Genomic DNA, 63,866 nt, shown 5'->3' with positions numbered 1-63,866 from the left:
GGGTTCTTTTCCTTTCTTTCACCAGCACATGCCAAATGTGGTTAGATTGCCTGAAATCATCTTCCCTGCTTTGGTTTTTCCCTTCTACTGGAAGCATATATGCCCATGGCAATTCATGATGAGGTTTTGTCTTGCGGTAATCCTGAGATCTCAAGCTAGCCACCAGACCATCCCCAAGCTTCACCTGGAGGCTGGTCTGTGAAGCAGCTGGCCTGTTTTTGGCATTAGGACCAGGGCTCCAGCCACCCTGGGTGCACGGCAGGATCCTTGCCTCCACGCCCCACACATTGTTCTTTTTGGGCATCTGCAGCAAAGTTTCCCTGTCATTCTGCGACAGCATACCTGAAAGAGGCTGAAAATCTCTCATGTATTGTGAGTAACCTGGGAAGAACTCTTGCAGGGAGAGACTGGACGTTTCAAACCAGAGGCAGCAGTTCTAGGAGCTGATCACAGACTTCTCTAGTCCCAGGTTACCACAGACCTCCTCGCAGTTCTGTCCACAGTATCCAGCCCTTATCACAGAATGGTTTGGTTGAAAGAGACCTTAAAGGTCATCTCGTTCCAACTCCCTGCCATGGGCAGGAACACCTCCCACTAGACCAGGTTGCTCAGACCCCTATCCAGCCTGACCTGACACCTCACCTTTCCTCTGCTGAGCTCAAAAGTCCTCCCTAACAGGATCAGCTTTTCTTACGTTGGCTCTCTGTATCTGGTCCTCAGAAAACCAATACGTCGGCGGGCAGACAGACCAACAACCCACAGCCCTCAGGTAAAGCTGCAGACAGAGACAGACACGTAGCTGAAGTTCAGCACCTCTAGAAATTAATTTTCGGGGAACAAGTGCCCGGCCGCGCCGCTCTGCTGGCCGCAGCGGATCCGTTCCTCCAGCAGGGGGAACTTCCCCCCCGCGCTGGGACCGGCACCGCGCCGTCCCCTCCGCACCGCCGCTGCGCTACGGCATCCCGGACTGCGCACGGGCTGCGAACCGCAGCTGCGGCTATGGGGCCACACACCCCTTCCTCAGCGACTCTAAGGGTTGACAGTAGCGGCATCGCTCCAGCCAGCATTTTGGCTGCTGTACAGGCACCACAAAGGCGGGGCTGGGTGGTGTGCTGCAGTTAGCAAGCGTAAATCAGCCGTCTTCCCCAGGCACGCTTGCTCTAAGCAAGAACTGCCTTCTCTCCAAAAGAAGCCATTAGATCATCCAGCCCAAATTCTTGAAGCAGTGAATCATCCTGTGGTTGTCTTGCTTGTATATCGTAGCCAAATAAGTACTTGGAAATCTGTTATCCAAGATTTTTCCTGTGTCAGGATTATTTAGTGTGAGCTTTTAGACTGCATGTTGGCAGACAATCGACAACATTGTTACAGTTAATGATGGGATATTATCAAGTACAAGGCACAGATCTCTCTGCAAGAATATTTGTGTAATCACCACAGTACACAGAACTTGCCACTTAGTACTTGCTGCATATTTCAAGCACAGTACTTGCTGCATATTTCCTGGACCAACAAGAGAAGATATTGGATCACAAAGACAGCTAATACAGAGGACAACACCCAAAGCTGCAGCAAAACGTTTTAGTGCTCAAATCATAACTCAGCCTCATGTCCTCTTGGCTCCTTCCAGCCTCTTCCAGCTCACCATGTCCACTGCAACTCCTGCCAATTGCCATCGCTGCTGACCTCACTGCTCTTTTCTGGGCAGCAAACCTCCGAAAAGTTTGAGGATTTTTTTTTCTGGCTGGCAGCAATCTCTGACAGGGGCAAGCAGGACATGGACCCCTCTTGTGCTGCTTTGTACACAACTGGCACAATCGCCACCTGATGACTGTTGACTGATCTTAAGCCTCAAATGTACACAGATAATTAACAAGGTAGTCTGGTGATGGCAAACCTAAGGAGCCTGACTATGAATGCAGGGAGCTTTACTGAAACGGCTGTTTGGTAAACACAAGGTGAAGGAGATAATTCAGCTCCACTGAGTCACCAGTGGAAGGGTGACAATGCCCCCTACCTACTCCTCATGGGCTGTGTCCTAGGACAAGTCACACAGTTCTGTGTCTACGAGCTGTGCATGTGACATCCCAAGCATCCTGGAAAGAGGCTTTGCTTGAAGAAAGCCTTCCCGTTGCTGTTAAACCACCTCATCCAGTCTATAAAAAACCAAATCAAACAAACAAAAAGACCACCAAAAAATGGAGAGACAAAAGAAGAGTTAAAGTGTAGGAACATATATGAATTAATTTACATAGCCAGCTCAGCAGAAATGCCATCCAGTGCTAGTGGAATATTTTGGAACTGCTTTAGCAGTGGAAGGTTTGGCAGTGAAAAATCCTACACAGATTGCACCATTAGATGGTTTGACTTCTGTTCCCCAAATTATAAAACATATCAGCTCTGTTAATGAAGGCAGAACCACCACCCTTGCCCTAAATACTATGCAGTCTTCTCCTAGCAACTACTTTTCCTGAGAAGTTCACAGCCATGGAAAAGTCAGACCCCCCCAACAGCTCTACTATAATCAGACTCATTCCTCTCTGCACCAGGGAAAGGGGAACTGTGCCTCACAGCTGAACAACAACTGCCAAGCCAGGGCTTCTTAGAACAAAAGCGTCACTGACATACATGCACAGGGCACTCTGTCACCAAATCTAGAAAAGGTCAGGAAGTAGCAAGTGCAGACAACTCTTACATCCTCCAATGGATCAAACCTACACCAGAGGCATTTAAGAACAGCTGAAGTGCAGACAACCCAGCCAAGAAATGTACCCAGGAATAGAGAAAAATATCAGACAGAAAACCTGCGATAGTTGGGTGCTGAAGTTCATTTGGCAAAACCAAAAATAAATATAAAAATAAATAAAATACACATAACCATAGTGCACACATATATCATGCAGTATTGTTACAGCACCTAAAAAGTATCAGGAGAAGACAGATAGTTTGATCAGGAATAAATATTCTGCATCCCATCAAGGAATGCACATGCACACATACATATAGACAAATATACTCAGCCTCTTGAAAGAGAAATGTTCGGTGTTCCACCCACTGGAATAGAATGGGTGACTCCTTGCATTTATCTCCTGACTTCTACTTAGGAAGCACAACAAAAGAAACAAATAAACGAAAACCTAACAGGGTAACATGGACAAATAGAGCAAAAATCCAAGAAGAATGCAGCTCCTGAACAAAGTAATGAAAAATGCCCATTTCTGAAATGACAGCTTTACTAACAAATATGGAGCAGACAGGAGAAGGTTAATCCTACTCATGGGGAGTATTGTAAAAGCATGGGGAAACATTCAGTATTTCCTGGCTGCTATTTCCATCTTTATTATTGAATTAATTGTTTCAGAGCTATGGCCATTAGCAATGAGAGATTAAGAAATGCCTATTTTGTCTCAAAAGTGGTGTGTTCTGGCATTTGCACCGGGAATTGTGATTCCTGAGAAACACTCCTCATTTCAGTGACTCACTACAAGAACTTGGGGAAAACATGGAGACCAGCATGTCTGAATGTATCATTCGGCTTTAGGTAACCAAAATGGGAGAGTTTAGCCCCAATTATCCAAATACAAAACTCTGCAGCACAGAGTTCAGCCACCAATACTCAATATCTCAAATAGTAAGCTCTGAATACCTCAGATTGTGCATCAAAAGTGTCTGCTGAGAAGTCTGTTCTTTGCTTTCCATATCCGCTTCTGTAACTTACATGATACAAGAGGCCTCTGCCTTGGAATAAATACATGTGGTTTAGAATAATCCATTAGTGGATCTGAGGTCTCTGCAGACCCTCCAGCTCCATGAGAAATTATCCTAGTCCAGCATGTTTTCCACCCTACTATTTCAGAACCCTAGAATGATAGAATATCCTGAGATGGAAGGGACACATAAGGAACAAAGAAAATGCTTGATTTGCAGCATTTTATAAATTGATGAAAAAAAGGACTGTATTTTAAACTGGGAATTAATTTTTCAGCATTAAAAGTCAATAAAGACATTAATAAATTGCCACTGTTATTACAGTACTTCTGACACTCAAGTTAGATCCCTTGTTCCTTGTTAGCTGCTACCATCTTTCCACTGGCTTATCACTGCTTACATCCTAAACACCCTGCTATGGACAGCATACAACTAAAATGTAAAAAGAAAGGAAACAGTTCAATAATAAACCCTATGTATAATCAAAAAAACCCACTCCTAACAGCAACAACAATAACAATAAAAAAAAAGTGACTAAAAAGTGACTTTACGTAATAAGGCATACTGTCAAAACTTGAAACCAGGAGAAAGACCAAGCCTATATTAGCTTTAAAACAGGACATTTAATAGCCATGGCAACCTTCTGTGGATGATGCACACTGAGTCAAGACTAGGGGATGGTTATGCTTTAAATTTGCTCGTGTGTGTCCCTCTGGGCCCTTATTATCAACTGCCTCCAGGGAGGAGATACTGAGATGTACAGAGCTCTGGTTTGATCCAGTGGGTCACTCCTTACATTCTTGCTCTGGAAGGATGGATTGTTCTGAATTTTATTACTGTGTAGTGGTTAATGATGACAACAATAGTGAATGTACTGAAGGATAACTCGACCATGTTCTTGACCTTAAAGCAGACACAGAGAGAAAGGAGGCAGGCAATTAAGCACCAGTGTGAACATGACATTTGCTCAAGAGAGATACTGAGAGAAATATGGTCAGTGCATGGCCTTGAGGTTTCACTGAGGCGCCATGCCATGCAAACAGGAATGCAAACGATAACAAGAAGCTGTAAATAATGAAAGGGGCCCCTCTGATGAGCAGAAGAGAGGTTTCCTTCAAGGAAACAGAGAAGGAATGTGCAGGAGGCTATCCATAGCCCTAATTATGTCAGGAGAAAGCCGCAGACTGGTCTTAGCAGTTTCCAGATACTGTCTTCACAGACTGATGTAATAAAAGAATTGAAGGAAATAAGAGAGGAAAGCAAAGTGAGCTTGTTCACCATCCCTTACTGAAATACCTTTAACCAACTAATTTGGTATCGGGGCACTGCTCTGTTTAGCAATATCCTGCACATAGATGAAACCACCCAAGCAATTACTAGGTTAACATGGCAGTGTAAAAACATGTTTTAATAACTGTATAAATACTACTTGGTGGTAAGTTTTAATAAAAGGCTGCTATTGACCTTCCGGATCAATTTAAATCCCAGCACAAACCAGGATGTGGTTTCAATTCCACGCAGAGCCCCGAGGGAGGCAGATGGAAATGAGCTGCCCTGGCACAGCTGGCAAAGATGCCTTCCCATAGGAGCTGCTCAGAGGTACTTGCAGGTGAGCAGCAACCTCGCTGTGAGTGCACTCATTTCTCCAGGGGTTTTCTCAGACTTCTGCCAGGATTTTCCTCTTCCTCCCATACACAAGAATGTACCTGCCTCTCCCACGTGTGTCCTGTTCTGTTCCTCTCAAGGTGTGTAAACCACCCATTGCCTTACAGCTGCTTTGTCCTCAGTTACAAACGCAAAGAGAAATGCTGAGTGTCAAAGCATGGAGCATATTAAAGACACCAACTCTCATACTATGTATACTCATGAACATGAAATTCCACCACACTAAGCTACTTCCAGTTTTATTTCATTCTGGGAAAAATAAAAAGGATGTCAGGGAAAGGATTCCTTTTTTTATGGACAAGTTATATAACTAAATTTTTTCTCTGCAGTCAGGATATATGAAAAACTTGCAGCATCATCCTGCTTCTCTCCCTCTCATGTGGCAGTAGGAACAAGAATTAATTGTTTTGCCAGGGACAAAAAAGGCTACGTTCCAAAACTGAAACAGAAAAAAAAAAAAACTGGATCCAAACCAAACAACTTAGAGGCTTCAGAAAAAAAAAAAAAGACAAAGAAAAAATTCATCCATTGTGATAAGAGTTTTCAAATTACCTTCTACAGGCTATTTATAGAGACCTCCCCCCCGCCCATTCCCATACACTTTACTCCCTTCTAAAGCCTTACAATATCTCACTTTAATGCCACTGTTAATGAGAGCAGATAATGGTTCCTTGGCTTGGTACCTGCTTACAGCTCACAAAGGTCAAAGTGCGTGCTGCGGGTATCGCATATAGAGAGCTCCCAACACTCGATAGGGGCAGTGAAAGTATCCTAACACGTTCTGAACCATCCATGCCTGACTGAGGAAAGCAGTAGTAGTTTCTCCCCACAAATAGTGATCAACTACATCTGCTTAGCATAAGATTTGAAAAGGCTACAGCTGAAAATGAAAATTTGGACTCCTAGCAGTCTATATACTTCAATACCACAATGTACTCTAATGAACAGAAAAAAAGAAAACTGCTTAAAAAAAATCATCTTCTTCATCATCATTTTCAAATAGCGTTTGTGCTCAACTCCCATTTTCCATATCAGTCTCCAGCCAGAAAACTGCAAGTTCCAACCTCTCAAACTGCTGAACAAAGCACATGTCCTCCCTCCATACTCCAGTAAGAGACTCATAATTGCAATGCATGCAGGTGATGCAGTGTTTTCTGTGCTCTCTTCTCCCTCAGACACCTGCCCAGACATCCTCTGTTGAAAATACCTCCCACATCTGTAAGAGCCCAGAGATTCTCCAAGTACCACTGAAATGAAATGGACAAAATAGAGCCAGTGAATAGCACTGCCAACAGCAGTGCTGTGAAGGTGTATCTCTAGCCCATGGAAAGTGTGCCAGCATATCATATGGTCTTCCCAGAACTACCCTGACACCAGTAAGGGTGCTGCTGATAAACGTGTTGCTGTAGCAACACAGAGCTTACTCTGAGGAAGCTACACAGGAATGTCCTCAGGAGCCCTGCGGATGATTTTCAACTCATGCCAAGCTCTATGCGCTGAGGCTACACCTGACTTTGTACAACAGCTGAGTTATAAGTAGCCCATGGATGTCTTTGTGTCCAACTTGAAGCTCAAGGCAGGGCCAACTTTGAGCCTGCATTACACTGGGGAGGGCCTCATCTCCAGATAATATTTTATAAAATAGTCTAGACATGAATTTGTGACCTGTAGCAGTCACAGTGCAGTGAGAAATGAGACAGTTTTAACCTTACAACAACTCCGTAAAACTGGTGTGGTGGGCAGAGATCTGAAGCTGCCTTAGCACTGAAGCTGTCTCCCCTGGTGCCAGCAGCACAGCAGCTATCAGAGCACTGTGCAACAGGTTGTGTTACAACCTCTTAGGTCAAGATGTTGCTCTTTGAGGTGGAAAATTAGTTCTGCAAAAGTCAAGTGCATTCCTTCTATTCGCTATAGGCAAGAGGATTTAAAACCTTGGCTTTGAGTAAACACACATGGTGGGCAGCTGCAGCCACTGCTTAAGAGTTAATCCCTGTAATATCCTTCATTAATCTAACTACAATGATCAAGTAGCATGGAACATATTCAACATGGACAGAGAGTGCATGCTAGATTAACAGGATTACCTGCTGATGAGGGTAATACTATGCTGTATTTATTCAGCACTTCTCTGAAGAACAGAAGGTACCTTTCAAAGGTGGGTAAATATTTGTTAATCCCGAAGGTGAAAATATAAGTGCAAAGAGGTGAAGTAATAACACCAGTTCCACACAGTGAACCAGAAGCACTATTTCCAGACATGCTTTAACAGCATTTCTTGAGCCATAGGTTGGTATAACCTGCTCATAAAGTCCTAACAATCACAGCACATCCTGTTCTCTCATGCTAACAGGCTGCCTATAAAGCAACATTTCTATTGCCAGTTAAAGCTCCATTTTCACTACTCATGTTTTGCTGACTTTGAAAGAGTCTACGCAAATACATCTGGGGAGCAAACATACAGCTTACAGTACTTTCCTTTGCACTGTAGCGTGTCTAACACACTGCTATGGAATAGTCAAATGTAAACATTCTGAACCATCCATAACTTTTATATGTATCTTTTATAGCTTGTGGTCATAAGTGATTATTTTGCATTCTTTGTGTATAAACAATAGATATGTTTTAAAGAGTCTGATAAAATAATGAACTTGAAGAACAAAGCTTTCATTTCTCTCCCTCTTTAAAAGATCCTTTACCATCCACAACCAATTCCTGTGATTCCTGTCTATAGACATTATTCTTCTAATGATCATAAGGTCACTTGTACCACAGGAAACCTCTGAGAGCTGAGCATACACTGTACTCATTAGCCCATCAGTGCCTCATACCAGCATTCATTGCAGTAGCTACTGACAAAGGAAAAAAACCCCAGAACTTCAATGCTTGTGTAATTTGGGCAACAATGTGTAAACCAGAGTAGCATAGACACCATGCCACTTTATGTTTGTATCTAGTTCAGCATTTACTCCAGCAGAAAGGGTGGAACATAAGTCAATAATTAGGGATCTCTACAGCAAATGAGAAAGATCAGACATCTCTGAGGGATAATTTGTCCCACTTATTCTAGACATCTATTTTAGTATGAATCTCCTTCTGGAGATGCTTCTCTTTGCTCCCTGCAGAGTAGGCTTAGACAATGAGATGCCTTCTGGTGGAAGAAGTTCATTAAATGCATATTTTCTGTGCTGGCAATTTGTGACCTACATGTTACACAAAGTGAGATACATCCAACCTCTGCTGCAACCAGAGGCACAATGCTAATCATCTCATGGAGTGAGTCAAGGAACCCAACACCTGACATAAACCCATGCCTGCTGAAACTCAAAGTCCTCCAATGATCTGCTAAATTTTTTCCCAATACTGCATTTATAAAATCATTTTCAGCCTTGCCAATTATTTCAATCACATAGAATATTTCCTTACTTGCTTTTGAAACAAATCCATCTCCAGTTACCCCAACCTGTAGACATACAGGTTTTAAGCTACTCCTCATTGTTTATGTGTCCAAGTTTGTTGGACAACAGAGACAGCCTGGAGTAACTTGGCTGTGTTTCTTATATTCCCATTAGAAAACTGCAGCCGTAAATTTTATTACGTAATAAACTGTGCATAGGAAATAACAGTAAAAAGCAGCATTAGAAACTACGCTGCAGCAGAAGTTCCTCTGCACAGGAAACTGGAAAATGTCATTTCCATTTTTGAGAAAACTGTAATTATGCTATTTAGGGCAGTAGATATTGGGAGGCAGGAAAAGTTCAAATGTACCTTCTTATGCTTTTCAGAAGAGAGGAGAGACAGGACAGATTGCAATCTTCCTCTTACAAGAAGACAAGGCTGACTTATCATCTCTTAAATCAGTGGATGAAATTCCTAGTTTCACTGGAGTCAGGAATCTGCTTTAGAACCACTGTTTTAATTTTAGGCACAAAACTCTACCATCAAAGCCTAGGGTTTGGAGAGCAGCCATTAATCTCTGACAGCTGTGAAGAGAGACTAGGGAAGACACTCTGAAGTTTCACTGACATGTGGTTGACTCGGAGAACTTTACAGAGACGAGTAGAAAATCACTACGTGGTTTACAATGACAAACAGTTGAGTGCTGTAATTACCAGTGCCAGTACCAATGCCCAGCTGCACTGCAGGCTTCAGCCTGGAGTCCACTGCAGCACCAGTGGCCTCAGAACTGCCCAGTGCTCCCTTCTCCCAGGCTGGAGATGCAGAGACCTCTGCACATGGCAGGAGAGCCAACACTGAGAGAACAACAGGAACAATCTGTAACCTACAGCTATAACTATTTTTAAGCAATACTGTTACATTTGCTCTAAGCTAAAGAGAAATTACAATCCCCATTTCCAATTTCTGGACAGAGGGTACTGGGGGGGGTGGGAGCCAGTTTCATGGAACAGGGGTGTCAGCTGCTCTGATTCTGCTTTGAATGTATTTTACTCAAAGTTTCAACTCTCACATATTACTTCTTGCATTGCCCCTTTATCTGAAACAGATGACTCAATCCCAATTTAACATTAAATATCTTCTGGGAAAAATTCTTAGCAGCTGCTTCACAATCATGCTTTTTTTCCTCTCTGGCATTAAGAGAGCATAAACACTTATTAAAGTTTAACAGGGAAAGTAAATTTGAAGATTAAAATGATGTTTAATTAGTAGCTATAATACTCATCATCTTTCAGGTGCACAACACAAAGCAATTCATAAGAATGATTACTGTTATCCCCAACTTACAGAGAAATGAGGTGAATTAAATGATCTGCCTTATGACACACTTAGTGTTGGATTCCAGATCTGGCTCCCAGTTCTGTGCTGTACCAACTAGGTCACATTTAGCAACATGCAACTTTTAAATATTCCCAGTTCTATATTCACCAGTATCTGGGATCTTAATATTTCTTAATATTTAAATTTTTCTATATTTTTTAGCTTCAGCGATACATTATTTTAGCTTTGTTAACAGGATATCAGCACAATGTACAGAATTTAAAAAAAAGGGAATTATTTCTCAGTTGACCCTTGACATGAAAAGTTACTGCAGTAGCAGGTAAACCACACAATATATCCATTGCTCCAGTTCAAGGACGAGTTGGTAAGTGACAGGATAGAAGAATTAGAGCAAGAGAGCTGGTGTCCTCTGTGGGGGGTGGAAGGATTTGCAGTCCATCAATAAGATTCATGCACTGAGATCACTCTCCAGTGTGTCCTTCCTCCAGCTAAGAGGCTGAGCCTCTTTTTAAGTGAATACACATTCAAGAACAGTCTAAGTTCTTGTCCAAACTGCACATACTTTTAACTCAACGATCACTACTTCTCACATGTTCACTACTTTGTTAAAAACTGCATTAAATTACAGGCGCTGAAAGAGAACTTTCAAGATGTGGGTTTGAATAATCAAAAGCAGCACTGCAAATTCAGTCCAAATGATCTTAGAAAAGCATGTAACAGGGTAGTTCAAAATTAGAACAATGTCTATCACTAGTACAGGACTCACTGACCTCACACCCACACGCCCAGGAGCCCAAGCTGCTGAAATCTCTTGTCAGATCCACAAGAGAAAGGTGTACGTTTTCTCCCAAGGGAAGACACTCTATCACAAAACAGATCTATTTAAAAGAAAGAACAGGAGAGACTTGAAATAAGCTGTAAGAACCTCTCTGGCACAGGCAGGGAACGGTGTGAAGTCTAACTTCGCCAAAGCCAGGTTATGTTATTTCAATGATGACAGAGACCGGACATTATTAAGTAGCAAAATGCGAGTAACACGTTCTGTTTTCAGTTTTGTTGTAAGGCTTCTGGAGGTAAAGCTAATTAACAAAGAACTTTCCTCAGATCATTAAACAATGTTGCTTAAAGTTCACTGCATCTCTTTACCCACCTTTCAGTGTCTCCTTTTGTACATGACCAAGACAATCCTGTTGTGGTGCTGGTTTCTAAGACTTGATTCAAGTACATACATCAAGATAATATTGATTTGCATTCTTTTATGAAGAATGATACCTCAAACTCTTTGAATTATTAACTGATAATGTATTAGTACCAGAGGGGAAAGGGCTTTTTTTTTCCACAATAGGCCTTCTTCCTCAAGGAAAAACAAAACCAGCACAGAATTACCCACCATGTTTGAGGTCTAATATTTGTTCATGGTTACTTTGTAAAGGTTATTGCATCACTCTATCTATAAATGCTAATTTAACTTTAGAATTAATCTGCAAAATTTAATATCTAATTCCAATCCCCAGACAATACTTAACACCCAATTAAATAATTAAATGCTAAATTAATAGTCAATTAAAATTTAATAATTGATCCTAATTTATCATCCTAAGAGTTCTCTCACAATTTCCTGTTTCTGCAGTTGGGATAACAAATCAAAGTCCTACTAACTCATTGCTAGCAAAAGACAGTCCCCACTGCAGAATACGTATGGGAATGGAAAACAGTAGGTCAGCATTTCTCATAGAGTTTTCCCTTCAGCAAGTAAATTTAATTACATAAAATCAAAATGTACTTTGTATCAAAATATGTGCTTCCTTCAGCTTCAGACAGTGAGACAATATTAACTAATGTTAGGCATGAATTATTTTATTTTAACTTATGGTAAAGAGATAATCACGGAAAAAAAGACTTGGAACCAGTCTTGCCACTCTTGCAAAGCTGATCCAGGTGAGGTGTGCTGAGGTAATGTGGCTGAACCTGAGCAGAGAGCTCATACAGGCTTTTATCTTTTCCTGCTATAACTAGAGCCAGGTTGGATACGAGTAGTGACTGATCTACATTAGCTACTTAAGGAGTAATTTAACTACATCACTGTGGTGCTAGTGAATAAGAAAGTTTCTGGCAGTCTGTTTTTACTCATTCTTTAGCACCACATCTCAGGACATACTGGAGAAATGAGTTATTGGTTTATCTCCCAAAGCCCCATTACCAGTTTACAGAATATTCTGGGTTGGAAGGGACCCACAAAGATCACCACGTGCAGCTCTGAAGTGAATGTCCCTATAGGGATTGAACCCACAACCTTGGTGCTATTGGCACCATGCTGTCAGCACAGCTGGTGGTTTCATAGCCTGGCCATAAGCACTTCCAGCCTTAATTACATGTCCTTACACCTCCATCATTAATTACTAGAACATAAAGGATTCCATATTCCTCTTCTGTGCTTGTACAGCTCCCTATTCAGAGGTCCTCTGATTGAGAATGGAGACCCTTAAATGTTGCTACAGTAGAGATTTTAAAACCCGGCGTCCATAACATCTTGCACTGATCATTGCTTGCTGTAGCTGCACACACACTTGCAGTGATGCCTTTTCCTGGTCTTAAAATCAAGAACCAAACACGGTTAGAAGGGAAGAAGGGGTTTTACCTCAGTATTTATTTTAAGGATACTTAGGTGCACGATGTCCAGGTAGAATGCGCTGAAATGCACCCTGCAACGCACACCCATGATAGATCAGGTATAACATTACAGGCCTTACCAATTAGCATATCTATCAAAGATTCCCCAACGAGAGGCTTGAGTGAGCCCCCCTCCCCGAGGAAGCTTTCCCCTGGATGGTCCTATCTTAGTTTACAAAATGTGTTCTGGAGGGGACCTTGGTGTTTGGGGCTTCTAAGATGTTTAGTCTCCTATCTTAACAAAGTAAGTCCAAGAATGCAGGCTAAAAACCAGTAAGAATACAAAAAGCTATGAAAAGGTATATAAAACATGTACAAAAGAAAAGACAAAAAATCATCATGGCATCAGTAGGTTTAGCCCGGAAATGAAGGAGAGCCCTGAAAAACAATCTGCTCCCCCATAAAGAAAACACCTTTGGAGATGACACGTGCCGTGACAGTTAACGTTACCTACAGCCCCTTGTCTGATTGAAACGTCCCTTTCTTGCAGTGCCTGTGACATCAAATACTTCTAGGTAGTGGGAGGCCAATTTTCAAGCACAAATATTTGAATAGCACATCCAGATTTTATATGCAGAGAGGTAGGCGTAAATGCCTGAATGTGCAATTGTTTAGGCATAAAATTGGCTATTGAGTTTTATTGCTGAATTCCAATTTAAACTGAACTGTTAAATTCAAATAATTAAATTCAAACCTCAAAGCCTCTTCTGCTTTTTTTCTTAGTGGTACCTTGCACAACAGAAATTTTCTGTTACTTAATGGTGGCTGAAAGGAAGAATTTATTCAAGTGTGTTCTGAAGTTACTGTTTAAAGAGCTCCTGTTTGCAGAGATTATTCCTTTCTCATGTAGGAGATAAAGGCTTACCTATTACCAGTTCAACACAGTAGGTAAGGCCAGCTGGAAAACATTATGCTCAAGACTTCTTGCAGGCAGAAGAACAGGCTGAAACCTGCTGTTTTGAGGTTTAATCACTTCTGCTTATTTACCACACTGCTTTGTTTTGCAGGTACTTCAACAGACGTTGTGTTTTCCAGAGGTAAGTAATGCAGAGTGAGACAGCTGCACCTGTGCCAATATCATAGGGTTAGTCTGAAACTTATTTATGAACATTTTGATGTTTATCTTGATGGACTGAAGGTGGGCATATACAAGCAAAATATTTCTAGTAGACATTCGTTTTTGTGGAAACTATTGCGGGTGGTGATAAAATAATCAGTTAAGAAAAACAACAGTAGTTTTGTCCCGTATTGCATGGTTATAATACTGGGAAACATGTTCTTAAACGATGCAGAAAATTCAGAGATGTTCAAAGTCATAATTTGAAATTTTATGTATTTCACTTTTTGACCCAGGACTTTACTGGTTACCTTTAATTTATAACTTTTGAAGAAGCTAGATAATTTAATAAAGATATTTGGTCCTGATTTAACTTCACAAAATTTAGAATCCTAAGGAAGGGAAGCAAGCAGCTGATTACCTTCTCTGTTTCAAAAGAAAAATATCTTCAGTTATGTGGCTTCTACTTAGCCCCCTAGGTTCTGAATACCTCTACTCTTTCAGGACTTTGAAAGCTTGTTTGTACCCTGGATGATTGAGTTTTGTCCAGGCTTCTGTTAACTTGTGCTCTGTCTGCTTCCCCATCTCTTCTGGTCTCTGCCAATTCATTTTATTTTATATACTTTTAGAATCTTGTATTTTCATCAGAGGATCTTTTAACATCCTTTCCTATATAAGTTCATTTTTGAGGGCATTGATGTACTATGTCACCACGTCCTCTTGGCCTTCAAGAGCCAGGACCTATCCAAAACATTAAAACACCTTTGACCAACCTCCCTGCCACTCTTTGCATGTGGGAGCTGCTCATTCACAAAACTCATGTTGTTGTCGTTCAAATTTCTCCTTAAAGCTTTCCCTTATTCTGATGCTAATGGGAAAAAAATTACTATTAAGCAACCAGAGTGCTACCAACAGCTTGATCTATTGCATTGACTAATATTGCTTCATTATAGCCTGACATCCCTCTTCCTGCATGTATTAATCATCTACTCTTTGAGGCAAAGTGTTCTCTCTGCAGAAAAACTAAGGGCTTTAAATAAGGAGGTTATGCAACACCTACATGGTGTGATGTGTCAATTGTACTGTCGCTGCTATACGAGCCTAAAGCTTACGATGAAACAAGTAATTTGGTACTTTCACATCTAGCTTGCTTTATACACTATCTTATCACAAATTCCACTTTGCAGGTCTGGTCTATATAGTAAATATTTACATCTGAGAAGCAAACATAGCTGTTTTTCTTTCAGTGCCAGCTAATGAGTGGTTCTTCAGACTGCACACAGTTGCTGATCCATCAATTTTTTATTATTCACTTTTGTTTCTTTGTTTGTCCCTGCTGAAAATTGTACCGATTACTAGGTTCACCTCATTGATAGAAATCATTGGAGATTCCCTAAAGTCATCATGGAAATTGGACTGTCTGATTTCCATGGAGTGGAGGACAGCAATTTCCTCATCATGGCAGGTGAGGAATTTTTTGTGCCTTTTGATTTCATACATGAGTGTGTTTGTTTTAATGTAGTAGGCAAGTGATCAGGTGAAGCAAATTGGTGGGAAAGGCTTTAAAAATACATTTAACCTAAGTGTGGAAATATATTCTTGGAGAAAATGGAGGATGAGACCAGAACATGGCAGGAATATCCAACTCTGATGGGGGTTTTTGAAGCTCAGACATCTCTGGTGATACAAAGCCCTGGAGATAGCACAAGCTGAGCACTCTTAGTTTTTAGTAAACTGGATGAGTCAACAGCTTCTTTGCTTTGGGTACTTTCTGCACTTTTGGTCTTTTCCTCCCACATGCTCTAGTGGGAAAGTCTTACAGTAGATGAATACGCGTGTCTTTTTGGGTCAGCGCTGAACACCATCACCCAGATCACTGTCATATTCTCTGTTTAACTCCTTCTTTCTCTGTAGCTGGTTATGGGAGTGGCTTTCAGCTGAAAAGCATTGCCTTAAATTAGATATAAGGAAGAAATTCTTCCCTGTGAGGGCAGTGAGGCACTAAATCCCTTCCAAACCAAACCAGTTATGATTCTGTCATCTCGCCTTGTTATTTGTAAGAACACAAGAGGTCTCATGTTAAAAGCTTGAGCTGGTGGAAGCCATTTGCTTTTAGATACAACTCCACAACCTACATCAACCACAACTGGAGCACCTCCACAACCTACGATCCTCCCCAGGAACCTCGGGCACGCAGTTATATTGTGCTGTTTCGCCCCGTGCCCTGTCCCGTGCCCCTCAGGGCCCGCCTGACCCCATCCTCCTTAGCATGCTAAGATGGCGGCCTGCGGGCCTCCCGCAGGTGCTGGCCCCACCCCCGTGCGCATGCGCAGAGACACCCCGCAGGTGCCACCGCCCCCTGTGCTATATCTGAGTACGCCGCGAGCCGCACGTATAAGGGGTCGTATCACACCCTCTGGCCTCGCTTCGGATCCCTCCGCCGCCTCCAAACGCTGTTCCTGTAGCTGGAGGCTCGGCGCTGCCGAGGCGGGAACACGGACCTAGGGAGGCACCGTGGCCCAACGCGTGTCCGTGCCTCCCTTGGGGCCCGGCTGCGAGGGGACTCCTTTCCCCGGCGCTCAAGCGGAAGGATATATCGTTTTTATTTTTTTATCCGCCATCTGCTGAGCAACGGTTTCGGGGGCGTGGCCGGGCGCGCGGGCCCCGCCCCTCCGGGCCAATCGCGGCAGGAGGCTCCCCGCCGGCCCCGCCCTGCATCCGCGGAGTAGCCAATAGGGGCGCGGGACGGGGGCGCGCGCACGGGTGAGGGGGCGTGTGCGCGGCGCGGCGCCGACAGTGTCGCTTGGCCGCGGCGGCGGTCGGGGCGGGGGGGTGGAGGGGAGCGGAGGGGAGCGGGACCCGGGCCCGGGGTGACTGCGGGGTGCGCCGGCAGCGGGGCCGGGGGGGAGCAGGTGAGGGCAGGGGCAGGGCTGGAGGGCTGCCCGGGTGGGCAGGCCGGGGTGTTGGTGAGGCGGAAGGAGCTTGGCCCGGTCGCCTGCTCCCTTCCTTCGGCTGCCGCCCGGCGCTCCGGCTGCTCGGAGGAGGGAACAAAGAGGCGGCGGGGGTGGGAATGGTCGGGAGCTGCGCTGCAGCCATTCTAGAAATAGCTTCTGTTGCTTTTTTCCACCCCCCCTCTCCCGAGCAGTGATTAACAGGACTGTGGGCGGGGGGGGCGACCTGTGGGTGCCCGGGGGTCCGGCTGCAGCCGCTCGGAGAAGCGGGGGGGGGGGGAGGGCCGGGAGAGGAAGGAGGAAGCGCTCACCGCCCTGCCCTGTGTGTTTCTCTCCTCCTTCCGTCGCTTTCCTCGGTGAAGGCCTCCCGATGAGTTAAAATGGTGCTGAGGCTCGAGGGGAGCTGGTCGCTGCTCGTAGGGAAGAGGTTCCTCTGCCTGTCGGAGGAGGAGGACAGGACGTGGGACGCCAGCCTCATCTCGGAATGGCCCTGGAAGTCGGGCAGGATCCGGGCTGTGTCACACACGGACATATCCAAACAAGACCTGAAGGTAACCGGGAACTTTCAGAGAGACCTGCGAAATCGAGAGTGTGACCGGGGAAGTTGGTGTGGGTGTGCATACACGTGTGTGCACATGCTGCTCTCGGGGGGAGAGGGCGTCTTGGCCAACACGCTTCGAAACGCGCACCCCTGCCCAAGTGCCCCCCGTGTACTGATGCCGGAACTTAACTAATTATAAATGTGCTTTCTTCCACCGGCATTTTGAAAAGCAGGTTTTTACCACACCCAGTATGGTTATGGTTTATTTCTTAAACGTAGTTTAAGGTCTTGCTAGCTGTGAACGGATTTTTGCTTCCAGAGTTGAAACCGAAGCTCTCCAGTATTGTTGGGATTGGTGACTTTTCTTTCCTGCTCCTTGCAGTAGCTGGTCATGAACAAGTACTTAGGTTTTAAAATCATACCAAATTCATGCTTGGTGTTGGAGGTCCCTCGGACTCTTCTTGCATGGTGGCCTCTTCTTATTAATGATTACCAAGTGGTTTTTTGAACACACAGTCAGTTGCTGCAACGTGGTGTGATTGGTCAGCTGCGTATTTTGTGTGGAAGTCAAGCGGTGTTTACGGTTTGACTGTGAAGTTGTTACGGGGCTTTATTTGGCAGCCGTAGTCATTAAAAGTGTTCAGCCATGTCTGGGCACTTACTGGAGTACAGACTGAGTGCTTACTCCCCAAGGACAAAACTCCATTGTAGCAGCGGCATCTGGAACACTGTCCTTGTTTCTACGGAGGACTTCGGTGGCTGTCCTGTGACAGCAGGAACAGCAGCACCATCTTTCCATTTAAACTGTCTCCTTCCCCTTTTTTGTTAGTGAGAACTTGGTGACCTCTGATTAACCTAAGAAGCGCCCCTTCCTTGTCAAACAAAAAGAAACTGTGGGTGTTTCTAACTCGCTCTTGAAAGCGTAAACTTTGTTATCAGTTTGTTGTTGTGGATCTGCGGCGGGGGTGGATCTTCGTCCATTTTTGGGTGCGGGGCTGTGCCCTGTGCCGTGCTTGTAGCGAGGAGGAGGTTGTTGGTGCAGAAAACTCTTTAAGGACTTTCTCTGCAAAGAAGAAGCAGGTGCTGAGGGGGACTGTATTGTGAGCTTTGTAGCTGGTTACGGTTCTGCCAGAAGCGATCGAGTTGATGTGCTCTCCAGCTGAAGTGTTAAAGGAGTTGCAGCATGGACAATGGAAATGTGGAGAACTTTGTACCAAAACACGTCCCACCTCCTTTCCTCCCACAGCTCTTGTGGAAGCATGATAGACCCAAAATAGTAATGGACTGAGAGGGGGGAGTAAGTATTTCTACTGTAAAAAAAAAAATAGAAGTATTTCTTTCCATTTTTGTTTTGTATGGAAGGGTTGTCAACTGCTGTTGAAATTATTTTCTCAAGTGTTTTCCTGTGTGTGCAGCACTGATGGAGTAGACAAAACAAGCTATTCTGGTTCTGGTAGTTATTTGCTTATCTCTTTCGTTGTTTCTGTGCACCTCAAAATTACTAAGTTCATTTCTGCACCCATTAGTTCTATGACTCCTGGCTGTGGTAATGCTGTTTGTGTGCATGTTTTCACTTGCCTTTCCCATGAGAGGGACAATAAAACACCAGGAAATGTTACTAAGATTCACTCAGCTGAGATTTCTATGCTGTTTGTGAAATGTGTTTTAAGCTGGATCGCTGTATTCTTTGGGAAGAGGGAATTCCGATTTTTTCCAAGAGTAGAGTTCTCTACCAAGACGTTCGAGTTCCTGTATTCAGGTCAAGTTGTATTTGTGGTCTTTCCCAATCATTTGCTGATCTCCCATGTTGCCTTTGAAATTAGGGTAATGCTGCCCCAAAGACATTGGTCACGCCATCATATTTTTGCCATGAAATTGTTTTCCTTTTGAAAAATTTACATACTTGCTTCTGAAATTCTTAAGGATAAGTTGCGGTTAAAAGCAGACAGGAGATTACCTTCTTCACACTGCATAATTTAATCACCTTTGCTGTCCTTCTGTCATTTGTGCTTTCAATAAATTGGCTGAAGTTATTCTTTGGGATTGGTATTTTTAAAATATTTCTGGAAAAAACCAGCTTTTTTATTCCAGTGCTTTAGAGTTTGTGGAAAATCCATGTGCCACTGCTGTAGGCAGTCCTTTCGTTTTAGTGGACTTCTTAGGGGTGTGTGTATTCTTCCCTGCTTGTAAACACCAGTAACAGTGTTAACATGTTTAACTCTTCTTGAGCAGCACAGAACTTTTTGAGATGGGAAGTTGTAAAGTTAATGGAGATATTAATATTTCATGTGAGAGTAATGATGATAAACCAGTTAACATTGACTAGTACTTGAAAAGTACTGGGTCAGCCTTGGATGCTTTAATGATTGCTTGATTATGTGACAGGCAATAATCATGCTGGAATTATAAGTACTTTCAATGATTTTTTTATTTTTGAGTGAATTGGTGGTTTTATCTTTTTCATGTTGAATGTGTCTGGATTTTATAGGTAGTCACTCATTCACTTTGCTTCCTTTCTGTAGATTTGTGTAGAATTTGATGATGAATCATGGGAAAAGCGAAGATGGATAGAAGTCTACAGCCATATGATGATAGCATTCCTGGTGGAGCAAAAGCTGGTGCTGGCTGAAAGAAAAACCCAATCCATGCCTCCTGTCCAGTGGCCTGCGATGGCAAGTACACTCTTGGCTTGACTCACTTTGCTCCTGCAGTTCCGCTTTCTGGGGACAGTGTTGTCACCAGTGTGAATTTCTCAAGTGCAGCCTCAGTCTTGGGTGTCTTGTGAAGGGAGAAAACCTTATTGTGCAGCTTGAACTGACAGAGCTCATCAGCATTTGAAGTTGGTGTGTTGTGCCTGTGGACACAAGAATGTATTTTTATGACTTTGCTTCTCCCTCAGACCGCTGTTCTGTGCATTGTTAATTCATTCTCTTTCTAGTCTCATGTTTTGTTTCTTCCACAAAATTCCTTTTGAGACTAGAGAGAAAAAGTGTAAATAATAGGTTTCTAAGGATAGTCTGTGTTTTCTTTTAAATTTTTGACTCTGCCTCAAGTACTGTTAATTACATCAAGTGTGGTGATTCTTGATCCTGAGAAAAAAATAATTCAAGTGACTTACGTGATGCCCGCCTGACAAAAATGATTTGTGAGATTTAGATTTTCTGCACACAAAAACCTGAGCTACACTGTACAAGGAGGGAACTAAGCTTTCTGTACCTGCCATGCATGGCTGAATAGGTGCGTTAGCCTGGGGAGATGAACAGGGAACATTTCTTAATGTATTCAGCCAGTACGGTTGTACTTGACTACTTTGGATATTGCTACTCAAGAAAGTAGTGCAAGAAGTGAGGATGTAAACATGTAAAGTTGCTGAACATGAATTATGCTGAAATTGTAATCTGTGTTTTAATACTATTCACTTTGCAAGGTATAAAGTGTGCTGAGTTTTAGCTGGTCTTTCTTTAAACATAGTCAATCTAGATATTTATTGGAAGTAACACCCAATCGAATGGGAGGAAATACAAATCCTTAATTTTATTTCCTGGGCTGTGCATTAATATCAGCAGTTCCACAGTTAAATTTTGCTGATAGCTTGTTCTGAAAATGTCCTTATTTAAACTTAGCTGTTGTCCATTTCCAAGTATCTGAATAGTTCTTACTGGATACTTGTCTTCAGTTTTGGCATAAGGTGTTCCTCCTGATGTGTTTGACGGGTCAGTTCATGCAGGGTACATGTTCCAAAGCTCGTTTCACAGAGGAAGATGTAGGCTCAAATGTAGGCCAGTGCTGGAGCTTGCCTTGGCAAAAAAAAAAAAAGACTTTTTGTCCCTTTATCATCACACAAGGAAGGAAAGCAGAGGTCCCAGAAGAGGTGTGTGGATTAATTTATTTAAAATTTGATCACAACTTCTTGATTTAAGTATATGGGAGAGCGTTTCTGACAAATGGAGTAGCTTTGTAGGAATCTTGGAATGCCCAGTTACTTCTGGGGAGACTCATGTTCCCTCCTCTGGGGGTCCTGTCCCTCTGCCAGTGCTGTCCTAGCTGAGGTGAACACAAGAGAGTGTCTGGGTTTTTGAAGGACTGATGAAAGAAAGGCTGCCTTCCCCTATCAGAACAATTTCCTTTTTTTAAATGGGGCTCAATTACACCTTTCAGGTAGGGAGGAGTTACTCTTGCCACTTCTTTTGTTTTAGGCTCCTGGTGCCTTTCCTCTCAGATCTGTTACTGTCACTAGAAAAAATTTAACTTTGAAGGTATTAGGAAGTGTTCAGAAGGTTGTGAAGGAAATTTTTCTTTCTTATCTGTTGCTAAAGCCTTTGATACACCTGAACACAACTTCATCATTGCATTGCAGTGAGGCTATCCAAGCCATCACATGTGCTTAAATTAAGGTTTTGGTGTATTATTAGTGTTGCACAAGTTTTGAGAACTTCAGTGTAAACTATGCTGCAGGCATTCATTGATTTGCTAGTTATTTCCCCAGTCTACCATAAGGAGGATTGTTAGAAATATATCCACAATTAGAATTACTGTATTAATAAATTCTTCATGTGGAGATGAATGATTGATTAATTGTTAATGACAGCCACCTACATTGAATTCCTAATTCATGCTGATAAATGAAATTAATTTCAGGTGGAGTCCAGTAACTGTTTCATTAGGTGTGTATTAGAAGTTTAATTGGAAACTAGTTTTGTTTTCACGAGTTGTGTGTAGATGTGGTAACTTAACAGAGAAATAGAAGCAAAATTAAAGTAATTTTTTAAATGCAGATGATGAATGATGAAATCTTCTTACTCTCTGAGAACATGTTTTTCACTTTTTTTAGACCTACAAGTCCTTAGTGGACAAAGCTGGAATGGGATCACTGGTTTCAGTGCGCTATCTGGGTGAAGAGAAGTGTGTTTTTCTTTCTAAAGACCTCTTGACGCCCATCCAGGTAACCTTGAATGGCATTGTGAAGATGAAAGATGAATTTCTTGTCTTGGTATTTAAGATATATCAAGTTAATGTAATCTAAATGCAAACTTCAGATGGGTAAAAACTTGTAGTAGGTGTTTTTCTGTGACTCATAAATATCAGTTCTGAATGTAATGTGTCTGATTTAAAACCTGCTGAAGCTGATTCAGGACATGGTCACTTGGGAGAGCTGGATGAGGGAGTGTGCCAGGACAGTTATTCAGCCCAGGGGACAGCAGTTGCATCATGCTGGTTGGGGGATAACCTGGAATAATTCCCCTTTCTTCTTTTGAACAGGACTGTTGTTCCTGCAACTCTTTGCACAGTAATGCCTGGCATAAATCTTGCTATTTAACAGAAGCACATCACTACTAATCCTAAACAAATGAGGAATTGGGCAGAATGTAAATGAGATGGTTGAATTGTAGTCCCTTTATTGAGCACCAGAGGAAAGTTTGTTAGGTACAGATGGGTTGAAACAATTGTCCCTTGTGACTGGCTGGGCAGGTGTTTGAAGGAATAGTATCTGCTAAAGATACAGGATTTAGCCTTTTTAGGAAGCTATTCCTGAGACCTGTAAGCAATCTGAAATAAAAATAGTAATGGATGTCCCATGTTGAGACTGCAAGTAGTGCCATCATTAGTGTTCTACTTTGACTTTTTAACAGTCAGCAAATGCTCAAGTCCTTTAGAGAAACTGACAAGAGAGTCACTAAAAGCCAAATTTGAGTTGTAGGTGGTTGTCTTGCTTGTGTTGGCTCAACAGCAGGGTAGAGATCTCTTTATGCAGAATCCTTATCTCAGCACTGCAGTGGAGAAGATTGCTTTACTGCCATCTTGAATAAGAGTTTATTGACTTCTAGTTCTTCAGTCTTCTGCCTCTTACAAATACCAGAGCAGTGCCTGGGACAAAAAGATAAAACCCAACCCCAAACCATTTTCTTATAAGCACTCTTGAGTCTTGGGTGGAAACTTGCTCTGACCTTTCCATTTCAGAATCAGTTCTCATTCAAGAATTCGAGAGGAAAAAAATACTATAATATGCATACATTATGCTGAATAACTATGAATAATTTGTATGTAGCTGACTCTGTTTTCATTCCTATAAACATTTTATAATGGTGTCTTTAAATGGACTGCATCCTGGCATTATCATAAATAGAAACAAAGTATTTTCATTTGTGTCTGCTCAGGACAAATATGTTGCTGCTTCTGAGAATTTAAAATCCTAAGTTAAGAATGGATGGTTCAATTAAAATCAGTGCTCATTAGCAATGTAGTACAACAAAGCTGGGCTGTTTTCAGAACAATATTAAAGTGGACCTGGAGAGCTCACTTCAGTCTGTCTTGCAGATGCTTATTGCAAATTAGTGGTAAGAAATTGATGTCTGCCTCCAATCCAACATCCTAGAACTGATGGGACACAGATTAATGAGAATTGGATTTCTATGAATTGCTGCCATTTTGTTTTTAAATATTGCGGGATTTTGTTAAAAGCATTACCCTGAATGGAAACTTCTGTTCTTTTTTTTTTTTTCCCTGAAATAGGATGTGGATAGTTCCAGGCTTTCTCTTAAGGATGATCAAAATGTAAATGAAGAAATTCAGGCTCTGGTTAAGAAACACCTTGATGAGACACGCTTGGTCCAAGGTACAAACATACTGTGGAGTGGAAAGCTCTGGCAATAAATGCTCAAGTCCAAAGGGAAATCCTTGCAGTGTTGGTTTAATTAATTGGTAATCTGTTCTAGGGGATAAAACCTTTTTAAAAATACTGATTTTACTCTCAAAGCCATGAATGCAAAATGTGAAGGATTGTAGATGTTTAAGTTTCAGGTATTTCTTTAGTAAGAGTAAGTAATTTAAGCATTTATAGGTGGCCTGGTATTTGTGAAATATATCAAACTTGAAGTAATTTTGAACAAAATTATATCAAGTTGTTTATTGCTTCAGTAACTTGATTTTTTTTCCAATTTGTTACTTGTTTGTGAAAACTTCCAGGTGTTGTATAGAGGCTTCTTTTAGTCAAATTTAAAATTGTTAGTTTTGTTTGTCAGCTTTAAATTCTTAATTACCGGGTTCATACCAGCATATTTGTAGTCATGTGCTTGCACATGCAGGGAATGTCTCTTATAAAAAGGTAAATATTGCATCTTAGTTTTAATTTCCCCTACTGTAAGGACAGGAAAAATTCATTTTGGTAACTGTGGTCATCTTCATGCCTTCTTTGTCCTAAGCGCTTGCTTTTTTTTTTTTTTTTTTTTTTTTTTAATTTTGAAGGTGGAAAAAATATCATTGGTTCAAAAATTAGGATTTATAGCCTGGATCCTTCTACTCAGTGGTTCACAGCAGTTGTTGTCAATGGTAATCCAGCTACAAGAACTCTAGAAGTCAACTGTCAGGAGGTAGGAACCAGTTATTGTGGTGTACAAATAGATTTGGGGAATAGGTGCAAACTTTTATTTATATCTCCACCAAAACCATTTTTATTTCTGTCTTTACTGTAATCTTCAAACATGGGTGACAGTGTAGTGCGGAACAATATAAACCAAAGTGTTTCTTTATGCTGCTGGTAGATTATTAAATAAGAAATGTCCTTCTATGAAAAATGAAGGAGACCTGGAGTTTTTATTGGAAGAGTGAAGCAAATATGATCCTGGTTTCTTTGCTCTCTGTGCTGTGCAGACAGTGCTCTCAAGCACCAGTTCGTGTTTTTATGCAGAGACACTGTCACATGGAATGTTGTTAAATTCAGCTTGGTATTCAAAGAACCTAGAAGTTTAGTGTCTAAGCTTAGTCCATGCTACCACATCTAAGATAAATATACTCAAATAGAGTTTCACCTGTCTAAATGGCTGCTTCTGTGTTTCCTGTTCCTTTTCAAGATTCCAGCTTTAAAAACTCTTGATCCAGAGTTAATTCATGTTGAAATCATATATGACAACAATGGAAAATGTGGTAAGACCTATTACTTTTTGTCCTTCAAACACAAAGTAGGTTATTTGTGGTAGACTAATCTTGATCACCTTCCCTTCCAGATAAATCAAAAAGAATTGGGGGTGTGAAAAGGAAGTCATCTGAGAACAGTGGAAGTATTGATGCTAAACACACAAAATCTTCTCCTGAGGTAATGTCTTGTTCTGTTATATATGGCTGCTACATAATGATTATGTCACCTCTCAAAACATCTTAAGGATTAGATTGGAAAGTAGAATAATAAAATAATCCCTTGGAGGGTGTGTTGAGTTTTCAAGCTTGTCTGGGCATGAATTGAACATCTTGCCTTGTGATAATTGGAGCCAAAGCTACTAAGCCTTGAAAGTTAGTGGTTTGTTGGGTTTTTTGTTTGGTTGGGTTTTTTTTGTTTTTATTGTGTTTTTTGCCCCCTCCTCCCGCTTAGGAGTTGGCCTGCCTGGTCATGTATTCTTCCATGGGAGAAAACACAAAGGAGTTCTGAAGTTTATAACCTTTGTTTTTCATGTTCTTTCTTTAACTATTTTGTACTTGAACCCAAAACCTTCAGCTGCACTTGGATGCTTTGAGGATTGAAGCTGCATGAGGAGCAGTTGAAAGTTGTTTCAGTACAAAAAGGGAATGTGGCTTTTGTAGTACTTTCATGTCTACTTTTATTTCTTTTGTGAGTGACCTGCCAGGTATCACTGAGAGATAAGTAAACTCTCAAAGGGCAAAAGACAATCTGGATTACTTAAGTGTAGAAATGCAAATAAATAATCATGGCTTGGCTGAAGAACAGTACTTCAAACCTGCCCTGTAATTTTGCCCAGTGTTTCAGACCAAAACCTGTGTTTTAGGCAGGAGTAGCTGGTCTTCAGGAAGCTCTGGAAGGGGGGGAAGGGGGTTGTGTTGCTTCTGTGCAGTCAGTCCTGTGTGGAGTCAGCTGTGCAGATCTGGCAATGGCTGGATATGGTCATTAGCAGTCTTTAACAACCTCACAAAGAACCAGCATGAGGTAACAAGCACAGGATAAGATGCCTCAATGAAGGAAGTGTCCTGTCCTGTATTAACTGCTGAGGGGGAGCATGGGCAGCAGGGCAGCATGGAGTAACAGAGCATTGCAGTCTTGTGTTTCCATAGCTCATGCTTGAGTGCCTTTAGCAGCTTTTGGTGCTCAGTTTGCCTTTTTTTCAGTTTTCTGCATAATTCAGCCATTGAGCAGCCTGCTTGATACTCACAAAGCTGGTCTGTATTTCACATTTCAACTGCCCTGCTGAAGAATTACCATGATCTGAATTTGTAACTTGTTTTACCATAGTTTTTCCTTAAAGTAGTGATTTACTTCTCATTTTCTAGTCTGCCTTCCTTCAAAGGACTGGATCATTTATCACTTTTGTACTCTTGGGGAAATGCCTTGCAACCATTTTTCCAAGTGGTTGCAGTGAGTGTGCTTTCTAGTAAGGAAAGCAGAAGCTGTTTGTTTCTCTGATTTTGGTGGATGTGAGTATGTGGGAGTGATGAACTGAAGCCATGTTTTTTGTTAATAAGTATGTGATAGGACTCATTTCTAGTGTGGAGTTAATTATCTGCAGCATATTTCTGAGCTCTTGACTTGGTGCCTGACAGCTGTGTAATACCAAAACAAAAAGGAAATATTTTGGGAGCTGATGCTGATGAGCCTGTAGTGTAACTTCCCAGCAGTTAAGTGAAGCATGTGGGAGTAAAATATGGATGTTGGAGCTGAGGAAGGACCCCCACAGAAAACTACTGTTTTAAAGACACTTGCTAATTTGGTAGGCCTATTGTATTCCTAAATGAATTATAGATTTGTTAGGCTGGTGATTTAATCAACACAGGATTTCTTTACTTAACACTTTCTAGAATCCTGGTGCAAAGGGTTTTCTTGCTGCAGGAAAGTTCATGTGTAGATTTTTGGTAATGCTGTCAGACTTCACCGTTTTAATTTTCTCTGGGATTTTCAGCTGAGCTCAGAAGTCTATTTCTGCCTGCCAGTTACTGCAGTTACTTTAGAAGCATTGTTGCACTGGCAGTTACCAAGAGCAGGGCTTTCTGTCTTCCTTTCCATTTGCTTAATGCACTTCCCCCAAAAAAGTTTGTTGTTAGTTGGGGGAAAATGCATTAACATCAACAGTCTTTCATGGAACCTATAAGGGTTAAAAGGACATTTTAAAGTCTTTCCATCTCTTGAACTGAGTGAGTCTTTATTTAGTTTTATTAAACATGGTAGGAGGAGTATTTTTTTTCTTTTCAAGCTGAACCCTGCAAAGCCATAATTTGTTATGCTGGATTTTCCTAACTGTTAAAATCTCCCTTGCAGGTTTCTCCCAGTCAGGGACACGTGCAGTCAGTACCAACTGTGCTGGGTGAAGCACTGCTGGGATGTACTCCTGCAAATAAAGACCAGAGGCACCCAGGCCTGCCCCTGCCAGCTAACTCACCACCCAACCTTGGTGCAGAAACTCCTCAGGGGTAAGGAAGCAGTTTTATGCAGATTTTTACCTCCAAGAATAATTCTGATTCTTAGCACAACAAACTCAGGTCATTTTAATAGCTGTAGTAACTACTCCTCTATAATACCAGCATAGAAAAGTGTTAGACTTGCTTGCCCTGGATATATAATTTACTTCCTAATGCCATATTTGTATTTATCTTTGAGGAAGTGGCCCTTCAATGTCCCAGGCCAATGTCACTGCTTCATTGTACCCCATCTGTAAATGGATACATGGGTGTGGTGCCTGCTTTGTCAAATGCATTCCTCCCCTGCCCCCAAGAAAACCGGAATATGTTCAGGCGGGTGTCTGCTTTCTTTCACATCAACTGCAGGTCCTCAGTCGTATTCCTGTTGAACACCAGTGCCTTTGAACTTTTGTTACCCCCAGTTCTGTCACAAAATGGATGTAATGGTAGAAATAGTGTGACAGGAAAACTCAAATTTGAAGTGCTATAGGGCTTTTTCTACTAGTTTTGTCTCTCTTACATGCTGAATGTAGAAAATAGAATTTTTTTAAAGGTTTTTTGGTGAGAGATTTTACAGTCTCCAGCATAGAGTTGTGGTGCCAGTCAGAAGTTCCTTGAGAATCTTGCCACAGACATGCAAATGAAATGCATCTAGTTATTCAGCAGTTGCATGGAGAAAACGAGGAAGCAACTACTTAATTGTGAGAGAAGGTAGTGGAGTAACAGCAGTACACAAATTTGTGTGTGCCTACATGGGTGTAGAGCTTTGTTATTATAACTCCTCTAAAAAATCAAAACCAGAAAAAAACGCCTGAAAAACACAAACCTCTTTAGCCTCACACAAAACTTAAAATACTCATACAGCAGAACTCAAGCACATAATTAAATAACTAAATTTCTTCTTTCAAGCTTTGTGTGACTAGATTGAGCAGCTGATGCCATGCTTTGACACCTTTTTTTTCCCCCTAATTATTGCATGTTGCATTTCAGCACATGTAGGCGAAGCTTACCAGAAACTCATCCTTCCTGTCTTAATACTGGAATTAAAGCTTTGAAGGAAGATCTGACAGCCTTTCCTAAAGCGGGGTTTATGTCTAAAGAGCAAACACAAAATCCTAGTGATCAAAAAGGTAAATACACCTCTTTGACAACCTCAAGATCTTCATCTTTGACTGATTCAGCTAATGAAAAAGGAACCAACCTGAAGAATACTAATGAACCTCTTATGAAGGCCACAACAAACTTTCCCAAGGAATGCATTGCTGTAAAACAGTTGCAGCATCCCAGCCCTTCCATAGCAATACCCAGAGACAGTGGCATGGTTGAACTGCAGCGAACTTTAGATTGCAGACCCTCAACCTCAGATGCTCATCTTCTGTCCTTCAGTGAGTGTGGGGTTAAATCACAAAGCAGCTGCAACAGCCACAGCAGCCATAAAGGAAACAAGATTGATGAACTCGCAGACATGGAGTTTTTTATTAGAAGAAATTCGAATGAGATTCTTTGTGACAGAAGTGAAAGTGAAAGCTTTTGGACTGGAAGTGCCAAGGTTCAGGATAATAGTAAGTGTTTCTAAAATTTCCTGTCATTTGAAAGTTCTTGTAGTTTCTGTCTAGTGACTTGAAGTAGGTTATTTGTTACAATTTAAATTACTAATTTTGCATATGTGTGAGTAAATCAGGAACTGGAATCACTTGTGTGGTTTTTTTTTGTGAGGGGAATGCAATAAAGTTGAGAAACACTCTTTCCTGATAAAGGAAACAGACCAATCATTAATGTTTAGAAATAAGTTGTTACAAAAATGTATGCAAGAACAGAATGGCAGAAGTTACAAAAACAAGGTTCTGTTTGGAACACAGATGCTGATGGCATGATGAGATTACCTTTTAGCAATGGTCCTAAATTTTACAAACATAGTGAGAGGTGGTGGTTGTTCTCAATGAAGGCCAGTTCAAGAGGGGCTTTAGTTTAAAAACTGTCCCAAGAGCAAAGCAAACAAAATCCCAACCACCACCATCACAAATTAAAACCCACCCAGCCCCAAAACCACCCTTGTTCTTCTTTTCCATTTGGTGATCTCTTCAGGTTCTCACATGGGACAGAAGAGGAAAGGCTGGGGTTGTTTAAGGAGCTGGACTCCTGGTGTCATGTGTCCTGCAGTGCATCAGGTGGTGTTGCTGATTGTTCAGGATTCTGGGAATCTCCCTACATACCCATCTTTTTTTTTTTTTTTTTTTCTTCAATCTCCTGTTGCTTGGCCTTGGATTACCACGTGCTGTTCCATAATTAGCATGAATTCATAGCCAGCCAAGCAGTTGCTGTTGTGTCCCCTGCAAGGCCTCACTGGCAGCGTAGGAGGAAGGGAAGTGTTTGGCATCTGTTACAGTAAGATGCTGAAAGCTGTTGCATCATGAAGGGGGAAAACAGGACTGAGAAATGGCCAGGTTGTACTCTGTCCCCATTTCTTGTGAGATGTGGTTGCTGCATGCCCTAATCTGCTCAGGATTCCAACTCTGGCTCAAGAACTTCCTTTAAAAGCAGCTGTTCTTTCAAAGTGCTCCTCTGTGAAAAAGCTGAAGGAGCTTTAAGCTTGGGTCCACAGACTGTGTGACTCCACTGGAACTGTAGCTTGAGACAGTTCCTGCTGACAGGAGAAGAGGTTTCTGCTAACTGCAAATATTTTTAGCATAACTTTATTTCAATGTAATGTGAAACTTAGAGGAAAAGTTGACGTGCTTCTATCACTAAAATACATTTGCTGGCACTTCTGTGTGAAAAACAGAGGCTTTTCTAATCCTGGCTGCTCTTCCCTGCAGTAATTGTTCGCAAGTCCATTTTATCTGACGCTGCTAAAGTGAAGAAGCTGCAGCAGAGTGGAGAGGCATTTGTGCAGGATGGCTCCTGCAATAACATCGCCCCTCACCTGCACAAGTGCAGGGAATGCCGCTTGGACAGCTACCGCAAGAACAAGGAGCAGAGAGACTCCACCGTCTTCTGCCGCTTCTTTCACTTCAGAAGGTAAGAACAACTTGGGATACTTTAAATACCTTAATATTCCTTAAATGTGAAAGGTTAAAAAGCCCCAGTTCTATGTCTGGAATGGTCTCATGTTTCAAAGCTTCTCACTGTTGGTGTCTAGCTATAAGACCAATATACCCCACTAAAGAGTGGCTATCTATGGTTTTTTAGCCCTTAGAAATGATACAACTTCTTCATTTGAATAGAAAATAGTTTGGCAGGACTTAGAGCTCTTTATTTTGCTGTTCTGGGCTGAGTGCCAGTAGGATAACGAGTTTAGTTTGAGTGCTACAGCTCAGTAGAATTGGAGATAGCAGTGAGAGGGTAGATTCCACGTTGGTTTCCTGAAGTTTTGTGGTTGGACCTATGAAAGGTTATCCATGAACCCAGAGCTGTGGAAGAGTTGCAGTACGTGGCTCTGGGCTTCCAGCTGGAGACATTTAAGCTTGCCATGGAAGCACTTAATCTGTGCACCCACTAGAATTCAGTTCTGTTGCTAAAGGTTTAAAAAAAGGCAGATGTGCTACTAATCTGCTATTTAACCTCAGATTAGAGATTTTACTATAGCAGCTCTTTGTATAATCTGATGTGTGAGACCAGCATAACAGACTATGCTAATTCATCCTCTCAGGGTAACAATCCAGACTTGCAGTGCAGTTCAAATCAGATGAACCCTTCAGTTTAAAACTTGAAACTGATGGAACTCTCCCTTTTTATTGTGTATGAAATCTGTCAGATCTGAAGATAGCATTTGTCTGATGACAGCAGCTGCCAGTACATGTTCTCCTGCCACACTTAACACTACAGTGAGCACACGTTGTCATCAGAAGTCAACTTTCCTCTACAGCATTTAGTAAAAAGGTTCCTGAGCAGAACTCTTCATGTTTGCCATTTAAGACACTACTAACAATATAGATCTCATTCTTTCCACCTACTCAGAATCACTCAGGAATATATCTTACTCAAATTTTGCTTGATGTTTTTTGACAGCTGCCTCCAAATGAATTGTTACTGAAATACAGTCTATATTTAAGGCGCTGTAACCTCTCTTGAGAGTTGTATGTAGTCCTAGATAAAATTATTGCTGTTGCCATCTCTAAATGTGGTCCTTAATGCCAGTGCATTTTAAAAATCGTAAACCTGATTTGGTTTTGTGTGAATAAAAAAACCCCAACACTACACTTGTTGTAAGATAGATTTCTAACTAAAAACCTGGATGTTTTCAGTGTGTTTCTGTAAAACAAGCAGTGCATTGAACATGTTTAATGCTAGTGACCAGTATGTTTACCCATATCTGTTGTAACCTTTCAGTAAATTCATTGGCATACAGTACACACATTTGCAACTCAAGCATTGACTGACTGGAATGAATTTAAACCAGTACGGCATTTGAGGTGATGAGGGTTTTCTCTCCTTTTCCCCCTTTTTTTTTTTTTATCAGGCTGCAGTTTAATAAGCATGGAATACTGCGTGAGGAAGGTTTCTTAACTCCAAATAAGTACGACCCCGAGGCTATTAGCTTGTGGCTACCCTTATCCAAAAATGTTGTGGGTCTAGATCTGGACACAGCAAAGTACATCCTTGCCAACATTGGAGACCACTTCTGCCAGCTGGTGATATCTGAAAAGGAAGTCATGTCAACGATTGAACCACACAGTAAGATCAGCTTGTATTGAAATTGTCTGTGTTTTCACAGCTTTATGTGAAGCTTTAAGCTTCTGTGTGAAAGTAAATTGCATATATTTAGAAATGTCATTCTCAGAGAGGGAATGATTAAGAGCCACTGTGAGCCAGTGTCAGCAACTCTTTGTTTCTCATAGGGAGGGGGAAAGGGAAGGGTAATTCCACCCTTTTTTGTCAGAAGTTGTTTCTCAATTTATCAAATTACTTTGCCTGTTACAAAATGTAAACAAAAAATTTAAATAAAGCAGCAGGTAGCTGACAACAAAATCTATTCTTGACATGTAAATGAAACAAAGATTTTGCTTTGCACAGGGTCTGTTAGATTGCTTTGGTCCTATTTTATTGTAATTGTATCATGGACCTAATGCTGTCTGTCAGTAAAAGAGATTTTTCCTCCACCTTCAGTTTGTAGTAGCACTTTTAGAAGTGATTGTGTGCAGCCCTACTGGGAATAGACCAGAGAGGTGCTGGTGAGGGGTAACTGGTTGGGGAGGTTAATTAGTGCAGACAGGGCAAACTTGGTGCCCTCAAACACAGGGGTTTGGCCACATCAAAATATTTCTGTAGCAGATGTGAGCAGAGAAATGGGGAAGTCTATGACCTTGCATAATCACTTCTTGGAGTAGAATGACTCTTAAAACTCTATTTGTTTTCTGGATTTTAAGTGCGTGGCTGGGGTGCAGCACAGTTGAGGAGATTGCCACTGTCTGCTGTGTTTGGGGAGTGTTGACGTTAGATAAAGATCCTCTCAGTTTGGCAGTCACTCCACTGTTCTGAAAGAAGAAAAAAAAATGAACAGGCTTGAATGCCCTTCAGAAGGGGAGGGAAGACTTGAGATATTCCAGAAATACTTGTAGTGGGGTCTTACCTTGGGCTACTTGGAATCTGCAAGCTTTGCTGTTCTCTTGACCTGCAACATATTCAGGCCAGTGGAACCAAATTATTTGTATCCAGGGTGAGATACAGTCTGGAATACAGAAACACTTTCAGGAGGGTGAAGCTTTGGGTGGAATTCATGAAGCAAAGGGGAGGGTGTGGTGTTTCTTAATAGCAGAGGATGCATCTCTTGGCATGGCTACCAGGAACATTCTCTGCTTAAAAAACACAGACGTGTGTGAGTTTTGGAGTTGGCTTGAAAAAGAGCAAAATCTCATTAATTCCTTTTTTATTTTATTGCCCTGACTAGTGAGGGCAAGGGAATTCACTTTCATTAATATGGAGGTTATTTTGAATGCCCTGGGCAGGGAAGAAGTAATTTACAGTCTACATGTATGGTGTTCTTCAAACAGTTCAGTGGGAGAGTACTCAGTCAGCAAAGAGAAAAGCGAGATTCTTCTGCCACCCTGACTTAAAGTTATGGTAAATTTAAGTGAATTAACCCCTGTGTGGTAAAAGATTGAGCAGTGTAGAAGAACAGCTTGTTAGGTCACATTGTTCCTTGGCCACCAAGTGCCGAAAGGAAACAGGATCAAACTACAGAGAGGAACCAAAAAAACAGGAGTAGAAGGGGACAAGATTCAGAAAAGACAGGAAATGACGTTCAAAAGAGAACAAAAAACCTTCATCCTGTTTGGGGGAAATTGGAGAGTTGACCTGGAAAATGATAAATATAGTGTATGTTTTTAAAAGACAAAGAATGGAGCTGGTGATATTTAGACCTGTGTCTCTTGGAAGAATTCTGAAGCAAGTAGTCAAACAATTTTTACCTCCTACTTAAGAACAAATTGTGCTAGGCTATTCCAGTGTTGTTCCATACTTAGTCAATGGACATTATTCAGAAGAAGAACAACAGATGTCTTGGATCCTGGTATGGCTTTTTTAGCATGCATTAGGACATGGTCTCTCATAACTTGCTTTTAAAATTAAGAAACCCTGTGGGCAGGAAAGTTTCAGAGAAGTTACAAGTGTGAAAGGTGGTAGGAGGAGGCAGGTGTGTGCTTTTTGTCTAGTCTAGTTTCCTAGCTGGCAACATAAGGAAATGGAGATCAGGCTAAAATAATTTTTGCATAATCACAGATTCACAGAAAAATAATACAACCCTGGAAGGGCTTGTAATTGTTTGCAAGATACTGTCAATGTTTGGGATATTTTGAGTGAACTGAAGAAGTGGCTTGGGGTGAGGAGAGAGGAATATAGTGAGTCCATAGGAAACAGCAGCAGTCAGTGCTTCAGAGAAGAAAATCCGCTGTTCTGAGGAGATCAGGTACACACTTGGAAACATAAAACCTCCCAAAAGGAAGAGAGAGAACTATTTGCCCACCATGCTGCTGAATAGAGAACAAGGGCAGACTGGTTGTGGCAAGCTCCACATTAAGCTTAGCTTGCCAGCAGTACCTGAATTTATTTCGTAGAGTAGCTGTGGAATTTCCAGTTAGGAGAGTGTCAGCAGTGTGCTTGTCAACTTGGGCAAACGCATGTCAGGACTAAGAGCTATGGTTGGTGCTGCACAGGAGGAAGCAAAGCGGTCTTGGTTGCTTGGACTGTTTTGTAACAAAAGCATTTTTTGGAGTTCCAATACAAAACCAAGTCTGAGTCATATCACTGTAGTTTTTAAGTGACTGTATTTAACACTCAAATGCTGAATTTTGTTTGGACTAACACTCTGACTGTCCCATTGCTGCCCGCAGGACAGGTGGCCTGGAAGCGCGCGGTTCGTGGCGTTCGCGAGATGTGCGATGTCTGTGACACCACGATCTTCAACCTGCACTGGGTCTGCTCCAAGTGTGGCTTTGGGGTGTGTGTGGATTGCTACAGGATGAGGAAAAAAAGCTCACATGAAGGTGGGGAGTGCTTATTGCTACCTGAAACAAAGGGGGAAGAGAGGAAATAAAATCTGTGTATTGAACTTGGAAGTCAGTGATAACCTTAAATGAGACAAAAAAATCCTTCCCAACAAGGACATGTTGTAGACCTGTGGTTGGATATATCAGTAATAGTAAAATATGTGGCTTTCCACAGCAGGATGAAAGATGCAATAACAAAACAGTGTAATGGTCTTGTTTTACAGACGATGACTCGGATACTTTCTCCTGGTTTAAGTGTGTGAAGGGGCAAGCACATGAACCAGAGAATCTAATGCCTACACAAATAATTCCTGGAAAAGGTATTGGAAATATTTGATTAACATAAAAATGTTCTGTAGGATTTTGCTGTCTTTTGTATGTTGTTGATACTGTACTGAGTGAGGTTTGATTTTAGTAGTAAAGTTGGTAAAAACTTAGCATTTATTATTCAAAGACAGGAGTAGCTCATGTGTTTAATCTGATTTTATTATCTTTGACCTTTACAAAGAAGTAGCAGAACTTCTTGTTTAATGATGAACTGTATTCACATATCATTGTTTATCTGCACAACACACACAATTTCTATAAAAGTCTTAGTGGCTGCTGGATGTTGTGGTTGCATGTGAGCTCACTGACGGTTCTCTCCCTTCAGCTCTCTATGATGTTGGTGACATTGTTCACTCTGTAAGAACAAAATGGGGAATAAAGGCAAATTGTCCTTGTGCAAATAAGCAGTTCAAAGCACTATCAAAGCCAACACTAAAGGAGGATTCAAAACAGGTATTGTTATTGCCTCTATGTCTGTGCAGTTAAGTTTGTGTCAGTCTATTGCATGTTCTTGAGACCCCTGCTAATTTGACTTTGTAGGTTGCCAGCCCTGACCTCTGTGATAACCCCACCACACAGGGACATTTTGTATTCACTGTTCATCTTTCTGGTTCAGTTCTTTAGGTTTTGGGGAAAATCTCATTGTGTCCCCTTGACACTGAGCCTCAGTAGTGACCTGTCCTTGAAAAAGGCTCATGAGGACTTAGAGAAAAAATGGGATTAGATTGAGATCACTTGAGAAGAGTATGAAGAACAGAGGAATGGGAATGGTTGTGAAGTGTAGGCTATTCCTTGAGTCCTGGAGATAAAATACATGCAGCATCTAAAAGAATAAGGTGGAAGAGCACTGGGATTCATAAAAGAGCTAAACATGAAAAACACTGAGATTTAGAGGAGTGTAGAAAACCATTGATTTCTCTAGCAGTCTGGTAGGTTTGCTGCTCTGTATGTAAAGAATACCCAAAACACATGAAACCCCACAAGATCCGTATATTTGTAAATGGATGTAGTATTTTTTTGCTTTTGATAATAGAGCACAAATTACTAGCTTAGTTTGGAAGTATCTTGCAAGAAATGGGATGAATTCAGTGATTTAAATTTTGTTGAAGCTTATTCATAAGCTTGTTTTGAAAAGAAATGTTTCCTTTAAGTGTAAGAAGCAGGTTGGATTTGATTTTGGTGTTAGTAATGAGCAGAAGAGATGAAAAATATTGTCAAGTTTTAAAAGTCTGGAAGATGGTTATGTGAATCAAAAGTTAGCATATGACTGACCTGGTTTCAGTCTTCTGAATCAAGATTTCCTATGACTCTGGATAAACAGCTACATTAAATTTATCTACTCCTCTTCAGAATTAGATACTGCACTGGTTATGTGAGCATAAGCTCATTAAAGTCTGAAGCATTTTCTGTTATGTCATGTTTAGAATCCTTACCAAGCATCAGCAGTCAATGAGAGATGAAATAGAGAACGTAGCAATAGGCAGACAAAAGAGCAGAATAATTTCTTAGCTGAAAATTGAGCAGAGAGGGGAAATGCCACCAGTCACGCAGGAATGCCAGGGCAAAGCAGTGGTTCTGGTTAGTCTGTTCCTAGAACCTCCAAATGACCAATAAATCAGCTGCAAAGGAGATGGACAGTCCTACACTTGGATTGTGCTGGCCAGGCCAGTGCTGCACTCAGGCAGGTGTAGCTCAGACTTGGCAGGTGAGTGCACTTCTGCTACCACATTAAGAGAAAAATTTAGGAATGCTCCATGTCTGTTTTAGTCCTCTGAACTAGAGCTCCAGCTTAGCCCTGGCCTGAGCGTCAGCTACCACTAGAATTGTCAGAACTGCTGTTAAAACCGCACTTGGTTCCCAAAGCAATCCCAGACAACGCACCTGGGAAACTTGGCTCTCTGTGCTTGTCTTAAGGCATGATGAACTCTGGCTGCTCCTGAAGTTGGGAGATCCTGAATGCTGCTGATCTGTCATCTCCCGATCCTGAGCTGCAATGCTGACCTCTTGTGGAGGTGACATGTTTTGAAGGGCCAAGCCATTTTACTTCTAAAAGAATGAATTTGGATGTGTTACTGCTTGCTTTCCCTTTCTGAGTAGGGTGTGTTTGTGTCTGATCAAGTTCTCGCTTTGCTTTTTCAGCACTTGGCATCCGGAGACAGGCCCAGCCTTCAACACAACACTTTTGTCCTGAGCCCACAAGTCACTACACATGATCCTCCTCTAAAGTCAGCACTTGGAAGCAAACAAGCTGCTTCTGTAAATACTTCTCCTTCATTAAATTGGTTTTCAAACCTAACAAGTGGAAATGTGAATAAAGAAAACAAAGGTACGTGCAGAGCCAGTGAAGAGTAAACCCTTTGTGGCTGTTTGTCAGAAGAATATAGGTCAGACCCAGCAATATCTTGTGCTGAGAGTGAGGTCATCTGCCTGCTGGGATGGATGTTCAGTGTCTGGGCTGCAGAACTGGCCGTGGCAGTGGCTTGGAGTGAAGCCTGGCAGAGTTAGCATATTCTGTTTCAAAAACTGGATTAAAATCCCATTGATGCAAGTATTCTTGAAAATTCAGTTTGAGAATATTTTTTGTTGTTGTTTTTTGTGGGGTTGTTTTGGTTTTTTTGGATTTGGTTTTTTGTTTTAGAATGTGGGAGTTTAAAACCTTTGGTTTATTGAAGAAAGTTAAGTGAAAGAAATACTTTATCTGCGTGTATTGGGAGGAGATCTATATATAATGTTTATGCATGTAGGAGGATCTTGTTTCGGAAAAAAAAATGCAAAGTATATGCTTCTCATGGTTTTCCTTTTTTCATTTCAGAGAAACTTCTACCAATTTCAAAGAATGAAAACAAACCTCTCCAGACACTCCCTAGCTTAGCCAAGCCAGCTACAGCCCTGCAGACATTCAACAGTGCAATATTAAGCCCTGTGAGCAACAACAACACAGGCTTCTTGCGGAATCTGTTGAACTCTTCTGCAGGAAAGGTACAGGAAAAATTCTGTCCTACAGGTTTGAGTTGTTTCCAGGCTTAGATTCTGTTCTAAACCTGGGAACAGCTGCCACAGGCAGTTTACTTACTTGTCACAGTAAGTAAAATTCTGTCCTTATTTGGGAAGGACTAATTCAGTTTTGATGTCTCAGCAAGTCTTGGTGAGGAACAGGGAACTGAGTGATAAAGCAGATTAACTTCCTTAGGTTAGAATCTGGCAGGTACATTGACTGGGATGTCTTTTAGACTTAAAAAAGAAGTACCAATGAACATGCAGATGGAGGGAAGAACCTTCTGTGGTATCTTCCCCATACCTCATTTGTAGACTGGTTCACTTCAGATGTTTCTGGGCTTTGTCTGATCTTAGATGTGACTTGAAAGTGGTGGGGAAAAGTACTGGCTGTGAGAGTTCTTTGCTAAAACTGTAGTTTTGCTCTTTGATACAAAGCAAGTGCTGTTCCCTGCTGCATATCCTGGGTCTCTGCAGTGTTGCTGAGGTGTAAACCAGAGCAGAACTTGTTGTGCCAGAATTCTGTAGACAAAGTATCAGAAATGTCAGTGGCATTTAATCGTGGTGCATTTCTAGACAGCAAAGTTCTGCAGTTGTTTGTTTCTCTGTATGATTGTAATTTCAAGTGAAAAATTTTAGAAGTGGCAAATACTTTCTTTAAAGCCTGCAGGACAAGGCAACAGAAAAGAGCACTCATTTTTTGTTCTTTCTTTTTTTTAATCAGACAGACAATGGACTGAAGAGTACACCCAAAATCCTTGATGACATTTTTGCTTCCCTGGTGCAAAATAGAGCCATTACAGACTTGCCTAAGAAACCTCAAGGACTGACCATAAAGCCCACGATAATGGGCTTTGACACGCCCCACTACTGGTTATGTGATAACCGCCTGTTGTGTCTTCAGGATCCCAACAATGAAAGCAATTGGAATGTCTTCAGGGAGTGCTGGAAGCAGGGACAGGTATTTTCATTTTCCTGCTTTTCCCATTTGCAATTCATGTGCTTTGTCCTGTCATTGAAGCACAGGTACAGCCACTGTAGTGATAAGCAACACTCAACCTTCATCAAATGACATTAACACTGTTACACATCCTTATCTAAGGATCTGTTTTACTGTTTAAATCAGTTTCTAAACACAGTGCTGAAATTATGGCTCTGTATAAAAAGCTGCCTCAGTTTGAAACAAGGAATGCTCAGATGCATGGTAAGGCAGAATTCTGGTAGGACAGGCTGAGCATTTAGTTTGCAAAATGCCTGCATTCAAATGCTCAGTGTATTTTATGTATGACTCTGTTGTAGTTAGAATTTTTGGTGTTTAATAATTCTTCAGAATATATTCTTTCTTCCTAGCCTGTAATGGTGTCAGGAGTGCATCACAAGTTAAATGCAGACCTCTGGAGACCAGAGTCCTTTAGGAAGGAATTTGGCCAACAGGAAGTAGATCTGGTTAACTGCAGGACCAATGAAATCATCACTGGAGCTACTGTAGGGGATTTCTGGGATGGTTTTGAAGATATTTCAAGTAAGTACTGTGCATCTTTGTTCCAATAGGTGATATTTAGCAGCAGTAGTTCTGCCCTAGCACAGACCTGTGATCCACAAGCAGTGTAAAGGATGTTCAGGCTTTCTCTTTGCCTTGGACAGTTTGGTGAGGATACATTGCTGACATTTTTACTTGTAGGATTGTGCACTGGATAGAAACCTTCATTCCTTCAGGAGTATGTTTGGCTGCCTTTAGTCTTTTGGGGAAGCATTCTGAGGAAACTTAAGATCTTCCTAGCAGCTAAGTTCACTTGTCAGCTTTTTTTTTTTTTTCCAGCTGAGTGAAACAGATGAGAACATGTAGAGGTGGTGCTCACAAGTTAAATGGGTTCTGCTGTTTTAACTTGAAGGTGCTTTTTGGTCCTGAGGAACTGAAGTCATTTCTTATAAAAATAGATTTAGAAGAGGTGAGCTTGAGATTTTTCCAGGACAATTAATACTTGCTATTGCATTTGGAGTTCTACTTTATCTGTTTATTACACATTCTTATCTAAGGATCTGTTTTGCTGTTTCAAGTAGTTGTAAGCTGAGGGAATTTGGTACTTAGGGCAAGAAGAGTGGGAGGTGGAAGACTCACACCTTTCTCCTCTGTTACTTGATCTTTGAAGAAGTTTGGCTTCATCAGGTACACAAACCAGTTGCTGAGCTAAATTGTAGGAAGTGCTTGGGCAGGGAAACAGTAAAAGCTGCTTGTCTGTCTGACATCTCCTGTTGTAACATGTTTGTCATGACAGTGATACCCTACTCTGGTGTCAGATGAGCCTGTTTGTCTTTGGTTCTACATGAATAGTTGTGGAATGAACATGATTTTAAACTGAGATAAGGATTTCTTTATCTTGGTTCTTTGGATTCTGAGTTGTACAACTACTAAAAATGAAAACTTGCTAATACTTCACATTAGGTCGCCTGAGAACAGAAGAGGGTGAGCCAATGGTATTGAAGCTTAAGGACTGGCCTCCAGGAGAAGACTTCAGAGATATGATGCCCTCTCGGTATGAATTTCCAGAGGAAATGTTTTTGTGTGGTACACCCCCAAAATAGTGGGAAGTAGGAATACTGTCACATTTTGATACCTGCTTCAGCTTTGAGCAGGAGTTGGTGACATGTGAACAGTTCTGTTTCTCAGAGATGCCTGACATAAATGGAAATCCTGCACAAGTTTCATGATAAATTTTTACATAGTTCATTGTATTTGTTGCCAAGTAAAGTGAGTACCTAAATCTGCTCCTAAAAGCCTGGATCCCTTAGAAATCTGAGTTCAGTTGAAGCTTACTTTTTGGCCAAACATTTTTAAGTATGTGGACTTAGGCTGTTTGATATTCCTTGACATGATTACACAAGGAAATAGCATTACCCCAGAGCAGTTAAATTTGTTGGTCTGCTATATTTGTGTGCTTTGTTTGTTCAGTTCCTTTTCATGGTGTCCAGCAAACCCCCTGAGGGAAGGAGTACACTTCCTTGACTGGAAAGAGCTTTTATTGCAGTCTGTTTTAGTCTGCTTTTGGTTTTATCAGTACCTAATGCTAAATTTTGCTGCATTACTTTAGGTTTGATGATTTGATGAAGAATATCCCATTGCCAGAATACACCAGGAGAGGTGGCAAGCTCAACCTTGCCTCTCGACTCCCCAACTATTTTGTGCGACCGGATTTGGGCCCCAAGATGTACAATGCATATGGTAAGGAGTTTTTCAGTCTAAAGGTCACGTTGACCACATGTTCCTGTTTAAATTTACTGTAGATTATGTGAATCCTTGCTGTTGTAGACAATTTGATTAATCCTGTGGATCAGAAAGCCTGACTTTGGCTCACCTATAGGTATTAATGATGTCCAGAGCATGATATGATTTATTTTATTAAATATCTTCTTGTCCAGGTGGTTTCAAGCCAATAGTAGTTATTCCCAGTCTCCTAATCAACTTGCTCCACAGCCTCTTTACTGTAGCTAGCAACATGTATTTGTTGTTTTGCTGCTTCTGGCTGTATTGCTTTTGTGGTTCTCCTTTTTGGGCTGTATCATTTACCTTTTATTCTCTCCTTGAGCAGTTTTTTTCCATGGCTGGTTCATCTGCTGTCACTCAAAAGACATTTAAAATTGGGCAGCATCATGGCCACTAAAGAGATCGTAGCTAGTAAATCCTTTAGCAGCTGCTGTTTAGAGTGAAAAAGAGACTGCTTCTGAAAGTGCTTTTTTCTAAATGGCTGTAGAAACTCTTTTCTAGCAGGTCTTGAACACGACTTTTATTTATCATACGGGCTAGCTAGAGATAACATTGGTCTGTACCAGCCTGTCAGCAGATCACTTGGGAAGCCACAAGATGGAGCAAGGTCCTGGATAGAAAGCATATTGCTGTTCTGGAAGCATTTGTTGGTAGAAGTAAAAGCACTCTAATCTTTTCAGAAAGTGCTGCTGAGAGTGGTGTAACACTTCGTTGTCTTACCAATGGATCTGCTACTCCTTTTTTTTCCCCCCTTTGATTCCTTCCCCCAGGCTTAATAACACCAGAGGACAGGAAATACGGCACAACAAACCTCCACTTGGACGTGTCTGATGCAGCCAATGTCATGGTTTACGTGGGGATCCCCAAAGGCCAGGCTGATCAAGAAGAAGGTAAAATCTTTGTGGTGTCTGTGGGGATATTTCTGTGGCTGGAGGGCAGATCCTTTTATGTAACTGCTCGTGTTGACTCCCCACAGAAGTGCTTAAGACCATACAGGATGGTGACTCTGATGAACTGACAATTAAGCGTTTCACTGAAAGCCGAGAAAAGCCTGGAGCTCTGTGGCACATTTATGCTGCCAAAGATACAGAGAAAATCCGGGAATTCCTTAAGAAGGTAAGATGTTAACCTTAAAAACTGGTCTTCAGGCTGTGTAGGCTTGCAAGTCTCTATCCTTAGGCTTTTCTCCTTCATATCCCAGTTATTCTGGAAACAAGTACTTGAGTTGTATCCAAGACAAAACTTGTCCAGAGCCATGAGTCTTGTAGGATCTGGAAAGGGTGGAGAGTTGAAGCTTGAAGTTACCTTGTATGTAGCTACTCCTCCTGCCCACTTTTCTCATAGACGAGTAATGTTACATAGTGAACAAGAAAATAGCTGGTTTAGATTTAAAGAAAAGCACAGTTTAATTTGGTCATTCTTAGAAGAATGTGAGATGTTCTTGGGAAATTCAGAGCAATACATGGTACATAAAGCTCTTCCTTGTTCTCTCTGTCTTACCTTTTTTTTCCCCATACCTTGATGATGTCTGAATTTAAGGAAAAGCATGAGGTATTTTGTCATGTTTTTATGGGAGGTAAGGGTTTAGTGCAGATGTGCTACTACATCCAAAAGGGCTTGTTTTAGTGTTTAAATTTACCTCAGGTAGCCCAGAGTTTTGTGGTCTTAATTGTGAAACTTCTTTGGTGCTCTGAAAATGGAAAGAGCCAATATGCTGATATGTAAAAGGATAAATGGGATGATCTGAACAACTGTTGGGCTGGTGAGGCTGATGGCTGTCCTGGTGGAAGCTGGGAGAGGCTGCAGCAGACTTACTTAATATTAACAAAGAACAAATCTTGCAGTTGATAAAACATGCTCCTGGGTTTGATAAGCATTAGCACTTGGAGTCTTGATGTCTGTGTCTCACACCTCAGTCCCTTGTGTCACACTTGCTGGCAGGTGTGGGCCTTTCAGCAGCTTTTAGTGGAGTAGAACCAAGCTGTTCATCTCCTCCTAAATGGGGTTTTGTGCTACAGTCCTGGGTGTAAATGGCTGCTGCAGCAAGCTGGATTTATACAGGAACTTCTTGCAGAAATTCTTTCCCCACAGCCCTCAAATTTCTGTCCTAAAGTGCTTGTTGTGCCTCCCAGTCTTGTTTCTCCTGAAAATCTGGTTTGCATTCTCTGGGTCAGTGAGCACGCACTGACTGACTGTGGCCTCAAGGCAGACAGGTGCTGAATTCCACACTTGGGTAGTGTCTTCCAGTTGTAGAGTCAGAGAATTTCAGAATGGCTGTGGTTGGAAGGGAGCTTCAATACCATCTCATTCCAATGCCCCTGCCATGGGCAGGGACACCTTCCCCTAGACCACATTGCTGAGAGCCCCATCCAATGTAGCCTGGAATACTTCAAGGGTGAGACAGCTACAGCTTCCCTGGGCACCCTGTGCCAGGGCCACATTGCCCTCACAGGAAAGAATTTCTTCCTAATTTCTTCTTTAATCTAAACCTACTCTCCTTCAGTTTAAAGCCATTTCCCCTTGTCCTGTCACTTCATGCCCCTCTACACAATCCCTCTCCCGCTTTAGTAGTGTCAGAACACTGGTTCCATGTGTGAGAGGGGTTCCCATGTGAACACGAGTTGCTTCACCCTTCTGTTCCTTGCCACTGTCAGTTGGGATTACTTGCACTTTCCATACCCACCCTTGCAATGTGTCTGTGAAGCCAGTGGGACCTGAGAAATGTTGAAACCTTGACAAAGGCCTGAGTAAGGATCCAGCCTTTCATTATCTAACTTTCCTACCTGAACACATGGTGCAAGTCCCTCTGGCACAGGTTTGCATGGAATGCCACAGATAGAGCTTGACTGTCCAGTCAGACTGGTGTGTTAAAATGCCTGCTGTCTTGTGACTTTCCAGGTTGCAGAAGAACAAGGCCAAGAAAACCCTGTAGATCACGATCCCATTCATGATCAGAGTTGGTACCTGGACCGATCGCTGAGGAAACGCCTTCATCAGGAGTACGGAGTTCAAGGCTGGGCTATTGTACAGTTTCTAGGAGATGTAGTTTTCATCCCAGCAGGAGCTCCACACCAGGCAAGAACCAGGGACATGGGATGGCCTGACTGCTTGGGCAGCCCTTGGAGCAGATGGCTAATGCTTGTTTGTTCTCTCTAGGTTCATAATTTGTACAGTTGTATTAAAGTTGCAGAAGACTTTGTATCCCCAGAGCATGTCAAACACTGCTTCTGGCTCACTCAGGAATTTAGATATCTGTCACATACGCATACGAACCATGAAGATAAATTGCAGGTAACTTCCCAATGCTCAGTGCTCTTGATCCTTTACAAAAGCCCCACTAAAACACAACAGACAACCTTCACCAAACCCAGAAGGGCTGTGGCCATACAACCCAGGTTGCTTTTGTGTTCAGATCAATGTTAATGCATTGGTTCTTGAAATTTCAGTAGTGTTTGAACTGGTAGGTTTTTAGTAGTTTTGAGAAAGCCCTCTGAAGCTTCTCCTGAGATTCTTTTCAGATGCTTTCTTCTGCCATTTCTTTTGTTTCCCCACCAGCTGGGCAATGCTCTCCTCAGGCTACAGGGTTCACTTTATCTCCTGTTAGAATGTGAACCTTGTTTTCCCAAGTTTGTGATTTACCTGAAGGTCGGGCAGATGAGTGTCTGAACTGACCTGCACAGGGTGAGGGGAAGGAAGTGGGAAAGCTGGAAAATTATCTGTGCTGTTTGCTTGTAAAACCAAGCACCTTTTCCTTTGTTCCTGCAGGTGAAGAATGTCATATACCACGCTGTTAAAGATGCAGTTGGGATACTGAGAGCTAACGAATCCAGCCTTAGCAGACCGTGATGTAGAGCGCCTTAACCACACACTATGAAACAGAAGCGTTGGCAGCTGTTCTACCTACTCAGTCAGGACCTCTGTGGACTTTGAGATTATATGAATGTTACCTCATCTTCCTTTCAGCAGTACCAGAGGATCGTGGTACTATGTTCTGTGTATTCTTCCAATGTTTACAAACCTGATATGTATATGTAGTAATATGTATGGACTGTGGCATACTGTGAATGCTCAGTTGCAATAGAACTTTATACGGAGTTGCTCTCCAAACTGTACAAAATACCTCCTATAGAACTGTCGAGAACTATTCCAAATTACTCGTTTGAAAAATATTATTCAAGGCATTGTAAAGCTTCAATTTCTAAAATTTATTTTGGGGTGGGAGGAAGTATGAAATCACTCAGTTTAATAACCAATTTACATAAAGTTAAGAATGCAGTTCTGGAATTTCACATTAACATAGAACTAGCATTTAAAAGTAGCTTTAAGCTATTGTATAGTAACATAGAGATGGGAGTTAACCATCTTTAGGTAAATGTATTTAAATTTCTAAATGTTAAAAGAAACTTTTAATCAAATGTCTTCTGTTTGAAATTGCTCTTTAATTTGAACTGTTTGATTCTCTTGTTTTTAACACTGAATGGTTACATAAAAATTCCTCTATTTCAGATACTGTTCCTTGCCTGTCTTCTTCAGTTGACTGTTCAAAGTGTAATTAATTTGATGCAGTACTTTGAAATGCAAAAGAAAATGGTGTATCATAAACTGTTCATACTGTTTTTTAAAGTATTTGAAGGCTTAGGGTATGGAATACAGCAGCAGACCTGTCTATAGATATTTTTGGTTAACCTAAGCATGACTTAGCTGCCTGACTGCTGCTCCTGTGGTCTGTATCACATGAGCTTTCCAGCTTCAAGCTGAAGTGGTACACACACAACTCAGGGTTATTTGGAGAAAGACTGAAAACATCATAAAACTTAAAACGGGAAGAGTGGTCATGGGTGGAAAAGTGAATCTCTCATTTGATGAGATACCCTGAGATAAAATTAACCTTTGAGTTCCTTCCCAGCACTGAAAGGTGCAGGATGGCTGTTGGGAACAGCTGCACAGGAGAGGAAACCTTGGCAGCAAAGTCACTTTTCTGAGCTTTATGCAACAGAGGAACTGCAGCTCCCCCTCCCTGTAGTACCTCACCTGCTGTTTGTGATCAGCATTAGCTGTTGAGTCTGTCTGGGGTGACAGGATTCTTCTTCAGAGAAACTTCCTCTCATTGCTCCCTCAGGAGTGGGGACAGGCTGCAGTGATGTGCAGGGAGTAGGGGTCTTTCACTAGAGTTACGTGGACTTACAGAAGGTTTGCCTACACAACAGCCCTTCACTGGGGTCAGTGAGAGCTCTCCTCCAACTTAACTTGCTGACACCTCTTGACAGTAAATAACTTGTTCTGGTCCCTTCAGCTGGCTTGATTTGGCATTTTGTGCTTGAACTCGTCAGGTATGCTTAAAAACACCACTTACCTGAACATTTTCCCTTGAACTATCAAGTTGAAGTAGATGACATAAAGCAGGTTAATTGCTTTCCTTGGAGCCAGCTGGAGTACAGGTACCTCCCAGGGAGCTGAGTCACACTGATCTTACACACCCTGTGTGCACAAACATCTGAAACGACCTATTGTTGAAGCTGCATTTTGAGCTCTTACCACTGTGCTGTTGTTCAGTCTGGGTTTATTGCAGCTCTCACCCTCTCCACTCTGCAGCTGCTTTTATTTCTATCTGTGCTTTCTGGATTTTTTTAAGACCACAAGAACCAAATTATCTCTCTTGCCTGTTTTTGTGTTGCATTTGGGGTGGAGATGGAACACTTGAATTGCACAGCCTTGAGGATACTTTGCTTCCCTGAGCATGAAGGTGAACAGTGCTTGGCCCCCCATCCAGCTCTCTGTGTACCTTGTGTGTTTTTCTACCCTTGCTGTTGGGATACAATTAGTTAGAGACTTAAGATTGCTTTTGGTAAGTCTTCCTTAAAATTAAGAGCTCTGCCCTTTACCTGGGAGGTGCCTGTGGCAGTGACAGGTTTGGGTCAGAATTTTTTGGTTTGCAAACTGCCTTTTGTGAGCTGTGACATCTGTTTTCCCTGAAGCTTTTCCTTGGGAGGAGACACAGCTCTCTTTTGACCCTGAAATGTGCTATTGGAGCAGCAGTGAGGCCTTGGCATGGCCACAGGGTCTGGGGAAGCTTTGCCAACAGTCTGGTGAGTCAGGGCCACCCCTCCCACTGCTGCTCTTGCTGTGCCACAGCCTTGGCTAAGACAGGCTCTCCTGTGATCATACAGAGCTGGAACTGACTGAAAACTTCTCTTTAACTATGCAGTGAAGGCCCTAAATGTGCTAAAGAAAGGTGTTACAAAACCAAAAGGGAGGTGTTAGAGGTGGGTATTGTTTGTGACAGAAGCCAAAGTGATGCAAACTAAACTGCTGCATGGCAGTGACTGTTAGAAGCAGCTTTAATAAAATTTGTAGTGATTCAGGAAAACACAGATCTGACAGTGCTGGAGGTTTTTGGTAGCAGATTAAACCAAAGTGCCTGTTAGGGAAAAATGCTGCTTGAAGATGAGAATATATTTCAGGACTTTGTATCTAAAAATACATAACATTACACCACCCTTGCCATATCACCACAGAAAACTGGAAGAGACTGCACTCCCCAAGAAGTATATTACAGTAGTTTCTTGGAGAATAAAATCCTCAGGAAGAAAAAATATATATATATTACATAAGTGAGAATACAGTTAAGTTTTGCATTTTGAAGGTAGGACAGAATAAAATAAAGCCAACTGTACACATCCATGCTGGCCCTAACTCCGCAGGGTCGCCAACCGTGACTGCATCGCTTCGATGTCCTCCTCCTCGTCCACAGCAGCAGCAGCTGCTCCCATGGGCTCAGGCTCTGGCAGAGCATCTGTCACTTTACTGGGTGCTTTACCCAAGGCCCCTGCAACAACAAACAGGCTTGTTAGTGTGTCTTAGGTCTGCATTTAATAATTAGTGGCTTTCAGGGACATCTAAAATAACCCAACCAGTCACTTCTCCTGGAGGTCACACCCCTGAGCTGTAACAGGGCCAGCCCGGGGCTGTTGGCAGCCCAGCAGCACTGACCTGCCAGCCCCTCTGAGCCTCTGCACTCCTTCCCTGCTGGGAGGAAGCTCCCCCCCAAGCCCTGCTGCTTGCCTCGGAGCTCCCACTGCCTGCCTGGGAGGAGGGGAGCTCCCAGGAAACAGGATGGAAAAAGCAAATTAGGATATGAGAAAGGAGAGGACAATGTGCCAGGCGCTGGGCACAAGGTGCCAGCAGGGTGGGAGCTGCACTTTCAGTGTGGTACAGCTGAATGCAGCCCTGGTATTGTTTTTGTCACACCACATCACAAGCAATCCAGGTGAAAGGAGCATTCTAAGCACTCTCCAAGTCAAATAACTGAACCAGTAGATCATTACTTCATGAGCTGGAAGGCAGAAGTTGTGGTTTTGGTTTTAAGAGGGTTTTAGTGTTTGTTTTGGGCTTTTTCCCCCGAACAGGACACAGCATGTTACTGCCAGGACTCAAAACACAGCTTACGACTCAAGGCAGTGCAGCTGAGTTTATTTCTTGGCTTCATTAATAACAGTACCTAGTCAATCATGTAAGTTTCACCTTGTTTAGACGATTCACTGCACAGCCAAACACAGATCTGTTGGAGCCTCAATTACATAACTGCACAGACAGCAGCTGATGGATATTAGTTCTGCCTTGCTGAGCCCCACTGACCTTCTCAGCCAGTATTCCCTGAGAAACCAGTTTGTCAGAGCTCTCTGCCCATCACCAAAGGAAGAGATGCCACTGTGAGAGTGCAGTGCAGTCAGAAGAGATGAAGATTTCAGTTGCTGCATCTTGTTGAACAGAGCAGGGCTCTCAGCAGCACCCACAAACTCACCAGCTGTAATTTCAAAAAGGATTTTGTCAATTTCTGCCTCTGCTTCCTCTTCCATCTCCTCCTGATCCTCCAGGCCTTCAAAGGTGTCCTCCAGCATTTCCTCTATAATTCCAGCCTAGCAGAAAACAAGAAGGCAGCCTGTGATGCCCTTGGAAACAGCAGAGTAAGAGGACACATTTCCCGCTTGGGAGATGAGGTTATGCCTATCCATAACAACCCCCTGCTCCAGCTTTCCCAATGGAGGCTGTTGCACAAGGGCAGCCAACAAACCCCCGGCAGTGTAAGGATGTATCTCTACAACTGGTGCCCTGGAAAAGCAGGAAGAAAACTGGGGATTAAAGGCACCTGTTCTCACTTTGAAAACCTCAAGTTATTTAAACTAAAAGAGGAGAGATTTAGGTTACATATTAGGAAGAAATTCTTCCCTGTGAGGGTGGTGAGACACTGGAACAGGTTGCCCAGAGAAGCTGCGGATGCCCAATCCCTGGCAGTGTTCAAGTCGAGGTTGGATGGGGCTCTGAGTGACCTGGTCTAGTGGAAGGTGTCCCTGTCCATGGCAGGGGGGCTGGAATTACATGATCTTTAAGATCCTTTCCAACCCAAACCATTCTACAAATCCGTGGTTATTTATTGTTGTTGCACATCTAAACCAAGAAGCCAGCCTGCTCCAAGCATGTGAAATACAAGTGTAAATTTCAGTCATGCAGCATGAATTGGGTAGCACACTGTAAAACTGCTCTTTGACACAGCTTGGGTTTTTTTCTGTCTGCATTTGAAAACATTCCTTTGCAGGCCCTGCAACCTAGATATGGCCAAACCATGCTGGTGCACAATAGCAAAATTATTTAGAAATAAACTTATTGGAACTAAACAGTCTAGAGTGGTTAGAAGGGAAAAAGCAAAACAACTTTAGTTGTTGAAAATGTAATGTTCATAACAGGAGACTTTGTATACTTTCAAATCAGAGCGCTCCCATCACATGGAGACACTGAGCTAGATGCTTCAAACCCAGTGACAGTGAGTTATATCTCAATTAGCCAGGAGTTTTGTGATTCTTTAAAAATTTTGTAAGGAACTATGTTTAATTAGTTAAGGAATGTTTGATTGTGTTATTTTGGCTGGTTTTGATTTAGATCTGTGTTGGCTCAGTGTCAGTAGAAAACCCTGAGAAATTACCTCACTGCACATGCAGAAAGGACCTCCATGGACCCATACCCCTTAGAGAACTTAATATTGAAGAACAAAATTCAATAAAGAATTGTTTAATGGTTATTATGTAACTAGAGATGAATTAGATGTCATGGAACAAGTATGGTATCTTCAGAGAGTTAAGGAGTCAAAGCCCTACACACCCCAGAAAATTTGATTAATACACTGCAGGCGCAGTAAGGGAGCCACTTCATAGGCTTGTACACCCCAAAAAACTTAATCAATAGTAATTGTCTAACCAGGACAGCAGATTTAATAAACCACTGTTTAGCTGAATAAAACTTGGGTTATCCATTAAAGAAAGACAGATGAGATGTTCTGGTAGTAGTTAAAAGAAACAAAACACCTCTACTATGATGCAGTAAATTGGGCAGATTTTTCGAGTGTCTATAAAAAAATCTTGGATGTTATAGTGTATATAAATGCCTGAAAATTGTTGTTTCTTTGAACATGTCTGTGGCAAATAAATTCCCAATATGTTCCCAATTTTTGACTCAAAATTGTTATTAAGAATGTTTGTCTAACAGCTTTTTGCTGTTAGGTTTAAAACTCTTTGTGTCACCAGTATCAGACTGGCCACAGAGTCGTGGAATGTCCTGAGGTCACACAAGCCCTCTGACAAAGAGGCCACCCAAGTGATTGCACAGCCCAGTAACAACCACATCATGTTCACCCAGGTCTGATTTATGTGCCAGATCTTACCTTCATCATCTCTTTGGACAAGTCCCTCATCGTTGCTTGGATTTCTGGGATTTTTACTAGATTTTGCATAGCTTTCATGACTTCTGTGCTCTTCTGCAATGAACCTGCTACTCTGAGGACAGCTGTGAAGGAGAGGCACAGAACAGCTTGAACAATCCATGCACTGCTGAAAGCAGAGAAATTACATCCTCCCTACATGCAAATTTGTTTACATTTAGACAATCCAATTTTAAAAAGAAATGGGGATTCCACTTCTTCCTTCCTGACTAAATTCCTGGGAAAGCCCAACTTGTACCCATGTTCAAAAAGCCACAGTTACAGCAAAGCTACGGGTCCTGCACAATGAGCAACCCAGGTGGTCTGCAGAGAGATTTCAACCACCTGCACCCAGTTCATTGAAGACAGGGACAGAGAGGCCTGAGTTGCTCCTGCCTGGCCCCTCAGCAGCCAGAGGTGTTGCTGCGGGTTTCAGCAGCAGAGCTGCAGTGAGTGCTGAAACCAGGGACCTCCTGCCTGACACCGGGAACTGGAAGCTAACCCTGGCAGAAGTTCTGCTGCAACAGCTTCACAGCAAAGAGTAAGCTATAACATTAACACTGAAAAAGATAAGCTGAAAATAAGCTTGTTTAAACTGAATCTAACAATACTCTTTCCAGATGCTATTCTCATAATGTAACTTATAAGCTCTCCTCATATGTATCAATATACCAAGATCAAAAAGCAGTAATTAAGGGTACTGTGAAGTTTTTTAAATTCTGCCATCTAACTTTGCAGTTTCCTGGACATGGAGAACTTACCTGTTTGTATATAAAATGGTCACTCCTTAACGAAGCAAAATGAAGGTACAGCACATATTATTTTTCACTTCAGTAATTTCTTTTAAGAGCCTTACACTTTTAACAAACTAACAGAAACCTTGCCTTGAGTGGTCATTTCTCAGGTTACTACAGACCCCAGACTGAATTCTAGGTTCCTTAATGTTTCCTATCTACGTGTATCATAACATTCCCAGGAAGATGAAGATGCTGGCAGTGGTAATAAGGAGGAGGCTGTTTTGAGTTTTTCCTTTTAAGGGACACCTCAAGCTGCAAGGATAGTCCTACTTCCCTTTCCATGGGGAACCACATTTGAACTGTGACAAAATTACACTTGAAGTTCACAATGTGACTCCTGATTTATCATTCATCCAGTGTCAAAATCTACTTGGATTATGCTGGGGTGGGGGAAATGCTTTGACATTTCAGCAGCATGTTGACCTCCACTAAGTCTTCTCCTGTCTTTAAAGCTTTCAGTTGTGCCTGTTATTGGCTGGAATGTTTCCAGCTATGGAAAACACTGCAGGAAGTCTATTACAACAGATTTCTGATGTGGATAAGGAGTGAGGGAAATATGCTGGTTCTGGGGGAACACAAAGGACCAAGGAGGGTTTACAGAACATGGGTGTTAAGCCAAGGCGCAAAAGGATTCATCCACACCAAGAAAATCAAACACTACTCCCCCACCCCCATATAGGTATTGGTAAATGCCCCCAGACTCTTGCTAGAGAAACAACCATCTACAAGGTGAAGGGAATTCTACTCCTGTGACAGATCCTGTCAAAATCAGTGACACAGGCTCCAAAAGGATACAGAGATATTAGGAATGCATTCAAACTGTTTAGGAATGCACACTAAGAACGTGTTCCAAACTGCTGTGAGTTCAGTTTCAGAGCATGTGATTCTCACATCACTGCAACCCTCAGGCTCTGAGGAGAGGTGTTAGATCATCTGCTGAGCAGCTCGTCAGAGAAAACAGGGAACCAGCAAGGATGCAGGCAACAATGAGGGGCAGGAACCCCAAGAAACTAAAACTGGGAGCTCCCAGACTACTTCAGAGCCCAGGGTGGGACACCCATCCAGAGAGGGCAGTGGGCAAACAGCCTCAGAACATCCCGCAGACTGAGGGGGGTTATTGCCTACAGGGATACGTGCTCTTTTCCCTTACAGGGATGTAAGGGAAAAGAGCATGTTTGGACACAGTGAAAACTTATGATAGATCTTTTAGGTGGATTACAGGATTTAATAATTAAATTTTAGGGGAAAATTAACTGAATTTTAGGGGAATGACCAAAGGTAGTTTGGGGAAGGATCGAAGTAGATCAGGGAATACACAAACCTCAGGGGGCTGCAGGACCAGGTACCAGCACCTCAGTCAGAGCAAATCTGGGGCCAGGTTTCAGATATCTGGCCATCTTAAACAAGGCATCTGAGAGCAGCTCGTGGAACAACCCATGTACTGTGTACATATGTGTTCTACCAGTGCACCTCAGTCCTCATCAGCTGAAGACGAAGAGCAGGATGGAGCTGTTCATGTGTCTGTGAAAGCTGTGTGTGTTTATGGGGTGGTGGCAAAGGCTCTGCTCTGAGATTGTGGGTGCATGTGCCTGCTGGGATTAGGGGGTAGAACTGCAGCAGCCTCACAGCTCTGGGCTTGCTATGGGAGGATCTTCCCAGGTTCCTGAAGCCCACTGGAATCAGCTGCCTTTCACAAGAGCACAGCTGCTTCCACATTCAAGCTCTGCCTGCATTTGACTTTGGTTCTGGACAAGGAAACCTCAGATCTCACCTCTACTGTCAGAGCAGTCATTGTGCTTGGGCTCAGAATTTGTTCTTACCAAGCTGGTTCTTCATCCCCATGAGAACAGAGTTCATGTGAGCTTTGGATGCATAGAGTTTGCTTACGGCCCTCCGAGAGCGGATCAGCTCCTTTGCCAAGATCACACACACATCTCTCTGATTTTTTTTGGCAGCATCCTTTATTGACCTCTTCACCTTCTCCTCTTCCCTCTGGATATCTGGAGTACAGAAAAACACAGCAAATAGTGATGAACTCCCAAGAATATGGAAGAGAAATTAGTCATTTGTTGGGGTATGTTTCCAATGCAAAGAATTGTTTCTGCTTGATTTCAGTTTCCCTCTGTTACTCACAGACCTTGTTCTAGGCTGATTTACATGTCAGTTGAATAATTCAGCTAAATCTTAATAGGAAAATTCTCATTACTGAACATCCAGCTCTGTAATTGCCTTTGCAGCCAAGAGTACTCTAAAGGACTGTCTGAGAATGTCCACGATGCTGAGCTAAGAACAAAGCACTCTGAGAGGATGATTTGATTTACAACTTCAAAATAACTTCCTATTAAACTGGCCTGATATAAATATACATATACGAAATATACATTCAATTTAAAACATCCTGTTCAAACTCTCCTGGCATCCAGCTTTGTTCAATAGCTGTTTTTTAAGAGTGTGTTGAAGCAGGAATACTGAACTAAGCATGAGCACCAAAGAGTTGGTTGGATTTGAAATATTAAACACTAAATAGGCCTCCTTAAATACCACTGGTTTCTCCAGCAAATCTGATGAGATTGTTCACAGTTCTGCCCTGCCAGGTAACACTGGCTGTGAACAGCAGGAGCCAGGTACTCCAAAAAGCCCAGAGCAAAAACTGCAAGAATAAGCAGGGACAATATCAACCTCCTTCCTTTTCCAGACTCAGCAATACATCAACCACTGACGAAATGTGGATCTAAGAGTCCACAAGAAAAATGATCCTAAAGTAAATAAAGAATTCAGATAATAAGGATTAGCCTCACCTTCCTGCAAAGAGTTGATTGAAATGACCACAAGAACAATTATTTCAAGGAAAGCCTCAGTTCAAATTTAGTTTTGAGCCTTCTTGATTTATGCCAGACGAAGTTACACATTGGAAGAATAAGAAGTTGCCCTTTTATAAAAACAAAGGCATCAACACACACTTTCTGGCACAGGCTGACTTGGAGACTTCAACACAGCTTCTCAAGTGGGAGTTAATGAACTCTGTACTCAAGACCAGTTATTCTCTCACTATCATTCACTGGGGTCTTTACCTCAAAGGACTAGCAGAAAGCTGTAGGATCATAATCAGAAAAACATACCCTTGCTGCTTTCCCACTATTATTTTCAGAAATACCACGAACTTGAAGACATTTGTATGTCAGACACGGGACTGAGCCAAGTCCCAGCATATCAGAGCAGGTAAGAAAGAGTTGAAGTGCTCCAGCAGGAAACAGAAAGCACCAGAAGAACTCCAGCAGCAGTGAGGAATTACAGCATTCACTTTGTCAGGCTGAAAACAACCACAAGTATTGTGTTGCTACACTCAGTCTAGTGTAGGGCAGCCTGTACTCGAGTGAACGCTTTTGCTGGCATGACCAACTGCTGAGTATGAGATCAGCGGCACAAGTATGAAAGAACAGCCAACTCCATCTCTGGAGGTCAGTGCCAGCTACACTCCTCAAGGAAGTCAAAGTCACTTCCCCAGTCTCTCTGCAGCACTACCAAGCACAAGAGGCACAAAGCAGCCCAAGCACATGTGAGAGGGACTTGAAAGCTCAGCAAAACACAAAGTTACTGTATTACTCCAACTCTATCAACTCAAAAAATTTAATTCTGAACTAACAAGGATACCTTTCATTTCTCCAAACCTTCCAAGCCCTGAAAAACAACCTACCCCAAAGAAAAATCACTAGAGCAGCAAGAGTCCAACAACAGATGGTTTCAAACTGTGTTGCTATTTTAGTAACTGTGCAGACCAGGCAAGCCAAGTGTTCCAGTGATCCAAGCCCACTCAGTTCATCCCAGGTGGATCTAGCATTGCCTTGTCCAAACACATCTAGCACAGCCTTCCCCAAGGAAACTAAGGCAGGTTCCAGCTTAGCATCCTTAGAGATTGCAGGGATTTCCTGTGTAAGGCTCAGCTGAAAGGAGAAAGCACAGCAGAATCCAACAACAGCAAGTAATTTTTGAGAAAACCTTCAGTGGTACATGGCTGTTATCCTTCAGGAGCAGCCTGCTAGCCTGGGAAGTGTCCAGCAGAACCACGTACTTCCATAGGTGACACTTGGTAAAATGTGAAATCCTGGCACAAAGATATTCTGTAGTTTATTTTAAGGGGAATTATCAGAATACCAGATGGTTGGTGGTTAGTGCTGAACTGTATTTCTTTGAATGTAGGACTCTGAAATACAGACATGCTTAGAGCTGCTAAAATAATTAGATTTGCATCCACATCAAAATATCACACTACCAGGTAACCTAGTATCTGTATAGGCCATTAAAAGTACTATGGCATGTAAAAAGTTAACAGAAACCCGAAATTTCAAGAAACATCAGTAGTGAACATGTGGGTATTTTGTTCTTGTGGAAGATGCAACCTCTAAAACACATTTTGCTAGTAAGATCAGAGTTGCAGTTCCTCTGTGCCTGATACAGCCGCACAAAGTGCCCTGGAGAAAGCAAAAGAATTCACATTCCTGTACATCGGTTTTCCTGGGAAAGACAAACTCGGTTCCTCATATTAGAGACAAGGACAGACCTTGTACTGCACAAGCAACCTTCTCCAACCAAATCACACGAGTCTATGGGAGGGAGAAGACACAAACCCTGTCAGGTTACTCCAGAGGCACAGGGCTGAGGAGGAATAGGGGAGGGAGGACAAAACAGGCATGTGCCTAGTAACCAGATGCTGACACAAAATACCCTTCACCAGCACATCCCATGGACAAATCCCAGGGACAGGGTAGAAGAGAAAGAAGGGGAAAACAAAACCTAGACCCAAACCTATTTTCAGGCTCAGGGATGGCAGGCAGAAGAAATTCTGCACTAACAGCAGTGCAATAAAAAGGAACTCCTCTGCTTTTCAAAACACATTCAGCAGTGTAATGCTCAACATTTAATAGCAGAACACCCACCTGCTGTGAAAATACTTCTTTTTTTCCCTTCCTCTCTTCTGTTTGTAATTTTCCCAAGCTGACAGCAAGTTACTTTTGCTTGGGTTGTGCACTTTCACACCAGTACATACCAGTGGAACTTCCTACATGTGGAATTATATTACCACACTGATACTACTTATTAAATCAATGTGGGTGAAATTCTGGATAATAAGTCTAATACATGTTATCCAAAGGGATTTAAGAGCATTATGTCTTACTGGGAGCATGAAATATTCATATTCTTTTGAAAATTTTACTTGGATAACTTCACAGCGGCATCATTTTGTAGCACAGACTAAGTCTGGCCCCAGGATCACATTCATCTTCCTTTATTCCAAACGCGATAGACTACCCCAGGTTATTAAATTTCACAGCCTACCTCAATTAAAGCAAAAAAAACTTGAAGGCAGACAGGGAGAGTAAAAAAAAAACGAGACACAAGTACAAACCTCTGATCTGTCTATCAATCACTCTCATTTCTTTCCTTATCTTCAAGGACCATTCATTGACCTTAAAAAGAGAAAGAGAGAGTTACTTGAAATTCCATCTTTAAAACTATGCTTTTATATTTGCATGTAACTTAAACATTCAGTATCAAAGCAGCACTTCAAAATGCACAAGCTTTAACTTATGAGTGATGTTAAAATACTTCATTATTCAAATAATAAAACCCCAAAACATTGCAGAGATACCACCAGTTACTGCACTGCTCTTAATGCTCAGACAAGCAGTTAAGGAGGACCTTTACAGATCCCTTCCAACCGAAACTCTTCAATGATTCCATGATGTGATTTGTGAGTCAGACGCTCAGTGCCTGGCTAACTTCCCACATCACAGCCATGTCACTGTACAGAGTGAACTTGCCACAGGGAATTTCAGCAGAAGCGACAGACTTTGGCACAGGACGACAGCACCAAGGAGGCTACTGCCCATTTCAGTCAGGAGGATCCCCAGGTCTCCAAGCCAACCCTTACTCAAAGCAGGATCAAGTTCAGACTTCAGACAGGTTGTTCAGGGCCTCATCCACTGAGTTTTGATACTGTTTGAGGGCAGAGACTTCACAGCCACTCTGAGCAACTGCACTTAAATTACTCCTGTGAGGAAGAACTTTCCTCACAGAATCCTGGAACAGTTTGGGTTGGAAGGGACCTTAAAGACCATCTACGTCCTGCTGTTGGTGGGGCCACCTTCCACTAAACCAGATTGCTCAGAGCTCCATCCAATCTGGCCTTTCATGTCCAATTCAAAACTCTCCTCTGGCCAGCTGTGGCTGTAGCACCTCTCCTATCACTGAAGACACCTCAAAAAAACCCCTTCTCTTCTCCAAGCCAAAATGAGCCCAGTTCCCTAAGCCACTCCTCCTGCATCAAGGGCTCCAGCCCTCCACCATCCTGATGGCCCTCTGCCACACTTCCCCAGTTTGCTGAGATCCTTCCTGAACTGGGTGCCCACACTCGGACACTGTTCTGCGGATGTGGCCTCTTTAATGCTGTGTAGCACAGTGACTGAATGCTCAACACTGTGACTACAGCTTCCTAACACAGCCCCATTTACCTTCATTGCTGCAAAGGTGCACTGGGAACTCATGTTTATTATCCATGGGAATCCTTTCCTGCAGAGCTGGTGCCCAGCCAGCCCCAGGCTGCACATCCCTGCGTGCAGGGATGGCTGTCTCACCTGCACAGTCTTGCACTGCTCAACATCATGAGGTTCCTGCTACGTTCCTCACACTTGCTCAGGTCCCTCTGCCCTCCAGCTTCCCTTCCCCTGCCTTTGGTGGGGTTCAAACACAGCCACTCCTGTGACAGCTCCCTCCTGGCACTTGCCAAGATCTCTCTGCTCCAGATCGTCTGGCTCACCCAAGAGGTGGGGAGCTCCACTTGCCCGGATGTAGTGGTTCGATTCAAAACATCCATTACTTACTTATTTTCCTTCTGTGAGATAAGAATTAGGAGAAAGCAAAGCAGGCACAAAACTTAAAAGAATATTAAAAAGTTTATTAACAGACCTAAAAGACCACCCCTCTAGGGAAGCAGAGGGAAGAGAACTTGTGCACTGAAAACTTGTAAAGCAAGTTCTCTTCAGTGCACAAGCCCAGCAGAGCAACACATTTAGACTTTTACCAGTCTCAAAGGACATTCTCTTGGTCATGGAGAACAAGACCACGTTTTGACTGCAGACAACAGCCACCATTTGAGGTGCCCAAGCACAAAATCCGCCTAAAAACCCCCACAAACAACCCAAAGCCCTGCATTGGTGCAGAAGTTTCTAACAGGTTTCAGAGAGCTCCTGTACCTTTAGTTAAATCCTGGTTTTACAGGGGAAAAAAACCCCAAACCCTTGCAGGACTGACTGCAGCCTCCCCTCTTGTTCTTCAGAGTGGAGGAAATATTGTCCTGGAGAATCATTCCTCACCCTGACAGAAAGCTAAGAAGGAGGTTCCTTTTTTGAGTATGGGCTACATGAGAGGGAAAAAAAGCAGGGGGAAGAGACTGAAGTAAAGCATGAAAGTGCTCTGGCTGGCCAACTGTCCTGTCTCAGACGCAACAGCTACCAGAGATTTGCTCTACAACTTGTATTCTAGAACAAATGAACACACAACAAGCCTTCACATACAAGCACAATCAGCAACTGTCAAATGAACCACAGCAGGATTTCCAGCTTCTGTCTCTGGGATGCACAACCCAGCACAAAGACACCATTAAATCAAGACTGGTTGTGTGCTGTCATCAATCCCTGCCAACTCTGATAGCTGAAAACTCTCACAGCTCATCCCTAGCATTGACAGGAATCAGCTGCTTGACACAACAGTCCTAAAGGCAGAGCTGGGTGCTTACACCTTCCCTGGTGTTCTCAACTCATCTCCTGTTTTGTGAAAGAGGAGGAGGAAATCCCATTGTCTCTCATCCAGGCTACTCCATGCTCCCAGCTACATGAGACAGCAATTTGTTGAGCTGCAAAGAAGCCACACTGCCCATCTCACACAGGACACAGGGACATGGATACAAATCATGGCACAAGGCAGCAGTGCTGGGAACAGGAGTATGTGGTCCAGCTGAGCAAAGACAATTACCCTGAGCACAACTCCACACTGATAAAGCTATTCTGCTTTCACCCCTGATCTAAACAAAATCATCACTCTCACAGCACTGCATCACACCAGAGTCAGCCAGCAAAGCACTCGGCTGAAAAGAGCCAACTCAGACTACACTGGAGGAAAACCCACTTTTTAAGTTCAAACGATCCAGACATGGCATTAAAAGTATAATAAATCCCCAGTTTTAGACAGACTGGAATGCATCACCAGCTCTTCACAAGGACTGAAGATGTTTGCCTTATATTGATCATAAATAAATTATCTCACATCAGCAGAGTGGGCAGACAAATGAACCGAGGGCAAAACATTGCCATCACAAAATCTCAACCTCTCCCCATCATTATCCACGTTCTGCAGTGCTTGGATGGCTCCCTCCAGCCCTGCTCAGGGACTGTATCTTGTGCACAGCTGCTGGCAGACACAAGATAAGCGGTGCTGTTTTCCCATCAGTTAGGAACTACTTTTTCTTCCTTCTAAAGCTGCAGTTAGGTACAGGAGGAAAGGAATTTTTTACTATTAATGGGTTTTTCAATATCACTGTTGTGGCCTGTGAAGTCACCATGCCAGCCTGCAGCCCTCAGAGACTCACATCACCTCTCCCAACACCTGTTCCATAGAGCCTGGGCAGGGTTTTCTGCAAAGAATCACAGAATCCCTGGGTTAGGAAGGGATCTCTGGAGATCATCCAGTCCAAACCCCCTGCCAAGGCAGGGTCACCCAGAGCAGGTGATACAGGAACGTGTCCAGGTGTGTTTGGAATGTCCCCAGAGAGGAAGACTCCACAACCTCCCTAAGCAGCTATTCCAGGGCTCTGCCACTCTCAGCATGAAGAAGTTCTTCCTCATGTAGAGGTGGAAATTATTGTGGTTTAGTTTATGGCCCTTGCTCCTTGTCCTGTTGCTGTGCACCACGAAAAAGAAGGTTCAAGGTGGATGGCACCATCCTCCAAGAGCTCCAAGATGACCAACAGGCACTGTGCTACTGGAAAACATGACAAGTTCACCAGGGAAGGCAAAAGAGCAGCCCTCAGACACGAGGCAGGAACGCCTCAGTGCAGCACGACCACATGTGTGGGTTACACAGCTGTCTGATGTGTTACCCCAGCCCTGAGAGCAGCAGTCCCCAACCCCAGCTCTCCCTGTGGTCTCCTGTACCACACTCAGGAACACAGGAGACTGACCCAGCCCACAGAATGCTCAGACACAGGCAGAGCAGGAAAGGAAAGGACACTCCCAAAGGCACATTCCTCATCTGATTCTCTCACCTGACAAGAAACAACCGCAACCTACTCCCCTCAGACTCAGCTGCTACAAAGCACCAGGGGACACCTGTGAACATCCACAGCTTGTCTAAGCCTTCAACTTCTGTGCCTGTCATCCTTCTTCCTGCTGCTTTTCCAGTACCTCTAATGTACTTGATCTTCCTCTCCCCAAAGAGCAGACTTTTTCACTAACACATTAGTAGCTACTTATGAAAGGCAAAAGTGAAATTCACCAGTGTCTTCATTATTTCATTTCACTGTGACATCAGAAAGCTGTTCGTGGAAACACACAGTTTGTCTACAGACTCACCTTCCCCTTCCAAGTCCCAATATTTCAGCTACTATTTCCTAATTTTAAGGCTATATCTGCAAGAGGAGCTAGAATCATAGAATATTAAGGGGTTGGAAGGGACTTTAAAGACCATATAGCTCCAACCTGGGCAGGGACACCTTCCACTAGACCAGGCTGCTCGACGTCTTATCCAACCTGGCCTTGAACACTTCCAGGGATGGGGCAGCCACAGCTTCTCTGGGCAACCTGTTCCAGTGTCTCACCGCCCTCACAGGGAAGAATTTCTTCTCAGTATCTAACCTAAACTTCCCCTCTATCAACTTGCACCCATTCCCGCTTGTCCCGTCACTCCAGTTCCTGACAAAGAGCCCCTCTCCGGCTTCCCTGTAGGCCCCTTCAGATACTGAACGGTGTTGTGAGGTCTCCACACGCCCGGTCCCGGGCCGGGTGTAGCCAGGGCCGGTTGTAGCCAGAGCCAGGGCCAAGGCCAGGGCCAGGGCCAGGCCCCTCCGTAGTCCCCGCCCGACGCCATAGCAACGCCACACGGCCCTGCCGCCAGTCCCCCCGCAAGCCTCCGGCCCCCGCCGCACCCCAGCCCCGCCCTGGCGGCTCCGGCCCCTCACCAGCTCCTTGGGCGGCTTCTCGGGGGTCTTCCCGAACAGCCCCATGGCGGCCGCACCGCCCGGCACTTCCGGGTTCCCCTCGGCCGGGCCGGGCGGAGACCGCACTGCGCCTGCGCCACCGGCACCGCAGACCCCGCCCCCTCCGCTGGGGGCGGTGCCCGAGGCCTCGCCCCGCCCCTCGCGGCGTCCCGCTGGTCACGTGGCGCTGCGCACGGCCCCGCCTCGCGCGGGAGGGGCGGGAAGGCTCTGAGGGCAGCGGGGCGGGGCGGGTGCTGGTGGCGGCGGGAGTGCTCGGTCTCTCACACTGAGCGTGTTGATAACCCATTCACAGCGTCAATTAGGTTGGAAAAGACTTCTGAGATTACCGAGTGCAACCATGACCGAACACCGACGTGGCACTGAGTGCCACATCCAGTCTTTCCTTAAAACACCTCCGGGGTTTGTTAACCCCATCGCCCTGCGCAGCCCATTCCAATGTCCAGTCACCGTTTCTGTGAAGAAGTTCCTCCTAAAGCGCAACGTCCGCTGGCCCAGCTTTAAATTCCGTCCTCTCGTCCTGTCGCTGGTTTCCTGGGAGCAGAGCCTGACCACCACCTGGCTACACCTTCCTATCAGGGAGCTGTAGAGAGCAATAAAGTCTCCCCTGAGATTCCTTTTCTCCAGGCGGAGCTACCCCCAGCTCCCTCAGCTGCTCCTTATCACACCTGTGCTCCAGACCCTTCCCCAGCTGCGCTCCCTTCTCTGGGACCGCAGCACCTCGATGACCTGTTGGTGCAAGGGCTGACTCCCACTCTGCTCTTTCCCCTGGGACGGCCCGCAGGACACCGAGGGCAAAGCCCGTACCAGCCGGTGCCCACCTCGTCCCCAGCTGCCGGGGCTGTTTCGGAGAAATCCCACCAGCCAGGCCTGGCTCATCTCCACCCTCCTCTCCGCAGGGTCACCTGGCTGAAATGAAGGGACAGCTTGGAGCTGCTCTGCTGGAGCTCCAGCGAGTCATTCCATCTCTTCACACCCCGGTGAGCAATCTGAGACTGTAAGCACTAGAAATAAATCAGTGATGCCCAGAGTGCAAAAGTTTAGGAAGGAAAAGGTGCTATTAGCTTAATCTAACTTAATACCTTACAATTATGCTTACCCTCATTATTTAATTACTGGAGACAGACATTTTAATGACAGTTACAAAAATGTACAGTTTCACTTTTTGTCATCTTTCCCTCCAAAATCTAATGCAGAACAAAGATCTAAACAAGCTTTGGAAAGGAGAGCTCTCATTTTGGACTGAGCACCAGCAGTGGGAAAGCCAGT

General features: G+C 42.9%; 2 protein-coding genes across 2 annotated transcripts; one reads left to right on the top strand and one right to left on the bottom strand.

Annotated features, from left to right (window-relative positions):
- Nucleotides 1-16,652: 16,652 nt before the first annotated feature.
- Nucleotides 16,653-46,575, top strand: KDM3A (lysine demethylase 3A). Its single transcript, XM_032108330.1, has 26 exons — nucleotides 16,653-16,746; nucleotides 17,148-17,336; nucleotides 19,849-19,998; nucleotides 22,158-22,268; nucleotides 23,837-23,939; nucleotides 24,569-24,693; nucleotides 25,174-25,246; nucleotides 25,327-25,415; nucleotides 27,582-27,733; nucleotides 28,712-29,283; nucleotides 30,538-30,739; nucleotides 32,181-32,395; nucleotides 35,050-35,202; nucleotides 35,430-35,525; nucleotides 35,858-35,985; nucleotides 37,672-37,858; nucleotides 38,345-38,511; nucleotides 39,251-39,487; nucleotides 39,877-40,048; nucleotides 40,970-41,060; nucleotides 41,616-41,746; nucleotides 42,559-42,678; nucleotides 42,765-42,904; nucleotides 44,687-44,863; nucleotides 44,945-45,079; nucleotides 45,554-46,575. Exons 2-26 carry the CDS (start codon nucleotides 17,166-17,168, stop codon nucleotides 45,632-45,634), a joined length of 3,978 nt encoding a protein of 1,325 aa, XP_031964221.1. The 5' UTR covers nucleotides 16,653-16,746; nucleotides 17,148-17,165; the 3' UTR covers nucleotides 45,635-46,575.
- Nucleotides 46,576-48,085: 1,510 nt separating this feature from the next.
- Nucleotides 48,086-62,688, bottom strand: CHMP3 (charged multivesicular body protein 3). Its single transcript, XM_032108343.1, has 6 exons — nucleotides 62,562-62,688; nucleotides 57,738-57,798; nucleotides 54,154-54,333; nucleotides 51,501-51,622; nucleotides 49,590-49,704; nucleotides 48,086-48,614 (listed from the first exon to the last, which is right to left on the bottom strand). The coding sequence occupies exons 1-6, from the start codon at nucleotides 62,604-62,606 to the stop codon at nucleotides 48,478-48,480; spliced, it is 660 nt and encodes a 219-aa protein (XP_031964234.1). The 5' UTR covers nucleotides 62,607-62,688; the 3' UTR covers nucleotides 48,086-48,477.
- Between the last annotated feature and the right edge of the window lie 1,178 nt (nucleotides 62,689-63,866).

Source organism: Corvus moneduloides, chromosome 5, assembly GCF_009650955.1.
Source record: "Corvus moneduloides isolate bCorMon1 chromosome 5, bCorMon1.pri, whole genome shotgun sequence".
Taxonomy (NCBI): Eukaryota; Metazoa; Chordata; class Aves; order Passeriformes; family Corvidae; genus Corvus; species Corvus moneduloides.
This window is presented reverse-complemented; position numbering and strand designations above follow the sequence as displayed.

Coding starts and splice junctions, on each gene's coding strand:
- KDM3A (XM_032108330.1), top strand. CDS start 17,166: ATGGTGCTGAGGCTCGAGGGGAGCTGGTCGCTGCTCGTAGGGAAGAGG. Junction 40,049..40,969: donor TGGTTTTGAAGATATTTCAA/GTAAGTACTGTG, acceptor ACTTCACATTAG/GTCGCCTGAGAACAGAAGAG. Junction 41,061..41,615: donor AGAGATATGATGCCCTCTCG/GTATGAATTTCC, acceptor GCATTACTTTAG/GTTTGATGATTTGATGAAGA.
- CHMP3 (XM_032108343.1), bottom strand. CDS start 62,606: ATGGGGCTGTTCGGGAAGACCCCCGAGAAGCCGCCCAAGGAGCTG. Junction 54,334..57,737: donor GATTGATAGACAGATCAGAG/GTTTGTACTTGT, acceptor TCTGTACTCCAG/ATATCCAGAGGGAAGAGGAG. Junction 49,705..51,500: donor TGTCCAAAGAGATGATGAAG/GTAAGATCTGGC, acceptor GTTTTCTGCTAG/GCTGGAATTATAGAGGAAAT.